Raw genomic sequence first — 72,089 nt, 5'->3', positions numbered from 1 at the left:
TCGGGTCCATAATCTCCAAGCACCTTCCTTTCTTGTATAGCTTGTATGCCTGGAGCAAAGTTAAAGTCACCATAAACAACGCTAAACGTAGAATGTAGAATCGTGTCTCGATCAGCTATGTTTGGCATACCTAGCTTAAAAGCTAACTTAAAGGGGTTAAAGTTGAAAGCTTAAAAGCTAGTAGCTACTAGCATATATTAAACGCTACTTATAGTAACGTTTCAAAATAAGCTATTATTTTAAATTTGTTTGGTAAATGGTAACATTTCAAAATATAAGTTATTATTTTAAGCTCCATATGTTTTACCAAACATATCTTATAGCTTATTTGTAGTTTAAAATGAACTATTAAGCTCTAAAATAAGATCTACAAAACAGAGCTGATATCTTAATAGAACCAAAGAGCAAACACGATAACTAGCATAAGATCGCTATTAGTTCTTCAAGACCAATGCTAAAAAACACCAGAAACTTGTAACACCATTCTATACATGGAAACAGAAAAACTGTGTAGAAGACAATTCAAAGTTGTATTCTCCTTTGTCATTTCTTATCTGGAGATTTTGTATTTTTCCCAGGAAATGACGAACTTTAAAGATTTGAATTTGGTGCCAAATAGAAAATTCAAACCATGTGTAAGCCATCAAACAAGACACGAAACAAGGAGAGTTTATTTGTACTAACCAGCCAGTTAATATACGTTACTTACCTAAAGCAAAATTAGGCTAAATAGTTCTCCTTTTTAAATTGTAATATGAACGTTTTTCAAGTTCTTCAGTGACATATATTTGGGTACTATATAAACTAAGCTGAAGCACAGGTGAAAAGATTAACTCAAAATAAAACGAGCAAAGCGGGCTACAGAATTCATAATAGATGGATAAAATTCTTACCCATTCTAGTAGGTTCTGAGAACCGGGATCTTGGTTGAAGGTCGAATTCTTCTGACCGCTGATCAGCTCCAGAACCACGACCCCGAAGCTAAACACATCTGCCTTCACGGATAGGTGGCCGTGCATGACATATTCTGGCGCCATATAGCCACTGTTTCAAGTCAGCCGATACAATAAGGGCCCCACAAATACGATCTAGTCTAGTATAACAACATTTTAGGTTTCGAGGAAACATACTTGGTACCCGCCACACGGGTGTTAACGTGCGTTTGATCTTCAGCGAAGAGTCGGGCCATTCCGAAATCCGCAATTTTCGGCATCCATTTATCATCGAGTAAGATATTGCTACCCTTAATGTCACGGTGGATTATGCAACTATGCGAGTCTTCATGAAGATATAGTAGGCCTTTGGCAACACCGCTAATTATATCGTGCCTTCTTTTCCAATGAAGCTGATCTCTTTTGCCAGACTCTAGCTCAAGAATATTCTAGTCAGTAAGATTATGTTTGTAGCAAACAAGAGAAAATTTCAAAACAAAAACTAAAAGGACCGTAAGAATTAAGATTCATGTCTTTTAATGACACAAAACTAAAGTCTTCGCTTCTTTAAACCTTTTTTTTCTTCGGTGGTTATAAAGGCAAGGCCTAGTGGGAATCAATTGGTTCAATTTCTTGCCTTAATCAATATGATTGACTTGAACAAATCAGCTTTGAATTTTCACCAGCATAGCAACCGAAAACGTAAACTGTATCAAAAGACTTCAGAAAACAAAAAAGTCGCTGGCAACATTTTGGTTCCTAGTAATTTTTTAGGCTACCATACTTAATAGTATCATATTAAGGTTTTCAGTTAGTTTCTAATTCGATAGATTTCAAGAAAACGATAGGGAGGCTAATTCATCATCTATCGCAATGCAAAAACTTAGGACCGATAAACTTGTAAGCAATTAGCAGAACTTACTGAAGAGAATCTTGTCGAGGCTCTCATTCGACACGAACTCGTAAACGAGCAATTTTTCTGTCCCGTGAACACAATATCCTAGCAAATTAACCACATTCCTATGCTGCACTCGAGCCAATAGCTTCGCCTCGGTCTGAAACTCTTTTTTCCCCTGCCTTGAGCTCTGTGACAGCTTCTTCACAGCTATTTCTCTCCCATCACTCAAAGTTCCCTACAAATCAAACCTTACTTAGAATTTCAGTTCTCCATCACAACAAATTATCAATAATTCATGAGCTATTGAAGATACCCAGATTTCAAAAGTCAGAAAAGAATGAAACTTTAAAAAAAAAAACTTGAATTTGGTAAAAATTATTTACCCTGAAAACTGGGCCAAAACCCCCCTCACCAAGCTTGTTACTGGGATGAAAATTTTTGGTTGCAGAAACAAGGGTTTCAAAGGGGAACTGCTTCTGTTCTTGGGCTGCAATTTTCTCCAGGTCATCTTCAGTTGAACCTTTTGATTTGATCAAACAATACATATAACAAAAAAGTTACAATTTTTTTTCCATTTTTGAGTAAATAAAAGCAAATCAAGAAAGCAAGAAAATCCAATTACTGAAACTCTGAAGCCTGCTTGAGCAGAAAATTTACCTTTGCTGGACCTTGAGAAAAAGGGCATCTTGAGATTGTTGAGGCAGGTTCTGGAAATTTTCATGGCAGTGGATGTGGAGGAATGACTTGAACATTTAAGGACTCTTGCGGAGATTAATGATGTTTTTGACTTTGGGTTTTAAGAACTCCGTACTTTTGATTTTTTCAATGAATTATAATATGAGACTTTTCAGTTTTCAGATTTCTTGTTCATCCCAAGTTCCTAACCTGCAGAGTTAAGAAGATCCCTTAAACCTATGATCTATGATGATGTTCTGAGAATTTGAGGTTGAGGAGACACGCGTTGACTGCAGCCCATAGGTTGACTATTACAAGAGTTATTTTTTTTTTTTTTTAAGCAAACATTCATTCTGGTAACAATTATATATTGATGTTAAATATTTTACTTTTGTAATTTAATATTGAAATTCTATATTTTGTGATAATTATATCTAATTATGCATAAAAATTATGTATAAACATTTAAAACTTAAATAATTCAATTTTAAACATTTATATTTTGTAATAATTATAATTTATAGTTCACTAAAGAATTTAACATCGATGGCCTTTCTCTTAAATTGGCGCACAGATAATTTTAAAAATTACAAAATAAAATTATTTTTTAAAAAGAGTAAATACCATCCAAGGTCCCTCGAGTTTGGTGGTTTAACCACCTATAGTCCCTAACTTTCGTAATTACCATTCGTAGTCCTCTGAGTTGCGAAATCATACCTTCTATTGTCCTTCCGTTTGCACCGTCTAAAACAAGGATATATTAGTAATTTCTCTTTGTTTATTATTTTTAAAGGGCAAATATTAGTGATCTGATTCATATTTGAATTCACACAAAAATATCTGTGATCTGAGCAAACAATGAGACCCAACTGGTTTAGTAAATTCTGTAAAGATTGCCCTAATAATTTTTCTGATTATAATATTAACCTCTAAGAATTGAAGAGCCCAGAAGAGAGGAAAAATGGATGCGCACGAACAACAGAGTAAATCAAGGGCTGTGAAGGTGGATTCAATGGAGTCTTAGGAATTCCACCTAAACCAGGCCCTCATCTTGAGGAAAAAAAAATGCATAAAATTTGAATTTTCACTTTCATTGGAAAATCTGGATGATAGTTTCATCACTTACGGGTGAAAAGATCGTATCTTGGTTGAAATTCTGCCTGCCCATTTTGATCTAGTTGTTGGCTATTTCCTGTAAAGAGAGAGTGAGAAAAGTCGGAGGATCAATTTCCAACGAAGAAGCCGTTTCGATTTGCAACACCGACGTCGGAAAAACCTCGCCGGTAAAGCTGAGGGAGGCCAACACCCTCTGTTTCCGGCGGCTGACACCCTCTTAGTCGACGGCAAAGATCGTATAATATGCCTAGTACTCACCAAAAGGCCATAACTTAAGCTCAATTATGAGGGTGTGATAATGGGTCACCGCCATTCGTTTGGGCACAATTGATCTCCAGCGATTTTCATCATTGTCTCCAAAACCACTGCCATTTTACCCTTCCTCGTCAAAGCCTATCGTGAAATGGGTCGACTAACCTCTGCGATTGAAATCCCAGAAGAATGGCGCCGGAGCCACAGAGATAGCGGCCGCGACTGTAGCCGGTACTCTCCAGAATCCGATTCGTATCGCCGTCATTATCGGAGTCGCAGCCGTAGCTCTAGCCGAAGCCAGAGTCGCAGTCTCAGCGACAGCAGGAGTCGTAGCCATAGTCCAGACAACTCAAGGTATGAGCCTTCCTCTCATAATAACCATCATGACCAGCGGTCCTATTCTCCTTACCGTTCGAGCAATCGACGAAGCCCAAATTACGAACCCTACAAATTCGAATGGGAGATTGAAGGAAAGGCTACGACAATGGAGATTATAGACTGAGTCGGAATCGGAAGAGGAGCTAAAAGAAATGGGGCGTTGATAGAAGATGAGGTGATGAGCTGGGAGAGGAATCAGTATGGAAAATGACAAATTTACCCCCACTTTTGACGGCTTAGATGGAAGGAATTAATGGAAGGATGGCAACTGGTCAAATTTCACAACTCGGAGGACCACAAATGGTAATTACAAAAGTTAGGGACTATAGGTTGTGAAACCACCAAACTCGAGGGACCTTAGGTGGTATTTACTCTTTTTTAAAAATATAACATATAAAATATCTACTTTCAACAACTAACAGGGCGTTTGGTTGGAGGGAGTTTAAATTCACTTCCCACCTAATTCCAAAGGCCATTAAATTCTGTAGTTTGGTTGGAGGGAATTGCAATTCCATGGAATTGCAATTCCCCCATTTTCATGGAATTAACAGGGCGTTTGGTTGGAGGGAGGGTATTATGTGGGAAAAGAATTGTAATTCCATGGGAGTTGAATTACTGGGAATAAAGTGTGAATTTAAATTCCAGCGTTTGGTTGACAGGAATAAAATTACTGGGAATTTCAATTCCAATATTTGGTATACATGGGAATTGAAAGGGAATAAGTAGTATAAAGTCAAAAATGTCCATTATTGTTGTTAGACATTAATTTTAGGTTAAAAAAGAAAGGGGTAATTTTGACTCATCACTATCTTTTTTTCCCAGGAATTAAAATACCAGGGGGGACATGGGATTTTAATTCCATGAAAATGGGGGAATTGCAATTCCCTCCAACCAAACTACGGAATTTAATGGTCTTTGGAATTAGGTGGGAATTAAGTGGGAAGGAAATTTAAAATCTCTCCAACCAAACACCCTGTAAAATCTCGTCCCCCCCCCCCCCCCCCCCCCCCCCCCCCCCCCCCCCCCCCGGGATTTTAATTCCTGGGAAAAAAAGATTGTGATGAGTCAAAATTACCCCTTCCTTTTTTTAACCTAAAATTAATGTCTAACAACAATAATGGACATTTTTGACTTTATACTACTTATTCCCTTTCAATTTCCATGTATACCAAGTATTAGAATTGAAATACTCATTAATTATATTCCCGTCAACCAAACACTGGAATTTAAATTCTCACTTTATTCCCAGTAATTCAACTCCCATGGAATTACAATTCATTTCCCACATAATTCCCCCCCTCCAACCAAACGCCCAAGTTTAGAATTAAATCCATCAAAATAAGCATTCTACATATATAAAGAAACATTTCAAACATTATAACCAGTATCTAAGTCAAGAATTAAATTGTTTTTAAGATTAGCTATCATAATTATATATAATTGTTATAAGATACAAATGCTTAACATTAGTTTAAAAAAAATGCTTAACATTAAATTGTATTTTGTGTTTTGCTAGAGGTTAGAGGGGCAAATTATGCTGTGCAACACGGTTGCAAAAACAACGTCGTTTTGACTAAAAATGCGCATCCCACTTTAAAAAAATAACTTCAGGTCCGATTCTCGACAATACCATTTTTTTTGTGCATAATTTGAATTATATATCCAAAAATTCATAACTATATATCCATAGTGAATGAATAACACAAAATTCAGAATTAATAAACTAAATATCTATAATGAATGAACTAAATATCTACAATGAATGAACTAAATATCCACAATGAATGAACTAAATATTCACAATGAATGAACTAAATATCTATAAATTCATAACTATATATCCAAAAATTCATAACTATATATCCACAAATTCATAACTATATATCTATAGTGAATGAATAACACAAAATTCAGAATGAATGAACTAAATATCTACAATGAATGAACTAAATATCCACAATGAATGAACTAAATATTCACAATGAATGAACTAAATATCCATAAATTCATAACTATATATCCACAAATTCATAACTATATATCCACAATAATGCTGTTGAGGGGAATCGAAACTGATTTTTCTTTTTTAAAATGAGATGCGCGTTTTTAGTCAAAACAACGTCGTTTTGTAACCGTGTGCACCATGCACATCATAACTATTGGGTTAGAGGTGTCAAACGGGTTGGTTAGCTGAAAAACCAGTTCCAACTCGACCTGTTGGATACAAGGTTCAAACTAGCTAATGATAACTTGCTTTGTAGTATGGGTTGAGTTAAGCCATCATTTTTTGTCCATGGACCGCCCAAGCCTATCTCATTGATCCGTGAATTTTGAAGTGAAACTGTATTAATGTAATATAAAATATAAAAATATTGATTATTGCTTTTTACATGTATTTGTATTCCTGTTATGTTTCAAAATAATAATTTTTAAGTTATAAATCAACATGAATAATATTTTATATATTGAAATATATAACTCTTAATTTGTAAAGTTTCTTAAAAAACTTGTAGCACTATAAATTAGGTTGGGCATTGTTTTATTTTTTTTAAATTGTTTGAACCGACTTGTCTTCAGTTCAAGATTTAATCACACTCACATTTAGACTGACATATTCCAAGTAGTAAACGGGTCGATTCAAATTTACTATACCTCTACTAAAGGTAATAAGAAAGGAGAGCATAATTTTATAAAGCACATATTACAGTAGTAATGATATTATAATTTTTTTTTTTTATATATATACAGACAATGAAATCTATATGAGTGTATGTAGTGTGAATCCAAATATGGAATTTGAAAATACCAATGTGAATTTGACCTATGTCCAAACATAACCTGAGAAAACAAATTAAACAGCCCCAATGCGTAAATGGAGTGTGATAGAAGTAGTAGAAACAAACCAAAGTCAACCCATCATCATGACTTATAATTTAGGTTGAGAATGACTTTGCTTTTAACTTTTAACCACATATTAGCAAAATAAAGTCTCTCAACTTATTTTGAATTGATTTTTTATAACATTAAATTTAATATTAGTATATAAAAATTTATATATTTAAAAACTACATGAAAAGTATTATAAAACACAAAAATTTATATTTAAAAATAACTAAAAATTAATAAAGAAAATTAGCAAGGAAGAAAGATTTTGTTTGGCCGATAATAAACAGCTAAAAAATTATTTGTCAAAAAAAATAGATAAAATAGGACAAATAGAGTAGTTTTCAATATGTCAAGACCTTGTGGTCTAATGTCACTCGGATTGGATTTCCATGGGAGGTTTTGAGTTCAAACTTCAGTGGAGGCGTTATTAGCTCTTTGTGCTTCAGTAGGTTATGAACAGATACTACATTGTAATAGAGTCAGTAGCATTCAAAAAAAGAGTAATTTCCAATATTCTTTTGTTAAAAATAATTTATATTTTGTGAACTCAAAAATAATTTATACTCTTAAAATAATTATGATTACTTAATAATTGAAAATTAAAATATATGTCTATGAAAAATTCCACACTCTTGTTTGGGAAACATCTTTTCCCAAATGTTCTATTTCAATTCCATTGAGAACTCACCGAACATGCATCTTCGGACGAAGCATACACGAAAACGCCATTCCTGCCATCTTTGATTCTTTGTCCCCCAATTGTCATGTCATGTAAACTTCTCTTCTCACAAATATCCACATGCCTTGTCCAATGACCTATTAATAACCTTTATTAATTAGTTTAATTATTAAAAAAAGAGTTAATCTCATTTTTGTCATAGATTTATAGTTGTCAATTCACTTTTAGTTATTTGTTTTTAAAGCATTCTCCTTTAGTCTTAATATTATTGTGACATGACCATTTTTGTTATATATTGACAAAATCGTTTAAATTGTGTTAAATATAAGTGTATTTTTATATATTCAGTTCTAAGTGTTAAGTCTTTTTTTTTTTTTTTTTTTTTGAGTTCTAGATTTATATGTCATTCTCCTTTTAGTTTTTCAAAACAATCCCATTGGTCTTAGCATTATTGTGGCATGACCGTTTTTAGTCCCCTGTCAATAAATAAGTTTAAATAACATTAAAAATGACGTTATTAGCAGTCAAAATCCTCATTTCTTCTTCTTGGTAATAAGACTATTATCAATACATAAATTTATTGCAAAATCCAAAAAAGTGTCATTGAAAAAATCACAAGTCTACTTCATGGAAAACCTTAAGTCTAATACATAAGCCTACTCCATAAAAATTCACAAGACTTGTGGTTATAAAAGCAAGAAGAAAAAGAAGAATTTTGAGTGGTTAATAATGTCATTTAAACATATATATTTGTTAACGGATGACAAAAAATGATCATATCACAATAATGTTAGGACCAACAGGATGTTATGAAAAAAAAAAAAAAAAGACTAAATGTTAATGACACATAAATCTAGAACCAAAAAAAAGAAGGAAAAATGACTTAACACTTAGAACTAAATAGACCAAAATGTCATTGTATTTAACGTCATTTAAATAGTTTTATTGACAAAAAATGATCATGTCACAATAATGCTAGCTCCCTATTGAAAAGAACCAATAACACCTTCACTCAAGCTCGAACTCACAACCTTTCAAATGAAAATCCAACCCGAGTACCATTAAACCACATATTCTTGATTTTATCTTTCTTTTCTTTTGTTTGTTTTTGGGTAATACTATATGTACTTTCATTTTCTATGCTTAGATGCCATGTTATGATTCATCCCGAACAAAGTATGAGACACAATTTTTGTTCATTTCTTCACCACCTTCTATCAATAAAATCATAGTAACACATAATAAGAGTTTTACTCTCTTAGAATTCGTGTATCATTTTCCTTTGTATTTATATGTTGATCATGCTAGGATTGGCAATCAATCAAATCATGATTTACAAAATGCATGAATCATTATTCAATAGTTGATTAATACGTAAAAGTAAGAAGTTTGAGGGAAAAAGTTCCCAATTTTGAAGTCAAGGATTCACACACACAAATTAATATTTTCTTTAATTTTCTCTCACAGAATGGTGAAGAGTCCACGAGTAAAATGTACGGAGCAATGCAATTGGAGTATTTAAAAGCATGCTTAGCTTTCACAAGAACAACGACTGCCCAAACCATAAACCCATTACCCAACATCGAACAATACTAGGAAAATTCAAACCATGTTTTGCTGCATTTGGTCAATGTTAAGTACCAAAAGGTAATGGTGCACTTTTGTATGTGATACAAAGCTGTTAAAAAGACCCTATACTATATTCTGGAATAGATTGTATGCATTAATGTAGTTCTCACATTTTCACACATAAGACAGTTCTCATTTGGACATCACTATATATATAAATGGGTTCCCGTGCGGTTGATCTTCTCAGGTGCGATTGTGCAGTTGCTTAGGTGCGTCAGTGTTCAAACTTAAGGTGTGTCAACTTAAAACTTAAGGTGTGTGGTTTTCCTTCATAAGGTGCGTGAGTTGTTAAAACTTAAGGTGCGTCATTTTAAAACTTTAGGTGCGTGGTTTGTGTTCTTAAGCTAAGGTCCATGGTTTGTGTACTTAACGTACGTGATTTGTGTACTTAAGGTGCATCGGCCTAAAGCTTTAGGTGCACGTGATTTGTGTTCTTAAGGTGCTTTGTTTGTGTGCTTAAGGTGCATGGTTTGTGTACTTAAGGTGTGTCATTTTACTGCGTAAGGTGCGTCAATCGCACAGGAAGCTATACCCGCACCTGAACCGAACCCTTCTCTTCGGGTGCATATTTATTTTATTAGCTTCTCAAAAGATATGTGCATTATTTTCCTTCTTCAAGTGAATATTTTTGTCTCTTCGAGCGCATATTCTTTATTAGCTTCCCAAAAAATATTTACGGTGCATAACTTTAAACTTTGAACCTTCAAGTACATAAATTTGGACCTTATGGTGCATAACTTCAAATCTTTGGATGTATAACATTAAACCTTATAGTGCATATCTTTAATTAATCTTTTAAATTCTCGTCCAACGACGAAGACGCCATGACTGGTGTCTTAAGTGGAAGAAGGAAAGTCAATTTAAAGTTCAAATAAGCTAAAAAAGAAAAATCTGTAAGTGTAATATACCAAAATCTTGTAATAGAAAGTCCAATAGGAAGTGCTACAACATCAACAACGTGTTTTACGTTAAATATGTAAAAAGCTTTTAGGAGTCTTTTACGTGAAATATGTAAAAAGCTTTTAAGAGTCTTAATATGAAAGTTTTACCTGAGAAATTTCTGATTAGTTTACAAGATTACTCGATTGGAAGAACTTATCAAAATTGATGAGCTAGCATATCTGGGACTCTAGGAGCATCAATGTTGAGATCCCTAAAATTTTGATCCTACAAGGTAAACTTTGGACTGATATGTGCGTCACAAGATTAATTATGGACTTACACAAAAATAAGCGTAGAACTTTACCTTTGAGATTCAAGATTGATTTTTACCTTTTTTCTTTAAAAGTTGAGCGTGAGACTCAGAGTTCTAAAATCGTTGTCATAGTGTTCCCAATCAAGCATGAGTTATTTGAGATTCGTGAGGTTCTAAATTGTTTGCAATTGGCAATTTGCAAGTTGAACCACTGTTGGAAATCTGCATTTTCCGACCATCAAAAAGTGGTCGGAGAAGGGTGATTTTAGGTCGGAAATGCAGTTTCCGACCAACTTACCGACCACTTTAGGATTCGGAAAAAAAGCCCTAGCTGTTACCGACAACTACTCAAGGTGGTCGGAAATACCGGCTTCTTGTTGAGGACGTCGGAACTACTAGTTGTTGGATAGAGGGAGCATATTTTCTACCACTAGTGGTCGGTAATTGGTCAGAATTACCATCCACCGGTGGTCGGTAAGATTTACAAAGAAAAATTAAAAAATTTGAATTACCGACCACCGATTTACTAACGAAAAAAATAAAATTTAAAATTCTACAAATATCAAATGAATTCTGAACCTATTACAATTATAAAATTCTACAAATATCAAATGAATTCTGAACCTATTACAATTATACAAATTTCAACACCACAATATTAAATTCTACAATACAATTAACAATTTAAGAAAATCAAACATTAGTCAATCATTTAAATCAAGATGTAACAATTGTTTCACCATCAAAAATACATTTGTCAAAATATTAGCTAAACATGCATGCTAATAAGGTTTTGTAGCAATTGTTTCAGCATCCAAATTAGTTATAAGAAGCTTGAAACAATTGCTACAAATGGTCTATTCTTAAGTGTTACTACAAATGAGTTATAAGCATCTATTTAAAGTTCTAAACCGTAAATGGCTACCACAAAACGGGAGAAATTTTTGGATTCAATGATGGGTGAAAGAGGATTTGACGGATAAAGGAACGAGCACACAACATCTTCTTGCAAGTCCTGAACTTTTATAGCAAAAGGCAGCCAGTGGTGGAAGAGCAGAAAGATTCAAAAAGAAAAACTTAGAAAGTAGCTAGCTAGATAGGTACCTTCTTAATCCCTCTGGCAAGCGCAGGTGGCTCATCCACTTCTCAACTTTTGCATATTTCCAATGAGCATAGCAAACAGTAAGAGACCTAGTCCAATAATGGCTATGGTGAAAAGAACTTCCCACTCGAAGTAACTTGGAACTAGATTCCCAGCAAGCGTACTTATTTGCTAACCACGCACCAACAAATAATAATTATATCAGATCAGATGGCCGTATAATTAAGAAATGCATGCATTTACCATATATTTACACCAAATCTAAAATTTTGCAATGCTTTACCACCACACCACACAAACAATATATATAATAAATAATTAAAAACAATGATAGATGAAGACAATTTATGAAGATTGAATACCTGGAAGCCCCAAAACAGTGAGTATATATATCTCGTAAATAAACTATGCTTTGTTGTGAGGTTGACTGCTTGCTCATATATTCCATAATCAAAACCATTAGTACTAAAACAAGCAATTGAATTTGTATCATTCTTTCATTGATTCCATGCTGGATCTGATGAGAATTTACGGTAATCATTGCCGTGCCCACAGTCAATGAATTCCCTGCACCTTCCTATTTCAGAAGTATGACAGGCATCACGAAGACATTGATTCACCCTCTGCAGGATCAGTAGGAAAAAGAAAAATAAGGAGGACAGAGCTGAGGAAGGCCGCCTATACATTGAAGATATGATTTTAAAATACATTTTCCAATTATACTGCAGGCATATAAGTTCCAAGAGAGAATTTCAATGATTATGAAGTAAGTGCTTCATAAACTTTTTTGCCCTGGGTTATCCAAGTAGCTTATGTAAACCTCAGCAAATTAAAGTCATGGAACCAAAATCTAAAAATTATCTAAATTAGTTTCATACCTGTAAGCCAAAAAGATACCAACATGACCCCACCACATGGCTAGACAGCATAAATGTTAGAAGATTTGTCACAAAGGAAGCAGTGACAACATTATATTATACTAATAATAATAATAATAATAGCAATACATGTTCGACAAGTGCCTTTGTCTGAACTGTGTGAGGAGTATAGTCACCTGAAGTAACATGTGTATTAAGTAAATGAAATTAGTCAAGCTCCTCAAAATCACAATTGTGGTTGTCAAGGGCCAGTTCAGTACAATGCATTTGTTATCCTATAACAAAAGTAGAAAGGCAAACAAAACATCATAAAACACATGTGTGCCCGCAGTTAAGAATAGGGGAAAAAAAACATAATGGATACTAAGTGCCAAATCTTGATTGGTCAAAGAGGGAAATTCAAAACATACAAATCAGTGAAACACACAAAAGAAAGGCAGGTATGCTAAACAAATTGAAAAACATGTGTGCACGTAAGAACATTACAAATTTTTAATTGGTCAAAAAAGTCAATTAATTAAGAACTCTCGAAATTGTTCAAAGAATGCTAAATACAATTGTACAAATAAGTTCTTGGCTTTCTGTTGGACCATAAATTCATCAGTGTTGATCTCGATTTTATCTACCTATGGTACACATATATTTACTCTAGCATCACCATGTTGTAGAAATTAAAAACACAGATAAAAATTGGTACGGTGCTTTTATTTCGGATTTTGATTAGTGTCTTATGGTAATTGACTTCTAAGTTATAACTAAACATAGTGCTTTAATGTTGGGAGTTCACTAGATTCATCTGTCATGTGAAATATATCGCAATCAGTACTTACACGAGCCAATATTTATGTAATGTTTTATATGTCACTATCTTCCTTTTAGGAAAGGTTGCATCACCAACATTTTGCATATCACAAAGTAATATATTATAAATAGTATTAGTTTATTACAGGGTGGGCAAAGAAAGAAAATTTTATCATTCTAAATCATATTTAGAAAACTCTGCTAACAATTAGATACATGCTAAATATCATTTTTTTCACCTCATAAAAGCAAATTTCTAGACAGATTCTAACTGCAATACGCATATATGTAATTCAGTTGAAGTGCAAGAGTTATCTAAGACAACCACAGTTAAGTGAATACCTGATTCACAGTCAGCAAAAAGAAGAACAAGGGATCAATAAAAACTGCAAATGAACATGAGAAGACAAAGAATTTGTTCCACCGCTGCACCACTTTAGCATGTGGATTCATGACACCTGGAAGGCATGACCACAAGAAAGAACATAAGTGAGTTTCATCTCCCATCTTCTCCTTCTGCAACTGCAGCTTCTTCTGCATAACAAAATGGTGCAGCTTAACAAAACCATCCCATGCATATATTGAGTTGTTCTGTAAAATCCCAAAGTTTCATCAGAAACTATCAAGAAAATCTTCTGAAGCAACAGACTTGAATGAAAGATTTAGACAACATATATAAATAAGGCATGAAGTTAGAATAAAGGAAAACTTCTACATTAAAAATGCAAATAGATATGCCAAAAGAGCATAGATATTCCAAATACATTAGAAGTTTTATGCTATTTTCTCAATGAATCCTATAACCAGTTTGGAACTCAAGTTGAGGAGGTTTTTGCAGTGGCTAAAGCAAGTTCAATCAGTTCATTAGAGCTCATTGAATACCTAAAACTTGTGTCCACAATATATATTAAATTTAATCCTAAAATCTGAAACTAAAAAGTTGATTGAGCTTGCTATTACCATCATATTATATTATCAAATATACCTTTTCCTTGCCTAAAGATGCGAGTGATGTTGTGGTTTTTAGTATCCCAAACTCGAAGCGTGCCATCCTCTGATCCAGACACCAACAGGGATCCATCCATACTGAAAGCTAAGCATGTAATGCCCTTACTGTTTCAATGACAAGGTCAAATCATTTAAAGTAAAATCACAAAAAGACAGCATAAGAAAGTCAAGTATCCATTCAGATAAGACTTTCCAAGAATTTAATGAAGAAAATGAAATACAGAGTTTACCATTCATAAATTTATAGAAAGCAAAGACTTGGATGTTTGAATACCTATGTTCAGTCAAAGAACCAATGACATACTTCAGTTTCAGACCTTGATCCATAGTTCAATTTAACAATGGATAGTGTCATGTGCCCCACATGCCATGTGCCCTTCATAGTCGACATATTTTGTATATAATGCAAAGACCTAAGAAAGATGAAGACAACATTCCTAATCATAAATTTACTCTAAAGATTATGGAAAACAACAGAAACTAGGAAAGGGTTAATTTACTCATCAATTCCTTAATCTTGAAATGGATTTTAATCCTAGAATAATGTAGTTACTGTTGTGTGGCCAGAAGTATGAACAAGGGCAAAATCATCTCCAAGGCTCCATGGTCCCGTCCCCTCTAGCTTAATTTCTACTCTCGCAGTTGAGGTATTTACCAGAAAATATCATAAACCAAACATATCAGTTAGAATAATAAAAATACATGCATCTTAGTCAGAGTTACAAAAGTACGCACAGCTGTAGAGGCACTTAAGATGGATCTCAGATTTCATGTTCTAAACCTAAATTCATTTCAAGCAGCTTAATGGAAATACATGCATCTTATTCAGAGTTACACAAATCTTTCAGTTCTTCCTTCTCTTCTTTTTTATTTTTCTTTTATTTAATTTTGGGTGGACTCTAGGGCGAAGGGTTTGCGTTTGGGAGTAGCTGCTTGTTTCCTTAAAATCTACTTGCACATATAGACATTATGAAGTATATTTTTTTATTCTAAAAAAAAATGAAGTATATTTTTTTATTCTAAAAAAAATGAAGTATTTTTTAAAGATGCAAACATCTAACAGTATAATTGCACAGTTGTAAGAACATATAGATGTACTTCATTTGAATGAAGAATTCGCTCACAGCCTAACTGACTTGACCACTTCTCATGATCTGCAACATCATCCCTGGTCATTAAAATGATAGCCTATAGTTAATAATACATCTAAGGATTAAGCAAAATGAGACAATTGATAGCATCATACCTGTGGGTAAGAAACATGTAACGAGCTCCACCAATCATCTTAATATTATGTGCCAAATTCTGTGTATACCTAGGACTGCAAATACAGGGAAAGAGACATGATAAAAATTTCTTTCTTTCGCAAACATTTTGCAACAAAATTTTGTCTTTTATATATTCTCTAGATACATAGTGTTTTCTATTATTTACAATAATTATATTTGTAATCAAATTAACAAAATTTAAGTGACAAAAGATAACCTAAAAGTACCTGTCAACAAGCCATTTCCCATTTCCCATTTCCTCTTGATACATTTCTAGGTACAAGCCATGCTTTCTCTCGCTTTCTTTTGTAGGCACATGCTTGTGTTTTTTGCTTTCTTCCTCCTTGGCATTGCCTCATTTTATTGTTATTACCTCCAAATTTGAAGCATGTCATGATTCGAATTTCAAAATATGGCCAAAAAATTCACTTCACATAACATATATAATACACACTTTCAACTCTATTTGCATCTTGGGCAAAAGTTAACAATAATGATTAACTTAAAACAAATGTAACTGCAACTGAGTAGGCAATACCGTAATTCTCTGCTCATTTAATTTATTGGAATAGGAAAGGTTTTTTGTACTTCTAAAATATCACGGGCAGGCTTTTCAGTGTGGATTGAGCTTGTTGGACATGAAAGTAAGGCCTGAAACATGATAATTCACAACTATGTAATCAGACTCATTACCAATTCTCTAGAATACACAAGTAAAGACAAAGAAAAAAAGAAAATTAGGAAGGCATACCTCTGGCTTCTTATCTTCAGGGTCATCTATGTATTCATTCTCATCTCAATCTGCAGGCTGTCAAAGGCAAGTAGCTTGTTAAGTAAATAAGTAACATAATTGAAAGACAACAGACTGATTAGTCAAAAGTAGCTAATACAGAAGCAAACTGAAACGTAAAATACAACCCAAATACTACCTACCCTCCAAATCACCAAGATCCTCATGGAAGACTAGTATAAGCAATAGAAATCTTATACAAGTTTCTTAGTGCCAAGTTCAAGATCAATTGCATAAACTAAGAGCATATAACAACACAAACCTATTATGTAAAACAACAAAGTGATCTGGATCGAAATAAATAACACTAATGAACAAGAAATGAAGTTTATTGTAAGTGTAACAAAGTATTGAACCTGAATCTCTCTTAAGACACCCGCAGTTTTCTCCACCATTGCTTATGAGATGAAGAAGCATATTTAAAATTGGATACAAAAATTGAAGCAAAGCTGTAGATAGAGTGGATACAGACTTGAATTCATCTAGTTAGAACAAAAACATGAAATTAGGGCATTATACGAATTCATCTAATTCATAGACAATATACAGAGAATACATTGAAGATTTAGGGAATTAGGGATTTATATTTGTGGAATTAGGGCTGAGATGAAGAGAGGATATGGAACTGCTGGCTATAGGGCGTGGCTACAACCTGTGTGGGTAGTGGGGTATAGCAGCACTGTCGCCAACAAGTCGCCATCGTCAACAACGAGAAACCTGTCGAGCCGCCGTCATAGACAATGAGAAGCTCGCCGCACTACCGCAATCGTCACCAGCACCAAGAAGCTAAAAGGGAAAGAACGTTTCGCACGAAGAAGAAGCTAGAAGAGAAATAGCGTAACAGTAGAAAATTTTTCTGTGCCCTAGAAGACTGATATTCATATGCGTTTATTTGTGGAAGTCGTGGAGCTGAGCCTTATATATATATATATGTTATTTCCGACCACCGAACGATGGTCGAAAAAAAAATATTTTTAAAATTTTAAAATAGTTGAAAAACATTTCTGACCACATTTAAATAGTGGTCGGAATTTTCCAACCAGTGAAAGCTTTGGACGAAAAAATGCAAAAAAATCATTTTTTGTGACCACTTTTTTGGGTGGTCGGAAATGAGGGTCGGAAAAATGATAATTTCAAGCAGTGAACTGTCAACAATTTCAACTTTAACGCTTTTTCATTAATCAGTTCTTTGGATGGTTCATTGATGACTCGTCAAATGGCCAACCAAGAATATTTCAGAACCTCGCGAATCTCTAAGATCGCCCACACTTGAATCATAAAATCCAAAGACTCACATTCAACAAAAAAGGCTGGAAACTCTTGAATATCTCATGAGATTAGCCAGAAGATTAGGGGAAAAATAAATCTGAATTTTCATAATCAATAATGTAACCAACAAAAAGACAGTTTTTTTACAAATTAAAAAAAAAAAAAAACAAAAAACAAAAAGACAATTTTGATCATATTTATAGAACAGTTCTACTACATGTACTCTATATTTCTACTCCCTCACATTTATTTCATGATGTGATAATTGATGATTAGTTATATTCATCTATGGGTCTCAATAAAATTATCAACGTTAATATTTATTGAGAGAGTAAAAGTTGGAAATAAAATTTGAGAGTAAAAATAGTAACATTATAGTGGTATATAATTATATATATGACATGTACCATGGGAAGAAAGAAGAATTAAAAATTAAATTTTAAATTACATAAATTATAAAATGGTAACATTATTCCCCTTGCTTTTATGTCTTCCATGTCAAATAAAGTAAAATTTGACTTGCAGAATCATTGCACCTAGCCACCTAGGTATGGTCTTGATAGTCAACTTTCTAAAATCACCAATTGATTTTGAACTTCTTGTTGGGTTTGTATCTTATTAAAAATTCCTACCTATTTTTTAAAAAATTATTTTAGAGCAAACTCAATGGTTAGATTTTTTAGGATATTTGTCGACACAATTAGAAGAGAGGAGAGAGACAATAAGGGGATTAAAAAACAAAGAGGAAAACAATGTCTGATAATATTTTTTTTTAAAGGTTGTTTTTACGCATAGAAAACAACTTTTTTTTTTCTCCTTTTCCCTCCCACGCAAGTTGCAGGTTCCACTAAAAATTATTATTTAAATGAAAAAAACTTTTAAAAATCATCTTCCCCATTTGTTAAAATTTTGATAACCAATTTTTTCTACTTGTAAAAATTATTTAAAAAACCCCTAATGGGTTGCTCTTAGAGCTACCTCATTAATAAAAGATTTTTCTTAATTATTGTTGGTACAACTAGGAAAGATAAAGAAGAGAGGAGAAGGAAAAAAAAAAAAAAAAAAAAGAAAGAATAAAATGTACAAATTTATGCACCCAGTTGGGATCAAGATTTGCTTCTAACCCGCAGAAACACACAAATTTGGCAAATTATGCTGTGCATCCGTATGCACCATGTATGGTGCATACAGATGCAAAAATGATGCCGTTTTATTAAAAACGCGCGTCTCACTTTAAAAAAAAAAAATCAATTTCAATTCCCAGCAACAACATATGAACTAAAATTTCAGAATCGATGAACTAAAATTCCAAAATTGATGAACTACAATTCCAGAATCAATGAACTAAAATTGCAGAACCAATGAACTAAAATTTCAGAATCAATGAACTAAAATTGCAGAATCTATGAACTAAAATTTCAGAATCGATGAACTAAAATTCCAGAATCGATGAACTACAATTCCAGAATCAATGAACTAAAATTCCAAAATCTTTGAACTAAAATTCTAGAATGAATGAACAACATAATGCTGTTGAGGGGAATCGAACCTGATTTTTTTTAAGTGGGATGCGCGTTTTTAATAAAACGACGTCGTTTTTGCATCCGTATGCACAATGCGTGGTGCATACGGATGCACAATATAACATCCTTTCTGCGTGTAAAAGAGAACTTAGCAGGTTAGAAGAATGGCAAATTTTGGCTATTCCTCGCGAACAAAATCGCATAGCAGATCACCTTGCCAGACATTCAAGAGGGTTTATTAGAAGATGATTTAGCTGGAATTCCTGTTTGGCGTAATATTTGTAATATCTGATCTTGTTTGTTTACTTTGGGTACACCCCTTCCAATACATATAAAAACTATCCCACAAATTTACTTTCCTTTCTCTCTCTTTAGAACCCATAAAAAAAACTATATATTATAAGAGAAAAAACTACTAAAATACCCCCTTCCATTTGTTCAATAACAAATCCCAAATTTTTTTCTCTATCAAAAAAATCTCATATTGAGGTTGCTTTTATCCTCAACACAACACTTCAAAAATTGACTTATTGCCTCCCAATTTATTATAGCCAATAAATATGATATGCAACCTTTGATTCCTAGCTTTATGCAACCAATATAATTAATGTCATCACCCCCAACCACCTCCACCGTCCTGCCTCATCTGTTTCTTGTGCTATTGAAGTGTTTGACTAGGTTAAATCCCATGTGGTACACTGTACATAGTACCTTTGCTTCACAGAATAGATGAAGAATGAAATAATATTTTTAAAAATAGACTTATTATCTCATTTGAGTTGTAATTCAATGAAGGCCCTCAACCTTGTTTGGTTGGAGAGAATTACAATTCAATGCTTGTGGGAAAAGGAAAAATAGAAGAAATGACAAAAGTATTCTGAGCGATTGTTATTGTTATTATTACGCGAGGACATTTTAGTCTTTATACCACTTTTTCCTTCTCATTCACAATCACTCTATTCCTCTCTACCAAACAATGTAATTTGAATACCTACATTATTCCTAGGGACCCGGACCTTCAAGATCTATGCAATACAAATTTTAATTTCATAGTGACCAAATCCTCCGCGCATTCAGTCAACCACTCATACTATTCCATTGGAATACTATCTTTTCAAATTAGTGAAATTATTGGCTAGTTGAGATTACAAGATGTAATATTATCTTAAAATAATTCATTTTATAATTATATGGATGGACCATAACTTTCATATTCAAAGGTTCTTACCAATACTATATGATCGAACTCGTCTTATATAATATTATTAGTACAATTTACCTTTCAGTATGATTTGAAAGCTATTATTACACAAGAATAGAATTTATTCAGTTCAAATTCTAATGTAATCAAAAAAAAAAAAAGTTAAAAATAATGTTACGTTACCTAAGAAAAGGTAAATATAATCACATTACTGTTAAACGTCTTCTTTAGTGTATCATTTCTTTCTTTCTTTTAAATATTTACTCACATACATATACAACAGGAAAAACATAATATTTTCAAATAAAAAATGACTATGAAGTTTGCAAACCATGAAGTTTTGATAACACAATACCGCACTGCAATCAAATCTTCTTCTTTATGAATTTTACATCTCAATGCATGCATGCATTTGTTCAATGAAAAAACCAATCTACATATCATCATCAAACCATGGCCTGCACTCATATTGTCACCCCAAAATCATCTATGCCGAAATCCCGCCTACATTTCTTCCTACAGCAGGCTCCCAAACGGGTTGGTATTTTGTTGGTGCGCCCCCGCAGCAGCACCATTATTTGCGGGGAATGCCCCGAACCCCGTGTCGCCAAAAGGATTGTGGGGCCCGACCATCAATGGATTCTGAGGTGGGTATGCAGCAGCAGCCGGATGGAATGGACCGAAGGGGTTTGGTTGAGGCATTGGAGCGAGTTGGACTGATGGAGGTGCAGCAATGGCGTTAGACATGGCAAATGGATCAGCTACTTCGAACGGGTTGGGGGCTGGCGCTCCGTATACTGGTTGCTGTGATGCTCTGTAGGCGCCCTCGTCGTATAAACTGTTAAGAGTGAGCGAATCCAATCCACCAGCCTGCCAACCAACCAACAACACAAGACACGTTAAAATTATCACCAGATTTCAATGGCAGCAGCCATTGAAGCATAACGGGGCTTACCAATTGCCGCTCCTGAGGTGTTGACAAGTTGGTGCCGGGAGTACTGACTAGGGCGAGTTCCCATCCTGTAGGATCGAAGTCTTTGGGCTGTACAGTTTCGGATGTTGCCCCTACACATATTTCATCTCATTAGCTGATTGTAGAAAAGTGTTTGGTAAATTAGTTGTTACCTGTTAGCTGATTACATACAATGACTTTCTCAAAAAGCTGATCGAAAAAGTTACTTTGAGCAGCATTTTGAATTTTAGCATAATAAGTTACAAAAAGCTAATTAATCAAACACTCATATTTTGTTTAACAAAGTCAAACAGCTAACAGTAGTCAAATAAGCCAAAATTGGCTGATAGACTAAGGCCCTGTTTGGTAAATGGATGTTAGCTGTTGGCTGATTGGGTTAATTAGAGGGTATAACTAGTTGATAACATTAGTTGATTGTAGAAAGGTGTTTGGTAAATTAGCTGTTAGCTGTTTGGTATAATTTCTTTTCTCAAAAAGCTAATTGAAAAAGTTGCTTTGAGCAGCTTTTTGAATTTTAGCATGTTGGAGTTACAAAAAGCTAATTAACTAAACACTTATATTAATTTTTTAACCAAGTCAAACAACTAATAGTGGTCAAATAAGCCAAAATTGGCCTTAGGGCCAAAGCCAAATATATTTTATCATGGAGCACTATTGAGAATGAAAATCGAGAAAATTTACCAGATGGAACTATAGCCAAAGCCAACGCGTTGCTTTCCTCAATCGCAGACACATCTGACGTGGGAGCATTTAACCCCTAAGCAGAGCAATGTAATGAGAAGTGAAAAACCGAGTAGTGGAAAGGAAATAGTTATGATCATATGGTAAGGAAAGGGACAGAGACTAACAAGTAGATCATCGGTTTCAAATTTGACAGGAGGCACGGGGGCAGGAATCTCGGTGGTTGAAACTGCAACATCCTCTGCTGGTTGTGGTGGTGGCGGGGGTTCATCAGCCAATTCTTTGTGTTCTTCAGATGGTGATAGTTCATCCTCTCCTTTATATGTCAACATAAGCCTCTCCGGGTATTCCTAATTTATCACAGAAAATGTTTAACATAATTCTCTGGTTTGCTATTTTTTCCAACAATATTTTACTATGAATGAACATGTGTGTTAGATAAGCATAATACCAAAGTTTCTGTAGGAACAGATACTATCCGCGGGGCTTCTCTTATATACTCTTCCATGGTCACTAGGAAGGATTGCGGAGGCTGCAAATAGGAAACCAGTATACTTCAAATTAAATCTTTAATGATTTAATTTTTTTTTTTTTAAATGACGCAAAAAAGCTGACTTTTCCCAATACCTCTCTGAGTACGGGAAATTGGAAATTCCTAGCAAGTTCCAATCCTTTGCAAACTTCATAAAAATCAGATAGGTTTGCAGCCTGCATCACCGAAAACACCAAGGGAAAAGTTCTGAAATTGTTAACGTCATGATATAAAACCATATACTAAGAAGGATTGAAGCAACACGGCAAACAATACAATAGTTTCACCTGCTGGCCAGCTCTCTTATAGATGTCAAGGGCCTTGATAGCTTCATGTCGTGGCATCTCGAAAAACTGAAATGGAAGAAAAATGTCAGTAAAAATGGCATCTCGAAAAACTGAAGGATTAATCTAATCTAGCGGCGGGTTCAATCAATCAATGCACCTTGTCAACAAGATTAATTATTCCGTCATTGATAGCACAGTAAATTTTAAAGCTCTCCTTGAGGACCTGAAAGGTGATATTAATTATAAGCAATCTTTAGACCAGTATTAATAAGCAGAACATACTTTCGTTTATAGTACACAACCTTTTGCTCATATTTGTATTTCTTTAGAACTCCGTTCACAGGACGAAACCATATCCACTAGACAATTAAAACTAGAAATCGACAAAATAAGTAACTACATACCAGGGCTAGTGCATACTGTATCACATAATTTCCAACAGCAGCTCCTTCAGGCTGTTTAAAAAAAAAAAAAAAAAAATCATAAATATTTCACCTCCCATATCACACAATATAATGAACTCTTAAGTCGCTTAAAATGAATTATTCAATAGTGGGAATTGACTGGTAGATGTAGCATTAATGCAAGCCTTATAAATTTACCCGGCATCCAATAAGGCGATAGAGCAACTGCTGCAAAGCTGGCAACTGGTCCAGAAGCTCTTCACTGTTCAATTCTCTAGTTTTGCTGTAGCCCTGCTACTCAGAAGATATAACAGAAGAAAAATGCTATGTTTAACCAAAGATGTAATAGTGTAAAGCCTAATTAACCCAACTCAATCCTAATCTGCAGTGGTATATACAGTAATATCGTTTAGCCAAAGCCCAATAATAATAATAATAATAACAACAACCAAGTATTTAGAAACCCAAGGTAACCGAAAGGTGTAGATCAAGTTAATTAAAAACTTTTGGTACTTAACTCAACTAATCCTTAACCTCAATCTAGTTTTTTTTTTTTTTGTTTGTTTTTTTTTTTTTGAGAAGAAACTTGATAATATATTAATTAAGATCAAAGTCTAAAGCATGAACAATGAAAGGAAAAGGGACTGAAAAGCAGTCCTCACAGTCAGACTTGGACAGGGCTTCCCGGGCTAGTTTGTCATGCATATTAAATCCTATTATGTTCAATCAAGTTAGTTTTTCATGCATATTCAATCCTATTATGTTCTAAATCAGTCATAAACCATTAGACTAGCATGTACCTCTCTTTTTATCAATGTTGCAAAATTCGCGCCGGCTGGCCGCCTAGTGTATCACCACAATCGGTTGTCTAGGCGGCCGATTAGCTATTGTTCCCTTTTTTTAATGGGTGATTTCACTCAAAACAACATCATTGTGCGCTAAATAACCCTAAAGTGTTCAATCTCTAGATGTTTTTTAGGTTAATATTTAATATTTTAGTATTAACTATTAAAGTATCAAATAGTTTATAATTATCAAGTCTTAAAAATTTTTAAAAAAAATTAAACAAATTTTTAAAAAATAAAAATAATAAAATAAAATAAAAATAAAAATAAAAATACGCGGGCGCCTAACGATTTTTTCAACCATGCTTTTTATTCCTTTTGTTTTTTGGTGGGGGAATGGGGTGATTCGATAAGTAGGAGTAGAATATATTTCTTTTAAAAAATAAAAAGAAACAGAGCACAAGTCTTAACCCCCTAAAATCCTAAATTGTGGAAATTAATTGTCTGTTCAAAATAATTTGCTTTCTCGTATGTTGTAGACTTGTAGCCTTCAGATATCAATAATATATGAACTAGAATATCATCAACAAATAATTTCTCAAACTCAATAATAATCAAAACATTGCTCCCCTCACAGTAAAAGTGCATGTCCTTCACTATGTTTTGGAAAATAAATTTAAAATGTAATAGGAGAAATCATTAAATCATATTGTGACTCTGGGCAGGAGGTTATAACTGAAAAAATAGCAATAGAAACACCTTTTCTTGCCCCTGGGCAGGAGGTTTAGGAAGCCGCTCAGCTTCAATGTCATACTTGAGAACCCTAAAACACTCAAGCCGTTCTTCCAAAAAGAGTGCATATGTGCGTACCCATGCAGAGCAATCCCAAGCTGGGTAAAAGGAATAATAGGTTTGTTCAAAACTTGAATAAATCACAAGAATATCAACTTCTAACAGTTCAAGCAAAACTTTAGGGCGTGGGAGGAAGAAAATTGAACCATCCTACAATATTCGTACTAACCAATAGGGCTTGAATCATCCTTGAAATTGGACATTTGAAGAACACGACCTCTTTGCTGGAAATTCAGAAGTTCCTCACGAAATGTGGGATCACCTTCCCTCAATGTTCTATGGATTACTATGAGTGTTTTCAGTGCCACCTATATGGTATCAAACAATAATTATAAGTAAAATGCTTATCATATCTGGAGCAAGGATGAATCAACACATGAAATATGTCTAAAAAATAGGTTATTTTACAAAATGCTTTTTTTTTTTCCTGTTTGTATTTGTCTAATTACTTAAGAAGAAAAAAAAAATACTGGATAATTCTCTCACGGCTTATTGGCCAAACCTTGTAAAATTGGTAATTTAGTACCAAATTTTGAAATAGTGTTGCAATTCTAGCCTATTTTTTCACTTGACCCCCAAAAATTCCAATTTGATTTGAATATGCCAACAATTTTATTAATTAAAAAATTGATTAAATAATAACATATTTTATTCGTTTTTTTTTTTTTCATTAGACATTATTTTCACAAAAGTATCAATTAGTTCAATACATATTGAGTATTTATGTTTCTACAAAAGTTGTTACTAATCATTCTCAATTACGTATGACAAACATATAAGCCAATTCAAATAGAATTGATTTTTTATTTTTGGGATCAAGTTAAAAATTTGGCTAGAATGACCCCGACATTTCAAATTTTGATACTAAATTATTAACTAAAAAGGTTTGACTAGAATTGTCACAACGTACAAAAGGGTTGAAATTTTTTAACCATAAAGCCTTCTCACAGTTATCATCCATTTTTCTTGCAAAGCCACCAAGGTTTAACTACTACACTAGAGTATGATGCAAAGAATGAAACCAGGTAAAATTCATTTTAATTTTGTAAGAATTGACTCCCCCATTCCTTCCTTGTCCTGAACTATAGACACCAGAGTATGTGTAAAGATACTGAAGAAAAAGACTATACAATATCAAGTATGCATTACAAATACTCCATCCCATAACACACACAGAAGAGAAAGCCACAAAAGGTTGATTGTCAGGTCCTTGGGTGATTAATTGAAAAGTAAACAGCCATTTAATGATATCTTCCTTCCCATTCCAACACTTTTCCTGCAATTCTTACTGGTTAACCATTCTTGCATAACTCACATCACTCTGAAGCCACTTCATCCCTGACCTTTTCTTTTGCATGTCACCTTATCACTCACTATGCTCTATTGCTCTAACCACAACAGTTCTACCTACAAATACCTCTATGACTTTCACAATCAGATCCAGAATAGAGTCCCAAAAAACTTTAAAACATTCACAGGTCCTCAAATTCGTAGCTATTTGGATTGAAAGTTTGCCGAGAACTACTCAAAATGGCAATAAGCTAGAAATAGATACCAGACTTCTGTTTTTTTATAGAGAAAATCTTCCCTAAAGAAGAATGCAATTACATAGATAAGAAAACAAGCAACTTATTGTTTAAAGTATCATGGTTCATCAGATATTCAAAGGACCAAAAATTTATTTAAAAAACGCAATTTGCACTGAAACAGTGAAATCAGGCCAACAAGACTTCAAGTTAGCAAAGAGAAAGAGCATAGCATATGAATTCAGCCCTATTTGCAAATTGCAGTTCGTACCGTCCAGTTGTGTGTCTTTGCTAATCTCCGAGCAAGTGCATGAATGCAGTATGCAACATCAGCCCTAGGCCGCACTGCAGATGTATAAACCATAATTTCTGCAACAAACAACCAAATACAATAACCCCAGTTTAACACTTCATCTTCAACCATTCTTAATGAAAGAAAAGATGAGCCAGACCCTAAACACAAACATTTCCTTAAAAAATCCAATACAGAAAGATGCTGTTTCACTTTCACACAATTTCTCTGGATTTCACCAAAACAGACAACCCAAAGTTGGAGAGAACCACAATCTCCTCAAAAACACGAAACCCGGGTTCCAGAAATAAAAAAGCACAAAATTTTACAATATATACTTCAAGAACAAAAGAAAAAAACGAATCCCAGACACAGTAAATAGATCTAAAGCAAGATTGAAGAGCACTCACTTCTGAGATGTCGCTCTTTGGGTGGGCACTCAACATGATTAGTAGCCTTAACGATCGCCACATCGACATCCTAACCAACGAAAAATCGGGCATCGAAGATCAGCAATTAACCGCAATTCAATCGACACAATAGACAATGCTCGAAGACATAGACAAGCCCAAAGGATATAGAGACGGATAGACAATGAAATGAAAGAAGGAGAGAAGACCTTGAAATCGCTATTGACATGGGCGAGGCCGACTTTGGTGTGATCTTTGAGCGCCCCGTAAGCTTTCCTCCATGTTTGTAGCGTACCCATCTCTCTCTCTACACCGTTGGCTCCCGATCCCTCTGTGATCTCTCTCTCTAGAAGATTTCTTGAGGCCTGGAATTTTTCTCCAGTGAGGACAAGAGAGAGAAGCAAACAACTTTTTGGGGCAAAATTCTTTCAATCAGTTGGACCGGGGTGGCTTTTGGCGGCCCCTCCAATTGGGTGTCTCATCATTTTGCTTATTCATTCAATTCAATGAAATGGAATACCTTAACAACTGTACTTTTTATTATTATAATTATAAATTATAATTTTTTTGGTTCCCATTTCATACCATTTTGACATTGGAATATAAATCTAGAGAAGTCATTAGGTTGATTAAAGAATATATATTTTTTGGGTAAAAGGAAGTTCTACATTATTTGTTCACATATTTAGAAACTAGCAATGGCATATAAATTGTGCAAAATTGACAGGATGCACCATTATAATTTATAAGACGAGAAATCAACAAAATGAAAAATTATAAATAAGAAAATAGGTAGAAAATGAGTAACCATAAATAAGGAAATATGTAGAGATAATTTAGCTTTTCCTGATTAACATTTAAGAAAAAAAAATATGATTGTCATGTTAACTCAAAGTTCCCAAAAACCCTCTCTTACTTCTGTCATCTCAGGTGACAGGTGGCTCATTACCGAAGCTTGAATTACTCTCAATTTCACTATAGTGTCCAAAGTCTCACAACCCAACCTTTACATTATGTTTCCAGCATTTTGAATAGAAAATGTCACAAAATGTACATGGTGACATTTATGAATCTAAAGTATAAATTTTAGCTCACCAAGAATCTAGAAATTATGGATTACAATATAAAAATTATGAATATAGATTCGTGCGCACCATGTGCATGTTGGGCACGTGCTCACAACATAATTTGCCGACACATATAAGCAATCGGATATCACAAATGCAATAATATTTCAAATTGTGTGACTTTTTTACTACTATTCAACTAATTAACGTGTGTGTGTTCATTTTTTGAAAAATGAACCAAAAATTAAAAAAAAAATAGTTTTTTACCCCAAAAATGAGCCGTTTTCGAAGGTTTCTAAACAAACCCTAAAAACATAACAATTCAATTCATTTGAAAGTTATTTCAAATGTTTGATTTGTTTACACTTTTTGATTAATTAAAAAAAAAAATCAGCATACCTGTTGGGTAGGACTAATGAGGGGTATCCTTGCCGTCGAACTTGAACTCTCAAACCAACCACGAACGAGAGAACTAAGACGATTAGCGGAACAAGCGATGCTTGAATCTTCGGTTCTGACCATGGCTTCGCCCTCAAACATTGAAACCCAAATCGACAACTCCAACATAGACATCGACATTAGATCTTGAAACCCTCATCTTTAACCTCGACTCTGTTAAGGATGGATTTATCCATGAAAGAAGGGCAATTACAAGATGACATAGAGTTGATGTAGAAAGAAAAAAATATTAATTTTTTTTAATGATTACATGGGTTGCAAGCTTGCAACCCTGACAAAAGACTGCAAGCTTGCAACCCTGACAAAAGGCTGCGGTAGCTTTTTGCACTTTATTGTTTTAGTTTTTGTTTTGATGTGATGTGAATGTGAGATCTTTTTTGAAATTGAAAGAGTATTGTAGGGATGTAGGCAAAATAGTAATAACCACGGAATTGCAATTCCCTCCTTTTGTTGAATTGCAATTGTAATTCACGGGGAAACGGATAAAATAGATGAAATGACATTACTACCCTTAGTTATTAGTACTATTATTATTACACAAGGATATTTTAGTCTTTACTTCTTTCATTCTCAATTCTAATAATTTTATTCATCCCTACTAAACAACGTAATTTGAATTCCTACTTTATTCTCACCTTATTATTTTCAACCGAATTTCCTTTCCCACATCATTATTTCCTTCCAACCAAACACACTTTAAACTTTTTTTTTTTAAGCCCATTTTTTAAAATTTTCACAAACACCTCAACAAAAATGAGTCATTTTTTGAAATCATTTTTCAGAAATATTTTCAACATTTCTAAACAATCTCTAAAAACATAATAATTAAATTCACTAGAAAGTTATTTCAAATGTTTGATTTATTTAAAATTTTCAATTAATCTTTAAAAAAAAATCCAACATATATACTTGTTGTGTAGGACTAAAGAGGGGTATCCTTCTTCTCGAACTTAAACCATCAAACGAATCATTGACGAGAGAACTAAGACGATTAGCGAAATGAGCGAAGCTTGAATTTTCGGCTATGACCATGGCCTTAACCTCAGACCCTGAAACCCAAATCGACGACTGAGACATAGACATCGGCATTAGATCCTAAAATCCTAATTTTTTTAGTTCGACTATGATTCATCTTGTTTTTACATTTAATTTGATAAAATACTTTAAGGAGTGTTAATATAATATAATATAATTATAATCTATTGGTTTCTATTTGATACCATAGTGATGTAGGAATATAATTTAGGGAAGTCTTTAGGTGATTAAAGACTAATTTTTGGGTAAAATAAAGTTCTAGATCTTATTTGTTCACGTATTTAGTAATTAGTAATGATACGGATGTTGCACGATTGCGTGAAAATGAGTTATTTAGGATGTAGCACAAAAATCAGGACTATGTGGTCTAATGGTACCCGGGTTGAACTTTCATTTGGAAGATTATGAGTTCGAGCCTTTGTGTTTCAGTAGGTTGAGAAAGTATATGAACAGATACTACAATGTAATAGAGCCAGTAACTTTCAAAAAAAAAGGATGTAGCACAAAACAAAAATGAATCTTATTAATCGAGAATGGTATAGGCAAGGAATATAATATGAATTTAATTTTATTGAGGAATATATTTAAAAATTGTATTATAGTGTTTGGTTGGATTAAGAAATAGATAGAAATGTAATAGATATTCAATGATAAAATTAACCTCCACATTGATATATGTATGTATACACATAATAATAACAACAACAACAACAACAACAACAATAATAATAATAATAATAATAATAATAATAATAATAATAATTATTATTATTATTATTATTATTATTATTATTATTGTGTGTATTTATTATTATTAATTAATAGCTTGTTTTTGTTATGTACTATAATAATAATAATAATAATAGTAATAATAATAACAATAATAATAATAATAATAATAATAATAATAATAATAATAATAATAATAATAATAATAACACATGACAAAAATAGATAAGAATAAATTAAGTATTACTCTATCAAATATAATATAAGTTACGTTATTTGTGAGAACTTATGAATAGTCTAATATTTGGGTTTTCCTTCAAATAACTATTCTCCTTGCAAAGAGAATAGATCATTTCGGGATTCCAATAGTAAAACCCTTTGAATAACTATTCTCCTTAAGTACTAAAAAGTGAACCAATGGACCAAATAAAATAAAAAATTCAGTCATAAAACTCTAAAATCGAAATCCTAATTAATTGCAATATACTTTCGTATTTTTGCAAGTGCAAACTTTTAATACTAAATATGCTAAATGTTAAATCGTGAGTCGCACAATCAAGCCACCAGTCAGACCTTAGTCTTCATGCGCGCACAAGGGATCCAATCCGATCCACATATTCTATCATCCTGGATCTTTTTCCCGTTCATATTTTTAGTGAGATTCGAACCCCAACATTGTCGCCTTTAGTCGTGATATCAAGTCAGTCAAGGAGTCTCCTGCCAAGGGAACTGCACGCTGGTCCTCAAGTGCATTAGGGAACGTATTACATAATATCAAAAAGAGAAGTTATGCGGCCATTTCAAGTATAAGAGGTTAAGGAAGCTTTATATATGAGATGAAGTCCAATAAATCTTTGAAGGTTGATGACTTTAATTCGGGATTCTAGCAATCCTTTTGGGGCATTGTTAGGAGTGATGAGCTCTAGTTTTGCAATTAGGTTATTCTATATGGGAAACTGGCTAATGGTATTACTAGTACAAGCTTGGTGTTAATATCAAAAAATCTAATCCAGCACGTATATATGAGATATCTCAGGCTAATTGTTATCTGTAATGTGTTGTATAAGGTAATGTCAAAAGTCTTTAGCTAACCAATTAAAGTACTTTCATGCTGAACATGTTGAAAGAACTCAATTACATTTTTTTTAGTGGAACAATATCACTATTAATAGAAAAAATGAAATTAAACAACTTTTACATGTGAATAACAGCCACATGTAGGTGCCACAAACCCTTACTTTGAAAGGGAGACAAATCCCTTCTTCACAATGAAAGTGTGACTAAAGTCTAAGGCCTAAGCACATCCAAGAAGTACAAAAGTATCAACAAGTATAGTCTGAAAGTAAAGAATAAAGCAAGGTGTAAAACTATAAGCCAAGACTAAATCAAATTGAAATCCAAGAATCAAGACGATGAGATCAATGTAAACAAATCCCAATTCAATTATTATTTTTTTATTCAAAAGTCAAGTATATATTTAAAGCTTAAAAAAAAAAAAAAAAAAAAAGAGTTCAAGATTTAAATATTTTCAAATAATTTAAAGAAACCGTTTTTTTTGGTAAAATCTTAAAAGATGACAATGCAGTCCAATCTCTGGTTAAGCTAGAAGAGACCAACGTCATCTCATCCATAACCTCATGTCTAAAAACTCTTTTCTTTAAAGAAAACACTGAAACTTTATGCTTTGGGCAAGATGAGGTAACATTAGTTTCCGTATTATTAACTACAACCAAAAATATTTTAATTGATACAACCAAAATATAAATACCCAATATTTTAGTTGATACAACCAAAATACAAATGGCTGATATTTAAGTTGAAACTAGAAGTATGACACCACCTAAATACCTAATACCACCTAAGATGCTCCAAGAATCCCCCTAAACAATGTAACTTATGTAGTGACAACCATTCTTATTCTTTGGTTGAACTACAATAAAATAAAGCTAGATTTTAGACAATGTTTTGAAAAGGGTTTATTAATCAAATAAAAAAAAAAATGACTTATTTCATCATCTTCACAACCAGCCTGTAAAGCACTATCTTTGGTGTAAAGAATCTGAAATGGTTTCTCTTCTGAACAACACTGTCCCTCAACAATCCTAAACAGACATATATCCTGTACTATATTTGCATTTCATTCATGTTTTTTGTTTTTTTGGTGCTTTTCAGGTGGGTAAATTCCTAAGCAAACGAAGGGCGCGGGTCCAATGAGACCTCTGCGAGAGCACGATCCTCCTCAAAACCGGGACTGCTCCTGCAGCTATGATAGCCGCGTGGTTTTCGCTGTCCATGCTTAGATTATACAGTATTGCTAGCCCCGCTTCCACAGCCCGCTCGGTCCCGTTCTCTATGAGCTTCACCAGCGGGAAGATTCCCCCCTGGGCAGAGACGGCCCGGGTGGAGTCCACCACTCCTTCGGATATAATCCTGTTCAGTTCCACGACTGCAGCCTCCTGTACCTCGGGTGAAAACGAGGTTCTCATCTGTTCTACCAGCCTCGGGATTGTCTCGTAGAGAGTCACCTCCATGTTGATCGGGTTCTCGAAGCCGGAATAGGGGCCGGATAGAGAGCTGAGTTTGACAAGGCAGGCAGCGACCCAATCTTTGTGATAAAGAGGGATGTCGGACTTGAGGACCCCTCGGAGCAGTTTAGTGAAGTGGTATGCGTCTATTTTACGCCGGAAATGCTCAAAGTCCAGTAATCTCGTTAGAAGCCGAGATGCTGCAGATATAGCGTTACCAGCTTCTTCAATTTCGAGGGCATGTAGTTCCGGTTTCTGGCCATCAAAATCAAAATCCGCCTCCTCTGTAAATCCAAGCAGAAGACGGGATTAAGATTGGGCTAAGGTCACTCAACTGAGCTATAATGCACACGGGCCAAACCATACTAAAAGATTGAATCCAACCAATTAGCTAGTCAAACTCATGGTCTTATAAACCCATATGTTCTCTCTTATTTTATCCATGTGGGACTCTTAACAATACGCATTAAGCTAGTTCCCTATAAAAAAACTTGTATTCTCAAGAAGTTTTTCAGGTACATCTTCGGGTCACGGAAAAGTGAGAAACAGAAACGATGAAAGCATTCTCTGATAATTGAAAGTCGTGCACAAGTATCTCATACCTTTCAAGGATTCCTGCTTAAAAACAGCATCTAAACCGGATTCTATGCCAACTGAGATTATCTTTTCAGCGCACGGTTCAACAACTGAAACAAACTCGAGGATCGAAGCAACTTTTCTCTGCACATCCGGGGACGATGTCTTCAAGATATCAATGAGGCGAGTAAGAACCGCAGAATCCAGAACATCAACCGCGTTGGTAGTTTTCAAGCTACAAGAACGGGAATCAAAGGGTTAACATATGCAGATAGCCAGAATATATATATATATATATATATATATATATATATATTACATGCCAATGAAACAATCGTGAAAATCAACGACTTGGCATATACATATAAATATTAAAAAACCTCGTAGTTGATACAGCTTTCTCATTCTCCTTTCCTCCAAGTCCCATGTTTCTTGTTTCTTCCCATCCCTTCTCTGAAAAGTTGGCTGGTCCCTCGAAAAACTAAACAACGATAAAAATAGGGTCATTAAGAAAGACTCCATGGAAAAGCTTGGACGCCACCAAACAGGCTCTGATACCATGTTATAATACACATGTGCCAACTCACACTAAAAGATTGAATCCAACCAATTAGCTAGTCTAACCCATGGCCTATAAACCGATATGTTCTCTCTTATTTTATCAATGTGGGACTCTTAACAAAGCCAAAAGGTGTTTGGATAATCAATAATTCACAATCGTTGTGGAACATGTAAAAAGTAGATTATTTAATCTACAACCCCAATATCCTAATTAAATAAGCTTTACCAAAAAACCCCTAAGTCTACTGAGAAATAGCTACAAACCTTTGATTTCATTTCTTTGCTAGGATCGAGAATTCGAGTAAGAATATCCAGAATCTGCAGGCAAGGCATATTGTTTCTTATTCCAGCAGTACGAAATAATTATGACTCGTGAATTTCAAAAAAGTTTCGGTAGAAAGAATATAAAATACTGTACCGTTTTTGTAATGTTGCTAGAGATCTCTAAGCGATTCAGTAAATTAATCAAAGAACGCAAAACATTTTCCTCTTCTAGTCTTTTGCAAACTGCATTGCTGCACCAAAAGATACGGAAGGGTTTATAACAAACTTCGGATGTTCAACAGTATAAATCATCTCGCACAACTTCCAATTAAAATATTAATACGAAACGTAAAATATTACGATAATTTAGAAAAACCTGACAGATAGCCTTTCCAGAGCCCGAACAACAGCACATCTTATTTTGTCGTTAGGATGATCGATCAGCTCAGTTAGTCGATTAACAGCACCGGCTTCCATAAAGGAAAAACGCATATGTTCGCTGAAGGATGCATCAGCGATCGCCTCTGCCGCTCGGGCAACAGCCGACTCATCTTCAAAAAGTCCGAGAATAAGAACCAATCGAGCCACGCCATCGGTCCATGGCAAAAGGGTAAACCGACTTGATTCGTTGTTTAACTTATTATCTTCGATTTCTATAGCCCCTTTACGGTCGAGAAATCGTTGTCTCGCTTGACCGTCCATTGCATTCGCCTTTGCTTCCTCGGTGTTAAACGGTGAAGGGACTTTCGATCTCTGCTCGACCAAAGGGACCAAAACTAGACCCTCCTCCATAACGAGAATCTTGTTGTACTCATCTTTAGCGAGTTCCAACAATGCGTTTTTCGCTTCTTTTCTAATCACCTTAGACCCCTCCATACCCGTTTTCAATAGTCTGGCCTGCATGTTGTGTATGATAATAAAAGTTTTTTTTTTTTTTTTGTTGAGTACTACTGACTCTGTTACAATGCAGTATCTGTTCATAACTACTTTCTCAACCTACTGAAGCACAAAGCCACAAAGAGTCAATACTGCCCCCACTGAGGCTCGATCTCACAACCTCCCATATGAGAGAGCAACTTGGTGTCACTAGACTACAAGGTCATTGGTCTTAGATTTGCTTAATGTCAGAATGAACAATTAGTTGAGAAATAGCACTAGAATTTTCTTTATAAACAAAGAAAAATGAAGTGAGACTCACCAGTTTCGGAATAACGCCAACTTCAATCATGATCTTGTGATTAAATTTGCTTAATGTCAGATTAGCCAAAACCCCTCCAGCTGCCTCGATCACCCTCACTTCGTCGTCTTCCAGTAACTTCATTAGTACATGCAAGAGATCGAAATTTGCCATTTTTATTCTGTGCTTCTCATCCACCGACAAATTCCACAACGTACAAAGGCTTTGCTCCTTCACCTATATATACATTAATTTAAAGTTACACCACATGAATAAAGATGTGTGCAAAAAAAGAGTGAAATGGTAGACTTGTGTACATTAGAAGATAGTGAAGAAGATCGCCTCAATAGGCCCGTTATCTCCTCTATTGCGCCACTTTCTGCCACGGAATCCCGGTATACATTCACCGATGACACCACTCTCAAAAGGCCAGCAGCTGCTTCACGTGCAGAATCAGAATCCGACTTCAGAAGATTCACAGTGAGATTGACTGAGCCAGGAAACTGCATTATGGTATCTACGCACTTCTTTCCCCCGAGTGAATACTTCCATAGGGTATCTATTGCCTCTCGTCTATCACGAGGATCGTTGTCTAAACCCAGCATTCGGACGAACAATGCCACATAACCATCACCGATAGTAGACATGCTGTCCCCTGTGGTATCAACATCCTGGAAATGGAGGAGTAATGCACTCTATCATTACTTATCATGTTTATAGAAAGAACACGGCAACCCAGTTTTGCAACAAAAACAGTAACCAGAAAAGATAAGAACAGAGAATAATATATTCACTTGAACAACGAGATATCAACGAAACAGTTGAATTCAATCCTTCAATATCCATGGGTACAGTAAATGTTTAAGGTTGCATATAAATATGTTGTTTGTAACCTGAATGTTTTATCACCATCCCAATTAATAAAAGAACAATTCTGTTCCATGGACTTAGACACATTGTCGAACCACGTAAATCTTGTCTTCTCTATTCTCTACCCTTGTCCTTTTGGGTAACAGGAAAATTGCAGCCACTACTCATGTACTGTGTAAACCCGCCTTGTGACCCTAGCCGACAAAGGACAATTTACAGGCTCAAGGCTCAAACTAAGAAAGCTAATAGACCGCTCAGGTAATTTTGCACATGTACATGTTTAAGGTTGCATATAAATATGTTGTTTGTAACCTGAATGTTTTATCACCATCCCAATTAATAAAAGAACAATTCTGTTCCATGGAGGTGCCTAAATCTTGTCTTCTCGATTTTCTAAGGACAACTGACAGACTCAAACTAAGAAGGTCAATAGACCGCTCTGGTTAGGAGTCTGGGTTTTTTTCTGCCATTGTTATTGATTTTTGTTCGGGTTAATCTCAACAAATTTCGATCTTTTTCCATGGATGAATCACCTCAACTGAAATGAACTATTTCTACAACACCCACAATCCAAACCATAGTTACACACACAAAAGATGCAATCTTGAATAAAACAAAAACCCCAATTCCAACTGCAAAAAACAAATCCAGGCAAAAGTGGAACTTACAGGAGAAGCAGGCTCCTGGGTGGTGGCAGAAACATCAGTCTCTCCATCACTGCAGTGAAGTTTGAAGGAAGAGAGGGTACGAGGGGTGAGTTTTGTTGTTCTAACTGTAAAAACGGCCAGATGGGTTGGCAAGATTGAACGTTTTGGGTGATTGGGAGGCCTGAATTTGAGATGGGTAGGGAGCGTTAGGGCCATATCCGTTTAAGTGAAGCGTTTATGCCATAAATAATACTCCGTATTGAACAGCCTCGGCCTGTATAGGGGTTTGGATTCTGGGTTTGTTGAGGTGATGCTGTGATAGCTTTGTTGGGTATGCAAGAAACGACATTGGTGGAATCTCCTAGAAAATCAATATCTAATTAATAAACCATAATCCAATTTTTCTGCAAATAATTTTGAATACATATATATAGGTCAAATGAACATTTTGCCCAGAATAAAGAACTGGAGTCTAGAGGAATTGATTGAGAAGGGATCAAACATCATGAATGAAATCATCAATCAATATAGTACGTGTCCATACATACTTTTTTTAATCTATGAAAACACAAAAAATCACTATCCTATTAAAGTTTGAACCTACAACCTCTAATTTAAAAAAGTCACATCAAATATGATAAAAATAATAGTTAAAAAAAAAAACTATTATTTATATAATTTTCAAATGACTAACAAGTAAGAAGTAACAATTCTCAACCATATATATTCCACTCAGAATCAAACAAATAACACATCCCTCTTCCCTTCACAGCTTGGCTGAGAGATGAGCTTCTCACTCACCACCACCACCTCCCATCTCCCCAAGCCTCTGCCTTCTCTCTCCCCTCCCTCCAAACACAAAAAGCTTAATCTATCTATCCCCATAAAGGTAATTACACCCTCATTCTCTCTTTACTAATTTAGTTGTTATCCTCATCATCAAATTTATGTATTCTTGATTGATTGATATTAGGCATTCAAAAACATCAATAATACTAAAGCCACCCGATGCTGGGCTAACCAAAAGTCTGTATTAGCTATCCAAATAGCAGCAATCTTGGCCACTGTAAGCTACTAAGACACTCATTATTTCTTATATATGTTCCCTCTTCTTATCGCTAATGTTCTGTTTCCAGTAAAAAAAAAAAAAGGGGGAATTGGAATTCCAATTGTGTATGTTATGAAACAAAGCTTAAAAGATGTAAGAGTTTATGGCAGGGAGGTGTAGAGCCGGCTCTGGCGGTGACGGGAGTGAATGGACAAGAAGATTTGATATGGATATTGATTCAATCAGGGATTTCGGCCTTCTTCTACTTCATTGTTTTCCCGGTAAGTGGTTAAGTTAGTTATTATTATAAGTTCTTGAAAAATAAAATGTTTTTAATTTTCAAAATGAAAAACTGTGTTAGTGAATATGTTTTATTATTATTATTATTATTATTATTATTATTATTATTATTATTAAATTAAATATTAAATTCTTTAATTTTTTAGAAAACTGGATAAATTTTGAAGTTAGTAAATGGATCTCAGTGTTTGTGGATGGATTTGCAGCCTATCCTCATGAATTGGCTGAGGATAAGGTGGTATAGGAGGAATCTGTTGGAGATGTATGTGCAGTTCATGTGTGTCTTCATCAATTTCCCTGGGTAAGTTGTCTATTATTGGTGACCACGGTTAAATTCCGGAAAATGGTGAACCGCCAATTCTGGTTTGAACCATTGATTCGAATCGATTTTTTTTTTCTATTTTTTATTTTTAAATAGTCCAAATTCAATAATTCTTTTGTAACTTTAATCAAATAATAGTTAAACTTTAATTATTTTTTTTCGATTTGGAACCAAAACCATATGGTTCCTGATATTATGGAATTGGAACTGTCACGATTCTGGTTCAGTTCTACCGTGCACGATTCAGTTTGAACCAGAGCATGCTCATCCCTATCCCTATCTCTACTAAATACTAATATAATGTTGTTGAATTCATTGTTTGGAATTTGAGAATAATATATGGTTTCATGTACAGCTTGGTGCTGTGGGCACCATTTCTCAACTTCAGGAAATTGCCACAAGACCCTTCCATGAAGTACCCCTGGTCGGTGCCGGAAGACAGTTCTAAGGGCAGAAACATCTACCGGAAATATCCATGGGCAACTCCGGAGGACTATGACTAATCCACAAGCTGCCTAAATTGCTTCTTTTGTCCTCTCTTCTTTCCTCTACTCATGTCTGAGCTATCAATATACAGAATTGTTTTGTGTATAAACATACTGTAAATTCTATACCCTTTCAATACGCTGCATACGAACAGACAGCACATGCAGACACAAAAACAATGTGTTTATGAAGAAGAAATATTCAGCAGCAATTTGGAAGTGACTTAGTAATGACTGTAATAAAGAAGACTGCAAAGAACATAATTACCAAAATCCTTTATTGAAACAAAGCACATCCCTCAGAAGTCTGTTTTCTATCCCTGTAGCTGTATTAGCATTATGAGAAAGCTTGGTAGGGTATAAAAACCTGTCATTTTAGCTTTCTCTCGAAAGTAGATTTCCATCCCTGTATTGATAATTTGGAGAGGGCTTGGTAGAGTATAAAAAGCTATCCCTTTAAAGTTAAAATGGCGGGGCTCATAGTTAGTCCCCTTTTGATTCAGAAACAGTAATCCTTTGAAGTATATTGGAAATACCGAACTACTATTACATAAAGTTACTCACTCTCTGCCCATTTATTCCAGACGGATTTTGATTACTTTGGCCTCATGATTCGTTGAAGGGGTATAACGTTAATCTGTTTTATTCGCTTGCTGCCTATAAGGATTGCTGGACATTGAACAACACTGAAAACTTGTTCCAATCCCATGACTCTATGTTTAGCGAAATGGCAGCTGCTCCAACACCAAGTAAAGCAATGATGAAGGCTGAACTCTTCAGGCACCCATGTCCACGTGATATTCTTCCCAACAGCACCTTACAATATTTGTCAGCATCTTTGAAGAGTGATTGGCGAGCAACGTCAATCCCACTTGTTAAGGATTTCTCATTCTACACACAAGTAGACAGGGAATAAAGTCAGATAAAACAGCATGGTGATTTGCTCATTCACACAACTACACAATGGGGAATGAAAAAATGCTCTACCTTATGCCTGAAACTTTTGAGCATTACACCCAGAGCTTCAAGAGAAGATTGTCTTGCAGACAACACTCTCCACTCATCTGTCAACTTTTTCAAGGCAGCAACACTTGCTTCGATGTTATCCACATATATATTGTCCTGTTCAGATTCCATTGACCAGATGGAATTAAGGAGATTGGAAAGAACAAGAAACAATGCAATAAAAAATGTTCGGAGCAATACATACCCACTGCTTGTAACAATCAGCACTTTGGGACAAAGACCAGACAAAAATGTCAATAGCCTCCCGAGATAGCTCCGGAATGCCTGTAAGAAGTACATGGAGAACTCATCAGTCAGCTACTCAGCTAGAGTTGAATCAGGAAACAATGACAAGCAATTTAATCTAAGTCCAAGATACCTTCAGCAGCTGCTTTTACAGCAAGTAAAAGAATCTGCTGGGAAACTTGCTTCATAGCTTTGCTCCCAGGAGAGCCAGCAAGGGCAACCTCTTTGAGGGTGGGATATATCTTCTCAAACCTTTCAGTTGCCTGGAAAAAAGATTAAAAGCAAGATCACTCAATTGAATCCACTATGTAATGAGCAAATAAAGGTTTGTGACACTGAAAGTGATAAAGTGATTCCAACCTTAACTCGGGCAGAAGAAGCAGGGAATGTCACTCGTAACAACAAGTCCAGTGCTGATGGTGGCACCAGACGTTCTCCCTTCCTAACAGCACCATTTATCAAAACAGTACGAGCTTTAGGTGCAGCAAGAATCCTGTTACCACACAAATAAACAAATTAGAAACTTGTACAAAATGCAAGTATGCAAGTGCAAAGAAAGCACACAAGCCAGAACAGTAAATTGACCTTTCCGCTAACTGCAAGATCAGATCCCTTGTTTGTGGATTAGAACCTGATTTTCCTCCAACTAAAGGCAAGATATAATGTGCCCACAAGTACAACCCAACACACAGATCACCTTGACCAGCCTGCACAAAAATATTACAGCATTAATATTGCATGCCAATTCATACTAAACAACTAACAAAAGAACCATGCTACAAGGTACCACCTGAACTACCATCCATACTGTAACAGGAAGCTTATCTTGTCCTTGATACTTCGAATTTTCCCTCAATGTTGGCAACAGGTTGATTAAAACATCAGGTTTCCTTCGCAGTACCATTGATAAAACCAGAAACATAGCTATCTGCAAGCAATACAAAGTATAATGCATGATATGGCCATTTGTTAAAGGCTATCAACAAGTATTTACCAAAAACTGGGAGAAGAATTCTAGCATTGTATTCTGTCACAGTTAAAAATAAACTCATAAACTCATAGTTTAATGGGAAGTGCTAACAATGCCTCTACATGAACTTGAAATTCAATTGTAAAGTGGGTCAAAATTTGTCAATTTCAAAATTCAAATATAATTCACAGTATACACTATCCAGACGTTTCTCCAACATCACAAAATAGTCTTGGAATACTGACACAGACAACCACATACAGAGAGAGAGAGAGAACAGACATGATAAATCTATGCCCACTCAATATTAGAAAGAAAGCATTTTGGAACAGATAAAATCCATGGATGTAAGATTGAGTATGATGAGGTCATCCAGAATGACAAATGGTGTTTTCCTAATTGGAAAGTCAACATGGATTACAGACCTGTCTTCAATTGGAAACATGTACAAGCTTGATCAAAAGCAATTGAAGAGACAAACACTATCCCCAAAAGTCATACTTTAGGGTCAAGGCACAACATATTTCTTGTCCCCACATATCTAATGGAAATAAAATGCTTTAGGGAGACATAGAAGTCCTTGAGAAAATAATAATAGTATTTACTAGGAAAAGTTTTATTCATTGGGCAGTCGACTATTTTTTATTATTTAGTAAAAATTCCATTGAGACTACACAGGCTAGGAAAATAGACAGCTGAATACTAATTAATAACACGAAAAGAAAGAAAAAGAAAAAAAGACAACACTAATATGTAATGCCTGTTGGACTGATTGAAACCATAATTATCCTGGGTGCAACATATTATGATCTCACCGTATAGTGTATATAGAAGAAAAAGAAGCTCCACTGAACCTCTCTCAACCCACACAAATACACAAACAAAAGAAATGGAACACTTCCTCAAAAGAAAGCAAAGAAAACATGGGATAGGACTAGCCTAGGAAAGGACTAGTCATCCCAAACTTTGGCATATCAGCAACTTATTCTACTAATATAGCAAGACTAGATCTCTGTTTCAAAGCAGCAAATTTCATATGCAAAATAAATAAGTCAATCATTCATCCAGGGGAAAAAAAAAAGGAAAAAAATATTGTTAACAGAGAGCTTCCAAGTTCCAATAAGAGCTTCTGAGTAGAAGCTTTTGCCTGAAAAATCCTTAGGTAGAAGATACCTGAGATTTTGATGATGTTTGTTGGACACCTTTCTTTGAGCCCTTGGAACCAGCTTGTTGGATTGCCAAGTCTGCCAGGATACTCTCTAGGGACCATAGCACAAAGGAGCCAAGAGCCTCAAAAGACTTGTGATTGATCCAGTCAATTGAAGTCTTGTATACAGACTCAGAGAGATGGGAAACAGGAACCTGTTGATAGTCAATCAGATAATTTAATTATCAAAGAAGGAAATGCCATATCCAGGATAATGCATTCATTTAACATTTTGAGAAAAGATACAAGGTCTTAATGGAGAAACAGAACCATGTAGACATCCCTAATTGTATAAGAGATTAAAACATAGTTGAATAAGGTAAGCAGTTGGAGTATAGAGAGAAGCAATTAACCTATGAAAATACCAGATAATGTGGAAATGAGATCACTCATAGGCAAAATATCAAAATACTTTTAAGGGAAATGAGATCATTCATAGGAGCAAAATATCAAAATGCTTATAAGAGCACACATAATTAAATAAGAAACCATTTTAGCCACCACAACATTTTGTAATAAAACATGAAAAATAGTCAATAGTTTACATTAAATGCCCAAAAGCTACTTAAAAAAAATTTTTCTCAGTAGAAGCAATAATGCCAATAATCTGTTAGTACAACAAATTCTACCCAAAAGGTTAAATGGCATAAGTGAAAAGCTTCCATCTTGCGATACCAGAGAATGTGCAGCTCAGAGAATTTCAAAGGAGAAAAACTGCAAAATTAAAAGATCTACAAGAGCACGAACAGTATGCATTACATATCCAAATGCCACTATCAGAATTAGATGCATTAGTGCAATCTCTAATCTGCTAGTTAAGACCCATAAAAATGTTAAGTAACAAGGATATGACAGACTATACTCACATCTGCAATCTTTGCAACAGTAGACTCTCTGAACAATTTCAACCATGGAAACTGTGAAGCAGTCACAGCTGAAAATGCTCGTCCAAAGTAATCCGCAAATCTCATCAACTGTATATCTTGTTGTGATTCAAAAGTCGCCTAGAAATGATATAATAGCGTCAACATAAAATCAAAATTAAGCCTTGAAATCAGGCATGCATCAAATAAATCTGAACCAAAAGTGAAAAACACACAATTCCAAAGGTTCAGAGTAAATATAAAAATCAATCAGCAAAAAATGATCTCACAGAAACGTCAGCAAGGAAAACCGATAGATCATCGGCATCTATCTTGGCGGCGGCTTCAGCCACAGTGACCTTCGGCTTCTTCTGCTTCTCCTTCTTCTTCTCATCCGCAGCTCCATTCTGCATGGCTCCGCCTTCCAAATCGCTATCCTCGTCATCGGAACGATTCCTCGTGGCTGATCTCACAGGAGCATCGTCGTTAGCATTCATCGCGGCATAATGAGCTTCAATTTTGCGGCGCCGCTCCTCGGCATGCTTCTCCAGCGACCCGAACACATTGTCCGCGCCGGATGCGCCGGATCCATTGGTGACCGTGATCCTCGAGGAATCCGTCGACGGTTTCTGCTGATTCTTCTTCTGCTTCTTTGCATACGACACCTTTTTCCATCCATGGTCGCTGTTACTGACTTCGATGCCGAAGACTTCGAGAGGCATGGATTTCTCTTCCATTTTCAGAGGGGATCGAAGACAAACTTTGGGGAAAGAGATCGCAGAAAACGGGAAGTGAAGGACAGGAAAGTGGAGAAAGGAGTTACGTTATTGGAATGGATACTATAAATGACGTTGACCAATTAAGCAATAAGACGTACTAAAAATTAGTTGAGATTACAAATATCACTCATCATTTTTTTTTTTTTTCTATAATGGTGATGGTGATAGTGGTAAAAATAATAATTCGAAAGAGATGAGAGATAAAGATAAATACGGGAAGATGAATATCAACGGGGGTGCTAATCGGTGAAGGTGGTAGAGGTTCTTAGTATCTGGGAAGAGGTCTAAGCTGGCTAAAGGAGATGAATATCGACAAAGTGGACGCGGAAACAAATGCGCAATTAGTTATTACTGCTTTGCATGCTACTTATTTTAATTATGAGTTTGGTATTATTATTTCTAATATTAAAGAAGTCGGAAAGCAATTTAGCGATGTTAGCTTCAATTTTACTATAAGGTATGCGAATCGAGCTGCCCATGCGTTTGTTATACATTGAACTTTAAAAATGAGCAATTAAACACTTAAACTTATCAAAATGAGTCAATAAAGCCCATGAACCGATAAATGACCTGTTATAACATGTCATTTTCATTCCGGCGACGACCAAGCCGTCGCCGGTCGCCATCTACGGCGGAAGGCAATCAACTGGCCGCCGGACTGGTTGCCTCTCTAGTAGAGAAGGCGACTAGATTTGGTCCCCTTCTCCACAAGGTGACCGGACTGGTTGTTTTTCCATCGGAGAAGACGACCAGTCGTCTTCTCCGGTAGAAAAGCTACCGGAAGTTGGAACGTGATATTATGGTAAATCAATCTTATTTGACTCATTTTGACAAGTTTAAGTGTTTAATTGATTTGTTTTAAAGTTCAGGGGCCTAATTGATATTTTTGTTCAAATTTAGGAATTTATTTGACCATTTTCACACTTTTATATGATAAAAATTGATGAATTGATAATATGAATGAATGTGAGCAATCACTTACTCACTGTGAATATGGCTCTGTTTGGCAAAGCTTATTTAGGAGCTTATAGCTTATTTTAAGCTACTAACAAGCTATAAGCTCTGTTTGGTAATGTTCCCAAAATAAGTTCATAGCTTAAAATAAGAGCTTATTTTGGAACCCTACCTTATTTAAGCTCTGTTTGGCAGAGCTTATTTAGGTAGCGTTTCAAAATAAGCTCATAGCTTCCTAACTTTTTTTTTTTTTCATCTTTATCCTTATTATTTTAAAGAAATGACATAATTTACCCTTCCCAATTAAGATCTTTTTCTCTTCTCCTTTATCCACAACTTTCACCACAAATATTATTATTATTATTATTATTATTATTATTGTTGTTGTTGTTGTTGTTATTATTATTATTATTATTATTATTATTATTATTATTATTATTATTAGATTTGGAACAATATTGCTACTTCATTATGAGATGCTATATCATGACCATGCTAATAGTTTTATTTTAAAATGTTAATTTTTTAAAATACAAAATGTTAAATTTTAATATGTAAACAAACTAATTTAAATTTTACGGAGATATCATTTTTAGTCCTTTTACATTTATCAGCTGATCAAAAAGCTAATTTTACCAAACACTTTCAATCATAACAGCTAGCTTAACAGATCTTTAGTTTTCAGCTCCGAGCTTATAGCTTTTCAGCTCATTTTCAGCTTTCAGCTAGGTTTGCCAAACAGAGCCTATGTGATAATTCACCGTGAGTCTCTGATGAATATGTGTATGTCTAAATTGTAATTTGTAATATTGTTTTTAATGTATCATGTATGTGCTTCACAAGATGATCAAGAATGGAAGGAGTATTCCATTTTACATCCAAATTTAGAATTGATAGCCGAAAAGATCATCCAGCAGGTTCACGAGAATTTGTGTCTTCTTTTAGAGCAGTTCTGGAAAGAAAACTAGTTACCAAGAGGCTGCAATTGAGTTAGGCAAAGAACTGATATCATTTTGTCTTTAATCTTTCGTATTGAAGTTAACACAGAAATCTATATCTATATATCTATATATCTATATATCTATATAAAAGTAAAATCCTCCTAACAAATTTTCCCCCCAAAACTTTTGTAATAAAGCTTATTTGGTAAGTAAATTTCAAATGAAAATCAAATAAAATCTATTAATTGTTATATTACATAATTGGTAATATTATGTATGGTATTATATTCTATAATATTATTGAAAATATTATTGTTCAAGTATAATAAAAATATTATGAAATAATGTAATCATAATAAAATAAAATAAAAATAATAACAATAACAATAGAATAACAATAATAATAATAATAATAACAACAACAACAATAATAATAATAGTAATAATATAATAATAATATAATAAAAACCATATAAATTCCCCCCCCCCCCCAAACTTAGGGGCATTTATATAATATCCTAATTTTCTAATTTAATTAATTATCAAAATATAGAAATTATATATTATATATTATTCTGTAGACATACTTAATACTGTATATAAAGTAAATTAGGTAAATATATTCTTCAAATATAAATTAAGTATCTATATATAATTTTTTGGTAAGCAAATGTAAAATGGTAACCCTAATTTTAATTTGTAATTGGTAATTGGTAATATAATAAAAACCATAACTGTTACACCCTTAATCATATCTAAACACCTATATATACATCACATTCTCTTCAATACAAACAGTACCAAGTTACAAAGAACGAAAAAGAATATTCTCTGCAACTGCATAGCAATGGTGTAGAGAATAGGGACCTTCAAGAAGAGGAGGAACAAGACCCATATTCTTTGCGTGAGGTGTGGCCGCCGAAGCTTCCATATCCAGAAGAGTTGTTGCACTACACCTGCACATTTGGTAAATCTACGTATCCTTTTTCAACTTTTTTTTTATAAAGAATATAAAATCATACCATTGGTGAAATTTAAAATCTATCTACATATATTATATAAACTATGATTATATATATATATATATATATATATATATATATATATATATATATATATATATATCGTTAAACATTTCACTTCATCTTCTTCATCATCAATCTGGACGAGTTTGCTCAACCCATTAAAAGGTATTTCTTTAATACCTTATCTCAATCTGTTGAAAGTTATTTATTATTGGACTCTGGGCAGGATTAAATAATGCACTATTCATAATGATAGAAAAAAAAAAAAAAACCGACCATCTGATTATTAGTGGATTCTGAGCAACTAGATTTGCAGATCATTTGCATGAGAGGGGACATCATTGAATGAGTTTGGACTATTAATATTTTTTTTCCTAATGTGACGGTCCTTCCAACACCAATATGAGTAAAACAAAGATTTGGAGCCATGGCAATGTGTTAAGGATCATGAGTAGTGCTCCTTGACAAAAACCTAAAGCAACATCATATATGAATATGATAGAGATTTAATTATTTTTTATTTGATAAAGATTATTCTCTAACTAAAACAATTAGTAATATTTACGATTTATTGAACCAACCTTCATATTTTTGGTCAAATGAGTACACATGATGGAATATATGTTCATTGCACGGAATCTTAATATTAATTGAGTTTCCAAATTGTATATTGCAAAAGAATTATTTTACCATAATATGAATTGTAACCAATTTAGTAAATCTAAATATTAACAAATATGTGTGGTAATTTTATGTATGTTAATATTATTTCACATGGACGTAATACCATAATATGATTTATAACCAATTTAAGAAATCTATATTGATAACCAATTCAAGTATGTATGGTAATCGTATGCATGGTATTAAAAATAATAATTACGTATGGTATCATCTATAGTAATATTAGGTATGATATTATGTAATACGTAGTATTAATTAGGTTGTACATTTATTCTTTTCATATTCCCATATGGACGTAAATCCATAATATGGTATATAACCAATAACCAATATATATACAATAATAATTCAATAACCAATAACCAAAATATATATATATATATATATATATATATATATATATATATATATATATATATATATATATATATATATATATATATATAAATTTTCACTCCTTATTATAAAATAATAATTCAATAAAAGTATTATATAAGTAAATAATTTGTAATATTTATCTTAAGTATAATTTGTCAAATTAATCAATTTTAATTTGATAATGATCATTTTCTAACCAAACAATTGGTAATATTTACAATTTATTGAACCAATCCATTTTTTTCCATCCAGACTAATTTTAATGCTCAAATTAATAATAAATTTTATTAGTTATTAATTAGCATAATATTAATTTATTATGCATAATTATTGTATAAAAATAAATTACCGTTCAAATGAGTACACAAGATGATATACATGTTTATTGCACGAAATCTTAATATTAATTGAGTTGTCAAATCGTATATTGCATAAGAATTATTCTTACCTTACTATTTACAATTACAAATTTATTCCGAAATTCTGAAAATTAAATAAGTTAGAAATCTAATTTTAAGTATGTATTTCTGGTTTTTTCATTTTTAATTTATACAACTAATTTATTAATTTATATACACAATTTTTTGCTGCTTATAATAAAATAATTCACTAACGTTTTTTCGGTAAGCAATTCCTCTAAGCAAATAATCTGTAATATTCACTGATATACTTTACACAGTTTAATCATTTTTTATTTTTATAATTTCAAATTTATTAAATTATATATATATATATATATATATATATATATATATATATATAAAATTTAATATATATATATAATTAGATAAAGCTTATTTTGTGACCAAACAATTAGTAATATTTACGATTTATTGAACCAATTCGTAAATGAGTCAATCTATACAATAATTAATAACAAAACCTATTTACTTGATTTCCCACCCAAACAATAGTAAATAGTAAAAGTAAATTTTTTATTAAAAAAATGAAAAAAAAAAGAACATAAATATTTCACAATAATATTCTACATCATCAGTTAAAAATGGAATGGAAATTAGGTAAACTGAAAAAATAACTGAATATTAATAATTGACTGAAAATTAAAAATGAAAAAAGGAACATAAATTAGGTTAATTTAAAAAGGAAATGAATATTTATAATTGACTAAAAAAAATGATCCATAATTAACTAAAATGGAAAAGGAAAATGGTCAGATGATTACATTTTAATTTTTCACAATAATATTACACAATGTAGTACATCAAATCATAATTATGTCATAAATCTTTCACAATTTTAAAAATAGAACGGAAATAATTTAATAATAATATTTACATCATCAAGTAAACGTAAATTAAAAATGAAAAGTAAATATTTAATTAATAGTATTCTACATCATCAATAATAAAGGAATATTCTATACAATAATAAAGTTAAATTAAAAATGCAACGAAAATTAAAAATGAAACGGAAATATTTCAATAATAATATTCTACATCATCAATTAAAAATGGAACGAAAATTGGGTAAAATATCACTACATCTGATATTCTAATCGTCTAATTGACTGAAAGTAAACAAGAATAATTGGTTGAAAATGAATATGATATTACTAATTAACTGAAAATATAAAATTAAATGAATATTAATAGTTGACTACAAATAAAAAATGATCTATAATTAACTAATATGAAAAAAATGGTTAGATCATTGCATTTTAATTAAAAATTGATGGAAACTAAAATTGGACGGAAATTTTCAATAATAATATTCTATATCATAGATAATAAAGACATATCATTACAACGGAAATATTTCAATAATAATATTATTAAAAATGCAATAAAGTTAAATTAAAAATGCAACGGAAATATTTCAATAATAATATTATACATAATCAATTAAAACTTGAACGAAAATTAGGTAAAAATATCATTGCATATGATATTCTAATTGACTAATTGATTAAAAAAAATTGGCTGAAAATGAATATGATATTACTAACTGACTTAAAAAAAAATAAAAAAAATCTCTAATTGACTAATATTCTACCATTATATATTTTCACTCGAGTCACCCATCATGGTGGACTGAAGGTGTTAGCTATAGACGATGATGGACAAGATTGTGTTGCTATTACCAATGTCGAAAGAGGTTTCAATAATGTATACATACAATCGTTGATTTTTTTTTAAATGACAAATTTGCTATATATCTAGACAAAAATATATATATCTTCCATACAAAAGAATTAAGATAGTAATTCATTCCTATAACTGAGTTGCTTGAGAATGAGCACATTTGCCGAATTTATATATAAAAAAAAAATACTAAACAATGATAAATAAAATCTCCAAAATTACAGCACCGCATGCGTACATCTACACATTAGCTATTAATTTGAGCAATCATTTGCTCAAATTTAAGCATTGATAACATCAAAACACATAAATAATCCAAACCATATGTTCAATTGCACTATATAATATTTGATGTTCTAATTTAAATAATTATATATTGATCCAAATATTCTTAATATATTACAACAAATTCATTCCGTGCATCGAACAGGTGAAAATTATATTATTCTAATAATTTTTCTTTCATTCTTTTGTGCAATTACTATGCTAATGTATTTAAATATTGAAAGAGAATTCTATAAAAAGGATCCTTAATTCACTAAAATTCTATATTATTCTTAAAAACAAAACCCCAATTTCTTACTTTCCCGCACAAACTATAAAAAAAAAAAAATTACCAATTAATAATACTAATAATAATTAGTAAAAAAAATTAGTAGTAGAATAGAAAAAAAGATCCTTAATTCACAAAAACTAGAAAAGAAAACGGAATTCACTAATTAATTAAAACTAACAATAATCAGTAAAAAAAGATCATTAATTCACTAAAAATGAAAATATAAATGGAATTTACTGATTATGACTAATAATAATTGGTAAAATAGGAAAATAAAAAATGAGTCTTAATTCAATGAAAATGGAAAAAAGAAACGGAAGGGTGTGAAAAAAAATAGGGTCATAATAATGAAAACAGTAAAAAAAGAAAATTCTACCAAAAATTAGAATAATAAAAAAAGTTTCTTAATTCACGAGAAATAGAAAAGGAAACGGAATTCACTGATTAATTAATAATAATAATAATAATAATAATAATCAGTAAGAAAATTAACAGTAAAATATGAAGAAAAAAAATCCTTACTTCACTAAAAATGAAAAAAAAAATGAAATTTACTGATTAATACTAATAATAATCAGTAAAATTGAAAATAAAAAAGGATTCTTAATTCAATGAAAATGAAAGTATTTTTTTTTTTAAAAGGGTCATAATAAAAATAACAGTAAAAAAAAATCCTACAAAAAAAATTTGAAAAAAAAAAAAACAGATTCATAATTTACGAAAAATAGAAAAGGAAATGGAATTCACTGAATAATTAATACTAATAATAATCAATAAAATTAAAAATTAGCATTAAAAATAAAAATATATAAAATTATCCTTAATTCACTAAAAATAGAAAAAGAATCGAAATTCACTGATTAATACTAATAATAATCAGTTAAATAGGAAAATATAAAAAGATTCCCAATCTATACCATTATTAAAAACAAAATCCTTCTTCCTTACTTTCACACCCAAACAATAGAAAAAGAAAAAAAAAATCTATAATATAATTAAAAACAAAATTCTATTTACAAAAAATATTCTATATTATTATCAATTAAAAATGGAATGAAAATTAGGTAAATTGAAAAAATAAATAAGTATCTATTCAAACATATTTTCTCAACCAATGCCTTCAATGAGGCTCAATCTCATAACTTCCCACATGAGAGAGGTCACTACATGCCATATGAGCACAAGGTGATTGACAACAAACATTAGGTTAATTGAAAGAAATGAATACTAATAATTGTTTGAAAATAAGAGAAGATTCATAATTGACTAAAATAGAAAAAAAAATGGTCAGATCATTGCAATTTAATTTTTCACAATAATATTACACAGTATAATACAAAGTATGTCATAAATTTTTCACAATTTTAAACAATAGAATTGAAATATTTCAATAATAATATTCTACACTATCAAGTAAAGGTAAATTAAAAATGAAAAGGAAATACTTCAATAATAATATTCTATATCATCAATACTAAAGACATATTTTAAACAATAGTAAAGGTAAATTAAAAATGTAACAAAAATTAAAAATGAAATGGAAATATTTCAATAATAATATTCTAAATTAGCAATTAAAAATGAAACGAAAATTGGGTAAAAATATCATTGCATTTGATATTTTAGTTCGCTAATTGATTAATTGACTAAAAATAAAAAAAGAAATAATTGGATGAAAATGAATATAATATTACTAATGGATTGAAAATATAAAAGGAAATGAATATTAATAATTGACTGCAAATAAAAAATTATCCATAATTGACTAATATGAAAAAAAAAATGGTTAGATCATTGCATTTTAAGTAAAAATGGAAGGGAAACTAAAATTGAACGCCAATATTTCAATAATAATATTCTACATCATAAATAGTAAATGCATATTTTAAAAAATAGTAAAGGTAAATTACAAATGGAACAGAAATATTTCAATAATAATATTATACATCATCAATTAAAAATGGAACACAAATTAGGTAAAAATATCACTCCATATGATATTCTAATTGACTAAAAAAAAAAAGAATAATTGGTTGAAAATGAACATGATATTACTGATTTATTCAAAATATAAAATGATCGCTAATTGACTAATATTATACCATTATATATTTTCACGGAGTCACCCATCCTGATCAATTGAAGGGGTTAGCTCTAGACGATGATGGACAAGATTGTGTTGCTACTACTAAAGTCGTCTACAAAGAGATTTCAACAATGTGTAAATAAAATCGTTGATATTATGTTTTTTAAATGACAAAATTGCTATATGTATAGACAAAAAAAAATATCCTCCATACAAATGAATTAAGATAACAATTTATTCATATAACTGAGTTGCTAGAGAACGAACATATTTGTCTAATTTATAAAAAAAAAATACTAAACAATGATAAATGAAATCTCCAAAGTTATAACACTACATGCATACATCTACACATTAGCTATTAATTTGAGCAATTATTTGCTTAAGATCCAACCCGTATATCCAATTGAACTATATAATATTTGATGTTCTAATTTAAATAATTATATATCAATCCAAATAGTCTTAATATATTACAACAAATCTATTCCGTGCATCGCACGGGCGCAAATACTAGTATTAAAAGAAAAAGTATTATCCCATAGTTCATCATAAACCTTTGTAGCGTAATTTATAATGTATTTTGTATTTTAACAATCTTATTTGTATTTGATATTTTATATTTGAATATTTTTGAATTTATTTTACCTTTGCTTCTTCACCCTCTTCAAAGAAAATCCTTACTCCGCCCTGTATAGGAGAGTCACTACATACATCTGAACACAAATATATTTATTATTTTGTTTCATTTCATAACAAAAGTAAATATAATTTTTCAAAAACCTAGCAGAGTTGCAGCCCAGATCCAACATAGTTCTATTTTCCCAAAATTTTTTTCCCTAATCTGACTATCCTAATTCCTAATCCCTAATTCCTCCGTCCGGTGTCCGCCAGAGTCGCCGTCATCCAGCCGTCAACATCGCTTCACCGTTCAACACTCCGGCAGCAAGGTACTAAATTCCATGCTATAAATATCTCAAAAATTTGGAGGGCCAATATTCATATATTATGCACCTAAGCAACCCTAAAATCTTTTACTGGGTTCTGATAATAGATATCATTATATCTTGAGCAGTTTCAAAGGTGTGTAATACCTTGTTACATGAAATACTTCAAGTCTGCATTTTGGTTGAAGAGATGTTGCAAAATGGTGCTTCGATGAATGGTGTATTTGAGTTTGAACCCACAATTGCTTAGCTTGAATACCTTATTGATTAACTTGAGTTTGAGCTCAAATCACTTTTTATGGTTCATACACATAATAGTTTATATGTATTATATGTTTGTAAGGTTGATGAAGCAATCACGCTCATAGGACTATGAGTCTATGACTACATTTTAACGTTTAGGAGGAATGTGAATATTGCTGCATGTGCTTGCATGATTTGCATCTATTTTTCAGTGTAATAAAGTAAAGGGAAGGAAATAAAATAAAATAGGATAACAACAACAACAGTAGCAGTAGTACTCAGTAGTTCTAGGGGGATGTGGACAAAAAAAGAGGAATGGGGATGGGAGATTTTTTTCATTCATCGTCGGGGGAGGGGCGGTGTTAGTAAGGTGAGGTTTGATTAAAGTTTCCTGTTAGTCTGTTTAGTACTATGATGATAAGGTTATGACTTGTTTTACTAAGGTGAGGTTTGATTAAAGTTTTCTGTTAGAAGTGCTGTCTGGGTTTATGTATTTATTTGTTGATTCTTGTGTTTTATGATGGGTTTCAATTGAGGGAAAAATCTGTTCTTGGTTTTTTGTTGATTACTCTGCCTATTCCAATGTTTAATTAATTCTTTTTTATTTTTATTCAGTGTTTGATCAGACATGGGTTTTTCTTGATTCTGATTTTGTGTTGTTGGGATTGGAATCCCTGTCCCCAAAATTTCTCTGTGGGGATGGGGATGTCATCCCGCTCCATTGCCACCCCTACATAACAATGAGCTTGAGCTCAGCTCAAAAGAGTTTGAGCTAATCTTGAGGAGCTGACTTGGTATATACACCTTAAATTGGGTATTATGCCCACATTGTCAATATTATTGTTACTTATAATTGACATTTATGTTTTAATAAATATGAAAGAAAATAATTAAATTTTAAATAACTTTGTTTTTCTATAAATTGAATCAAATTGCAAGGTTTGGAAAACTAGAGATGAAAAATGGAGAAAATCCTCCAGCAAATATGGTAATGTAGATCAGATATGGATATACATGTGTGTATGCATGTGCACATGTGTTGATTGTTGAAATAACTTTAACCTCTAGTAGTCAGGTTTTAATTTTAATTTTTTTTTTTTTTTTTCCAAAACTCTTTAAATCTTGCAAGATCCCTGAGAAGTACGAATGTGCCCTATGCCCCTCGGTAACATTGTATGCATTCCCTTTAATCCATCATGTTTTATACTGTTTCTTTGTCAAGGGTCCCCTTCATATCTTTGTTTTTGTAGCATCCATGTTGTACATTAGTGACCTTTTCTCTTGAGTTTTGATGTCTACTTTGCCTTGCAATTAGCTGTAACTATTCTAAGTACATTCTCAACTCCCTTTGTAAGTTTACATGGAATGGCATATTCTTAATCTGGTGCTTTTGTTCAGGTATACTAGATCAATAATCAATATAATGCCTCATAAACTCACAAGGCATCGTCGATTGTTAAGATATAAACCTTTCGGTTTCTCTCCATTTGCTCGATCTATAGCCCAACATGCCTCAGATAACAAGGTCAAGCGCAAGATTTACAATGGACTACGGGGAAAAAATTTTCCCAGCTCATCAGGTGCAGTATTTTAGTAAATTGTTAAAACAGTGAACTTTCCTGTTTTCTGGTATGACTCTCAAACTTGCACTGCTTGAATTTGTGCTTCCAGGTAATGGGGTTCTAAATCACACCCAAGGAGGCAAGAATAAGCATTCTGATTCTTCTGATGAAGAGTTTGAAGTAAGAATAGACAGGATTTTTGCTATTTTAAATTTGTTATTATTTATCTATGGGTTAACACATTCTTTTAATTGAAGGGCACTGTCCAAGCTGACTTTGAGTTCTTTGATCCCAAGCCTGATGACTTCCATGGAGTGAAGGTTCTCCTGCAGACCTACCTTAATAATAAACAGTGGGATTTGAGTGGTTTTGTGGACTTAATCTTGGGACAACCCACAGTAGGGACTGTTGTTAAGATAGCGAATGATGAAGATGAAGGAATTTACTCTGTTATCAGTGCTCTTAACTTGGGAAGATATAAGGCAAGCAACATACTTTTGTTACCCTATTTCTTTATTCATTGTATATAATAAACATAAACAAATTATTCCGGAAGTCAATGTACCTAAAAGAAAAAATCAGTCGATAACTCAATAAGCCACTTAGCTTGCATACTAGTATGTGATTATACTTTCTAAGTGCCTAGTAACTGGCAATGAGAGAAATTAAGTATTAATTAATCTCTAGTCCAGGGACTACTTGCTCATGTCAATTAAGGGTTTTTGTACTGCAGAACAGTAAGTGTATAATGGAGCTCAAGAAATTCCTGCTTACTGCATGCCAAGATAAGAATGTACAAGCTAACTTGAGCTCGCTGCTTGAAGAGCAATCCAATGACGTTGGACTGTTAGTCTCCCAACGCGTAGTAAATCTTCCTCCACAGCTTTTGCCTCCCCTTTATGACGGCCTCTTTGATGAAATCTCATGGGCTACAGAAGACGAGGTTAGATTGTAAAATTATTAGGATTTGAGTTGTTTATGATTGTTTCTTTTTCTTTAATTAGTTAATTAGACTCTGAGTTCCATTTCTTGTAGCCCACAGAAGAGCTTCGAAAATCTTTTTGCTTCAAGTTTTATCTAGTGGTCAGTAAAATTTACAAGGTATGCGCAATTGTTTTCTGATCTGTCCAACTTGTTTTCATTTGATTGATAGATAGCCTTGCACTCTTGCATTGATAATAGTATTTTCTTTATTTTTATGCAGCATATAAATGCAGACAAAAAAACTTTACCAAGGAAAAGTGGTGATGAAGCTATAATATATGTTAAGCCTGAGGAAGAAATACTTCATGAGGTACAATACTGGTGTTCTTGGAATCTTGTTTTGTATTTTTCACATTTGAATCAGGAGCTCACTGACTTTTTAAAGTAAATTCCAGCTAAGCTCTTGGTCCTTCACTTTCCCTATGCACTCTCAGCCAGTCAGAACTGATGAGGTAAGTGTTTCAAATCTTTAAATTCTGTGCAAAAGATTAGTAGACTAGACATGAATGTTTTCATTTTCTAATGTATGTGCCACTGGTAATTGTTTAAAAACTTGTTAAATCTGATCATGCATAATATAATTCCCCTTAATTTGATCCATCTTCTCTTATTGCAGCTCAAAGATTACCGGATGACTGGTTTGGTCATGGCAGTGGAAGCAAGCAAAATATCAAAATTCCGAAAACAGTTAAACTCTTTAATAGATAATTCATGATTCCATCTGCAGTTCCACCAGCTATCATCATATAGTGCTCGTTATTTCAATTAAAGCGGGAACAATTGCCATCTAACCTTCTTTCAGTCAGACACTTGAACCCAGTAAGCTCACTGCTCGATTGCCATCATCATATGTTTTGCTTGCTTATAGATGCTGAAGGGTTGAACCAATTTTGATCTGTTAGTAACTCCATGGAACAATGACTATCTTGTACTTGGTGGTACATCACTGCATTTGATTCGGTAAAATTGCAATTTGCAACATGGTTAATTTTTGAACCAATGTTATCTGTTTATAGGTGCATGTAGTTTTTCATGAACTAAATATGAAAATTTGCTGCTTTTATTTAGTGCTAATTAGTGACTTGCAATATGATTGGAGTATCGTAGCAATGGTTACCTTTGCAAATATCTTAGACTGTGTTTGCTTTAATTCTCTCATTTTAGTAAATGCACACTTATCTTTATTCATTTACCCAATACAAATATTCGTTTTAAATCATATGATAATGACAGTAGTGATGCTGTTTATTTCACTAAGAAATGATGGAAATTGGGAAAAAAAAAAGACTTGTGGTGAAGTTGTCAGGATTTTGCGTAATGTGTTCCGTGATGATATGTATATTGTTTTGTGCCATTAATGGAGAACTTTAGCCAGCTGATATACAGTAGCCCATTTAGCATATATAAATTCAAGATTAAATATTGCCTCATGGAACTAAAAGTGTAATTTTCACAATTTATGAAAGGTTATGGTTCACCTCTACTTTATTCTCGAGTATAGAAAGTATTTGGTTTCCTGATTATTTAAGGATTTTAATAATTATGATTGAATTATAATTATTATCATGTATGCCAGGATGGAAGTGTGAAACTAAATGTGAAAAAAAGAAATTAATGAGTGATTAAGAAATGATATGATGTGAGATGATAGCACCCAGTCCTTATCTTCTAATCTTTATTAGTTTTAAGCATTTGATGGTAATGATTATCAGTTAGCCTTTGACACCAATTTTGTTGATTTGTTGGTAAGGGATATCATTGCCAAAATGAATGCTATGTCTGCGCATGTCTTCTTGTTGTAGAGAGGTTAGATAGGTAATTTGCTAAAACCTAGTTTGTGGACCTGGTAATTTGTGTCACGACACGAAATCAGACATGAAAATAAACAGGTCAGTGTTTACCTTTAATGTGTCTTGGGTCGTTAACAAGTTGACTTTTAAGATTTGTGTTTTAACGGGTCAACTTGCATAACTTGTTAAGACTTTGTTTAGCTTATTAATATTAGCATTAATTATGATTTTTGAATGTTATTTTAAAAACATTTTATGAATATTATGGTATGTTATGAATTAAATATCTTTACTATTTTGTAGATTTAATAACAAAGATTTTTCTAAAAGAAAATTATATTAACATGTTTAATGGGTTCTACGTGGGTTATTGTGTTATATCGTATTGTGTAGACTCGAAACCTGTGTTAACTAAATGTGGCTATCATGTTAACTTGTTTAAAAATTGCGTTTGTATTCATGTTCAAAATTCTAACGTGTTAACCTTAACATGTAGTGTTCTTATTTAGTTTTATTGTGTTCGTATTGTTATCTTGTCAACTCATTATCAAATCCGTTTATACGAATTGCCAACTCTACTTGTTGGTTATTATATCCATAGAAAATACGGAGTAATTTTTCTTCCACAGTTTATTGAGGGTCACACTTGAATCCATGAGAAGGGTCAATATGAAAATGTAATACTTATACTAAAAAAATGTAATACTAATAAGAAATACAATGTTTGTTACTTATAAAGAGAGTGCTTTTAAATCAAACAAATGTAAAAGAATTACTACGTATATTTTTTCACAAAAGTATTACACTTACCCTTATAAGTAATGTTTATAAGTGTTTGTTACTTATAAGAGAAAATGTAATACTTTTAAATCATAATGTAAAAGTATTACATTTTTTAAGTAATGGACATTTTATTCATGATTAATATTACATTTTTCTCAAAAGTATTACATGTTCATTTGACCCGACTTACCACGAATAATGATATGTGAGATAGTCTAATACAAGTTTTATTGAAGTTGTGACCGTAGGGGAATTTTGTCCTCAACTCTTAAATTATGAGGAATTTACTTATTTATTATTATTTTCTGGATATCTTTACATATTTTAAAAATTGTTTTTATGAAATACTTGTATTCTCTCAAGTTTAACTTCTCGTGAGAATTGTTTATTAATTTTCTTGGTCTGAGTTAACTATGAGATCATTTGATAGCTAGGATCACAAAATTAGTTTCATCTTGGGATATGATTCTACCCTTGCCACCCACACACTCTTCAATGGTTGGGCTAAAAGCAAAAGTAGTAAAAAAAAATTTCCTAAACGATTAATGGTTAATTGTCGCGTCAGAGAAGGACGATCCGTAGTAAATCTCTTCAAACAAAACATCACCTAATGCTTTGTTTTACCACACAGTATAACCAGGATGGGTACTGTTTTCCATTACCCCCCAAAAAAAACAGCAATGAAACCTTTGGTTGAATTGCAAACATAGTGTACGCATGAGCAGTTCAGTTGGTCATATGAGTGAAATTTGAAAGAATGACTAGGGATCAAGTCTCACTAGCTGCAGTATGAGAGCAACCTCTGAGGGGGAGGAGGTCTAGCCTCTGTGATTCAGTTGAGTTATCACTATTTACATCCTTCCAGATGCTCTGTAGCTCAGTTGGTCGAAGAATGATCAGGGGTCAAGTCTCACCAGCGACAGTATGAGAGTAACCTCTCAAAGTGAGGGAGAGATCTAGCCTCTGTGAGTTATCATGATTTACATCTTCCTATATGTTCTATTGGGGTGTGGGGGATTCAATAACCTTTTGGGTAGAAGAATTGCAAACATGGTATTTAGGCAAAAAGGTAGCACAATGTTTTTGTTGAGAAGCAGTTGAAATTGTACCAATTTCTGGAACAGTGTATGTTTAGGAAACCCACCCACCAAAAAGGAACTCAGAAACCATGTGGCCTCCCTCAACCTCAAAGTTTTTGACCCCATCATATATCACTTTACTCCACTCCAAACCACATATTATATGGTCACCATCTCATTTCATTCCTCTCTTTATTCTTATGTCTACTTCATAACCCCACTCTCTCTCTCTCTCTCTCTCTCTCTCTCTCCTATCTGTCTTTTTCTCTAAGTAGTACTCATAAAGCTAAGGTTTTAATTTGTCGACTTAAAAAGTTCTCTACTTCTATAAAGGCATTTTAGTGTTAGTCTTCTTTGCATCACTTTCAGGAGGGCCGGGGTATCCAAATTAAGGACACTGCTTTTACAAATTAATATGGTTAAGAGTATAGAAAGTTCTTTGTTTGAGTTAAGGTCCTACAATTATTATATGTGTGTGATTATTGTCGCAAATTATGCCGTGGACTCGTGTCCAAAACGACGTCGTTTTCAGGAAAAAACGCGGCATCTCAGTTAAAAAAAATTGATTTTGTCTCGCGGTTAACGGCGTTATTCGTTTGTGGCATTATGAATGTACAGTTATGGAATTATGAACGTAAGTTATGAAATTATGAACACAGAGCTCTGACATTATGAACTTATAATTATGAACATTTAGTGATAAAATTATGAACATAGAGCTCTAAAATTGTGAACATAGAACTTCGAAAATTATGAATGTACAGTTATGAAATTATGAATGTACAGTTAGGGAATTATGAATGTACAATTATAGAATTATGAATGTACAGTTATGGAATTATGAATGTACAATTATAGAATTATGAATGTACAGTTATGGAATTATGAATGTACAATTATAGAATTATGAATATACAGTTATGGAATTATGAATGTACAGTTATGGAATTATGAACACAGAGCTCTGACATTATGAACATACAATATGAACATACAGTGATAAAATTATAAACATAGAGCTCTAAAATTGTGAACATAGAGCTTCAAAAATTATGAATTTACAGTTATTGAATTATGAATATACAGTTACGGAATTATGAATGTACAGTTATGGAAGTATGAATGTACAGTTATGGAATTATGAACACAGAGCTCTGAGATTATGAACTTACAATTATGAACATATAGTGATAAAATTATGAACATATACTCCTATAACCAAGCGGTCTAAAATTAAAAAAAAAAAGAAAAAGAAAAAAAAAGTGGAAGATAACGGTGCCGTGACACCGTTATCGTGTCCACATTGCATGCTGGACATGGGTCCATAGCATAACGATTGGATTATTGTTGTGTAGATTTATTTAGGAGGCGTCTGGTTCAAATCTACTATATATACTAATAAGAGCCCAAAAGAGTTAGGCCTATAATGGGTAGAAAAAATGACGGTCACAGATTTTAATCAAATGAATGGCTCAGATTGATTAAAAGATTGATCAGATTTAAATTTTACACTAAAATTTCCTAAAATACCCACACACCGTTACTAATTCCGTTAAAATTTTAAGAATAGCCGTTAGTTCACCGTTAACTTACTCATTGATTTCAATAAAAAAAAAAGTCTTAGGTTCGAACCTCATCCCAATCAAAGTTGGCATAATTAGTACTCTATTTTACTCTTATTAAATTATATAAATAATAATTTAGTAGTTACAACAAAAAATAATACATATGCATTTCTTTAATTTAAATTTATCTGTCCTCAATGCCTTTATTCAAAAAAAATTTTATTCATTATCAATAAATTAAATAAGAGAAATAATTTACTTTCAAAAAAAAATAAGAGAAATAATTTTATTAGTTATATTGTCTTTATTTTTCTTCAATATAAAAATTCTTTATATTCAAATTTATTAATTGATTATATTCGCTACATTGTCCTTACAATGTCTTTATTCAGTGAAAAAAAAATTATTAATTATTAATAAATTAATTAAAAGAAATATTTTCATTAGTTATATTGTCTTTATTTTTCTCAAATGTACAAATTTTTACATTCAAATTCATCAATTGATTATATTCACTACATTATCTATTATCTTTTTTGTGCACTATTTTTCTAATTAAATATCAAAGTTATAATACAAAATAATGCTATATATTTATTTACCAAGTATTTTATTAATACCATGAAAAAATTAAAAAAATATAATTAATAAAGCCAACCATATTAACTACTTGAGAGATTTTGTGACAAAGAGAGTATTCAAATCACACAACAAATTGAAGTGAGAACTACCTCGCAATGTCCTTGTTTGACAATCAGCAGTTAGCGGTTAGCGTTAGCGGATTATACTAGCGGATTTGACCAGCGAATTTATTTAATTATTAACATTGGGTAGAAAAAATGACCGCCAAATTATTAAATCAAATGAATGGTTCATATTGTTCAGGTTTTAATTTTTTTTCTTTTAAGATTTTCTAATTTATCCTTAATTATATGATTATCCATTTAACTTTTCCGTTAATTCACCGTTAGTCTAATTCTAATATTAAAGTCTAATATAGAATTATAACTACACCATTAATCTAATTCTAATATTAAAGTCTTAATAGAACTTAACCACAAATCCTAATGTCGGAATCTCCTCAAACAATATTAGTATATATTTAATATTGTATGCCCTAATTTTTATTTGTTCTCCCTTATGTCCCGTATTTGGTTTCAACTATACCTATACAATTATTTTATTGACAATTATAATCAATCTTGACTATATTATCTTGCATTTGTAAACTTAGAATTACCTATTTAACTCGCACGGGCTTAGCTCAATGGTTTAGTGGGTAGTATTTGGGAGAAGAGACCAAGGTTTGAACCTTGGCGGCGGCAGTGCGGGAATTATTTCCAAAATGGGCAGATTCCTTGTGCGTATCAGCATTTGGCCCTGTCTGCTGAACCATTGAGTCACCGTGATTTACAACTTCCCACAATGCTCTGTCGGGTCGGAGTGTGGGGGGCCCTTGGGGTAGGGGACTCAACCTTTGGGAGAAGAATTACCTATTTAAATACGCAAATTCAACCTCCAATTATCTATGCATGAACAATTTCAATATAATCCTGCCTTAATATACTTTAAAGTACTTATTTAACAAAAAAGCATTGGGCATTATCCCAATCGCGCAATGCGCGTAAAAAACTAGTATTAGAATAAGAATCGTAATTCGAATTAAATACTTGATAATTATAATGCGTTTAAGGAGAAGAAATTTCTTTGTTTGGTAGTAAATAAGAATAGGAAGCAAAATAATTACCGAGTAATTAATTAAAATAAAAATAAATAAATATATAAAAACATATAGTACATACATATATAAAGCTAGCCTATATATATAGGTGTTCAAACATACTTTCTCAACCTATTGAAACACAGAGAGTCAAGAACGCTTCCACTGAGACTCAATCTTATGACCTCTCATGAAGTCACTATATGCCATCTGAGCACAAAGTGCTTGACTTACACTATACTTTTTTTTTGGTTGGTTTTAAACTATGAGTATTCGGTACTCCTTATATAAGGGGATCAAAAAACCCAATGTCTTATTGTTTCATGAGGTATCGCTAACCTAATATCATATTACAAGAATCTCAAACCTTATCAACTCAATAAAATTAACCATTCAATTATTCTGTAATGTGATGACATCTTGATTTTCATTCTAAATGAGTGATTATATGTTTAAATTCCGATGATTGGGGCTTAGATTCTTTAGACTTGGAAGATAGATATTGGTTGGCATTTGGAATACTAAAACAGGAATGTCTTTTTACAGTTCTTTATCATCCCTCTGTCAGTCATTGAATTGGTGCCCTCTGTGACACCAATTATATGGTTAGATTAGATGGACATGGCCGGATCACGTGCTAAGGGATTGCTTCTCACTATCTTGTGGTCCCAAAATGGTCCTATTTTTGTGACATTGTTTTGTTGTAAAGTCTCATGATTTTTTTATTTTTTTATTTTTTTATTTTTTCATGGGACATTGAAATCTAGTCATAATATATCAAAAATGATGTGCAGAGTAAAATCGGCCCGGATAATGAACGATGAATGAGTGGAAAATAAGGTAAGAGAAAGGAAGATTTACACAAATACTTGGTAATTTTGGTGTGAGAATTGTATAGATGTAAAAACTATAATAAAATTTGGCTGATTCGTCACACAAATGATCAAAATTGTAACAATCTTGTAACGTTAGGAGTGATATTTATAACTTTTGATAGTGAGGATCAAAATAGTCAAATACATAATTGATGAAGCAAAATTATGGTCTTGTTTGGTAAAATAGTTAGCTTATCAGTCAATGTTGGCTTATTTGATCACAATTAATTGTTTAACTTGGTTAAAAATCAATATAAGTGTTTAGTTAATTAATTTTTTTATAATTTCAAAATGCTAAAATTCAAAAAGCTGCTCAAAGAAACTTTTTAATTAACTTTTTGAGAAATGAAATTATATCAAACAACTAACAGCTAATAGCTAATTTACCAAACACTTTTCTACTATCAGCTAATATTTTCAACTAGTCATACCATCTAATTAACCCAATCAACTAACAATTAACCGCTATAAGCTAACAACCATTTACCAAACAGGGCCTATATATATATATATATATATATATATATATATATATATATATATATATATCCTTTTCATCTAATTAATTCTTGGCTATATTGGTTAACTTATTTTTTTCTGAATATTATTGACCCTATTACATGTCGTATTTGTTCATATACTTTTCTCAACCTACTGATGATTAACTTATAGATGGTCAAATTTCAAAAAAACTTATAGATGGTCAATTAATTTTGAAGATTTTGATACATGATTAAGTAAAATGGTATAAAACTTGGGTATTCTCTATGAGTAGTTGAAGTAATTTTTACCATATCGTTTTTTATTCTCTATTTTTCAATGAAATAAAAATTATTGTAAGTATTATATTGACTATAATTTTATTGCATACCATTGATTTCTACATTTCACAAAATGAGACTAATAATTTAATAGAGTTTTGGTCATGTCATATTCAAGAACAACTATTCTAAGGGCGTTATTACATACACATGAATTTAAATGTAAAATTCTTTCACTTGAGCAAACAAATTTTTTTTTTAAAAAATTTATAATTTTTTTTTTGTTAGATTGTTACGATAAAAACTCTCTGAAATTTCAAACTACTAAATGAAAATATAAATAGGATCATGAGTTAATGTTACTTGTGAGGGAAGGAAATCTAATCCTACATCCACACACACACACACACAAAAGAAAAAAGATTTGTGTTAAAAAGGAGCTAGGCTTGCATGAAAGCACTTGCAATAGCTTTGTATGATAAGCATGATTTTTGTTTTTGTTTTTGTTTTTTGCTATATTTCAATTCATTGATGAGGACCACCATTTTGATTGCATTTGCAAAAAAGAAAAAACAGGCTATTTTAAGAAAAATAAAAACCAATAATAGAGTCGTAAGAGTTGGCTTTTGATAGTGTTGTCCAATCAAACTTTCTGGGAATGCTATATTATGATTTTTGTGGTTGAATTTGTGAAATTCAAAATAGGTGTCTGAATAAGAAAAATGGACTGTTGGTGGATGCATGATACATTGCATGCTCATAAATCATAATGCTTGCCTGTAATCCCACTTTTCCCATAATGGCAATGGCATATATCCTCCCTTTAATTTGCCCCACGTACTTAATATCCCATTTTGACTACCTATATAATAATAATAATAATAATAATAATAATAATAATAATAATAATAATAGTAGTAGTAGTAGTAGTAGGTTTCATAATATAGGAATGTTTTTATGAAAATTAATATTCATTGTAATGTATATATTTTTTGGGTCTCAAGAAAATTTGCAGCTATTATTTGAGGATATGTACTGGGTAACCCTAATAGGATTTTATATTCTAGGCACACTATAATTCATTCTCACTCTCCTTATATAATTAGAAATATTACCATTTGTCTAACCAATGACCTTGTGATCTAGGGGCATGAAGTGGACAAATTATGCTGTAAGCACGTGCTTACCATGCACATGGTACACATGAATCTATATCCATAATTTCTATACCGTATATCCATAATTTCTATATTGTAGATTCATAAATTTCTAGACTCTCGGTGAGCTAAAATTATGAATCTAAAGTATAAATTTTAGCTCACCGAGAGTCTAGAAATTATGGATATACAGTATAGAAATTAGGAATCTACAATATAAAACTTATGGATATAGGTTTGTGCACACCATGCAAGGTGAGCACGTGCTCACAGCATAACGATTGCATGAAGTGACTCTCTCAAAAGGGAGATTATGAATTTGAGCCCTAGTGAGAATTATATTAACTCTTTGTGGGCCTAATGAGCTAAGAAATGACGATCGCACAAATTATTTTAAAGAGCAAATTTTGGGAGTACGAAGCAGGCTAATGAACAAAGTTCAGGGGTTGGAGACTTACAGCATGTTTGGTTCATGGAATTAGAATGCGAATGGCAGAGGAATGTGGCAAAAAGTGAAGTGGCGAAGAATTTGGGGGGTCTAGACAAGATAGGAAAATAACCCATGGAGCAAGGATACAATATTGAGAGGATGGAGTATTAAATGTAAAAGAGTCCAAAACTCATGGGGAAAGTGTGTAAATATTTTTTAGATCAAAGCATAATAGTTTAACATATTACTAGAAGCTTTAATTTCCCTTAGCATTTTGATATCAAGTTATTCTCAATCTTTCATAGCACTACATGTCAACATGCATCAAAGTATGACATGAAATCCTGTAATCGCTCTGGTAATAGCCTAATTTGGTACTGATTTTGTTACAATGTAATATCTACTGATAACTACTTTCTCAACCTACTGAAATACAAAGAGGCAATACCGCATATTGCCTCTGCAGTATCTGTTCATTTCAAGTAATAGAGTACTTTCTGCAATCATACAATTTATATACTGCATTTCAAATACTCAGTCATACAATTTATATACCAGTATTTTTTTTTTTTACCTGTATTCATTACCCAATTTATTATCTGTTTATGGTAGACCTGGTCTCATAAAATCATCATAGACAAAAATATTTGAATTAATTATTCATTTAATATATATTTAATTTAAACTAATAATCTAATAGGTCTACCCAAAATGAAAATTTAATTAATTTAGACTTCGAGTTTTAATTTGAATAATATGAATAACATCTAATTCTAAATGCTTATACATATATTATATTGAGATAAGTAGAGTAGATTAACAATAGAGTAGATAAATGATGGTAAATAAAGTAGGAAATGATAGTTAATGTAGTCATAGTAAAGAGTATATAGATAGGAGTAATAGTGATGATGTAACATTAAGTAGATATAGGTGATAGTGGGGTATGGGAATATAAATAGGTGGGACTTGGGAGGGTGGGTAAGGGAGTAGAGATAATAATGTTTCTACATTTCTTTGTTTTTTATTTTATTTTTATTTTTTGAAAACAAAAGGTGCTTAATCTCTACATTTCTTTGTTAAATTGAAAAAAAAAATATATGAAAAAATAGTTCTAAAACCCATGTTTTCTATTTTTTATTTTTTTTATAATATTAAAATTTTCATTATTAATAAATGTACCCTTATAATTTATTTACCCATAGAAGGTGAAACTCCCTTCAAGGGCCTCCACATTTCAGCTCAACAAGATAGTTGAGAGATAAATCAAGGTAACTCAACGAACCCTCTCAAGTTTTGATCATGTGTCCTTATTCACAATCTATCATTCATGAACCCGCAAATTATGCTGTGGACTCGTGTCCACAATGCATTGTCATTGTGGACACGAGTACAAAACGACGTCGTTTTCCGGGTAAACGCGGCCTTTCAGTTAAAAAAAATGATTTTGTCTCGCCGTTAACGGCGTTATTCGTTTGTGACATTATGAATGTACAGTTATGAAATTATGAATGTACAATTATGCAATTATGAATGTACAGTTATGGAATTATAAATGTAAGTTATGGAATTATGAACAGAGAGCCCTGACATTATGAACTTACAATTATGAACATATAGTGATAAAATTATGAACATAGAGCTTCGAAAATTATGAATTTACAGTTATTGAATTATGAATGTACAGTTACGGAATTATGAATGTACAGTTATGCAATTATGAATGTACAGTTATGGAATTATGAACACAGAGCTCTGCCATTATGAATTTACAATTATGAACATATAGTAATAAAATTATGAAAATATGTTCCTATAACAAAGTGGTCTGAATTTTTTAAAAAAAAATGATGGAAGATAACGGTGCCACTAACGGCACCGTTACCGTGTCCACAATGCATGCTGGACACGGGTCCATAGCATAACGATTGTCATGAACCAACTTAGTTGCCTTTGCAAACACCATTATAATTTCTTAACAACTTATGGTTTTTTATTAACTTTAATTTTTCAAATCAACCAAATACTTTCTAAAATGCAATTTTATGAAGGAAGGTGGAGATCTATAAAGTAAGGACATTTCAAACATTTTAACTTGAATTGAATTTGGTTAATTTTTAAAATTTTAAAAATTAAAAGCTATCGAATTAATAATTAAAAGTGAAAATGACATGACACTCAATGAATTAAAATTAAAATTAAATAATATCATCTCTATGTAAGTAATAAAATTGTATTTAATTCAATACCTTTAGTAAAATAAGTTTGCAATTCTTAGAGCAACAATAGTGGGTTCTAGTCTAGCTTTTTCCTAGGTGAAAGAGCGATTGGGAGGGATGTTCTGCAAGGGATTGTTTTTTAACACAATTTTTTAGGTTTGAAAGAAGAAGAATAAGAAAAATTGGTCATGTTTGCAAAGTGTGCACGCCCAACAAGTTCATGTCCTTTACATACGTTAAATTTTTTTAGGTGGAAGACATATGATGAGGACATTCTGCAAGGGATTGTTTTTAGCACAATTTTTTAGATTTAAGAAAATAAAAATTGACCACGTTCGTAAAATGTGCGCGCCCAACAAGTTCATGTCTTTTACACACGTTAGGTCTACCGACAATATATATATATATATATATATATATATGTGTGTGTGTGTGTGTGTGTGTGTGTGTGTGTGTGTGTGTGTGTGTGTGTGTGTGTGTGTGTGTGTGTGTGTAAAATCTTCCTTTTTCTGTTTTGTGTTGACAAAAACAAATCCAAATCAATAGCTTTGCTCAATTGCTCTATCGTAACACTACTAAATATATAGCACAGTACTATATGAAATGCATCGTATCGTATGAGTTTCACATAAAGTCAATAAAAATTATGCATGTATGAGCTTCATATAATAAAAAAATAGTGTACTAATCTACTATAGGTACTAGGTAGTAAGGTACAATGATGTTGTCAATTTTTCTAACTTTGACCATGATATACATAAATGTCACCGTTTAAGGTATTTATCAATATAATGTTGATCTTTTGATGTGATCAGTTGCTACTTGAAAGTGTGCTAGAGTAAAGCTCGCCTTATGATTTTAGCGGATAAAAGATAACAATGAGCTAAACCAGTATAATTAAGTTGTTCATAACTGATCAATTCAAATCGAGAAGGCCAATAGGCCGTTCACTGAAAATAGAAGTTGAAATCTTATGATTACTGAGCCAACAACGTAACTAAACCAACTCAATTGAGGTTGCTCATTTGTAATATAAACTTAACTATTATAGATTAACTAATTTTCTTTTTACCAAATGCAATTGATTTCTAATATACTATAATATAATAGATCTAGATCGAGAATTTTATATTACATCGTAAAGATCAAAGTTTGAAGATTTGAATAAGTTGGTCATTGTGGTCACTAACAAAAGGACTCTTGGTTCATAAATTCTATGGAGAATTGAAGACCATCCAATAGTATAGTAGTTAATTGCAAGAGGTTGGCAAACGTAACATCCCACCGTGCGTCTTGTGAATAATGTTGTTGCTAAATGTTGACCCAATAAATTAAACCTTGTAGCTGTTCTATTCCTACGTACTATATGACTTATACACATTACACACGAATGCACGTATATGGAATAAGATTGATGTACCATACACAAGTGACAAGTTTTCGTACATGTTTACATAATTTTATTTAATTAATTTGAAGTGAGTGGTTTGACTTATGAGATTGTAAAATTATAGGGTATTTTATATTTGTGTAAGTTAGTGTGTGCGAATTGTATAGAAATAACGTACAATTTGAATAAAATGTTTATAACAAATATCAAATTTTGTACTATATATATCTAATTAATGTGATTGGGTTGGTAACTTGTATCATTGGCTAGTTGATCCAAATATAAATTAAATATAGAGAAAAGTGATAAATTTAGTTCTTTAAGTTATATAGATATAGATGATGATGATGATGGGGAAATATGATGTGTATAGATGGCTTGATTGGAGAATTTACTTGTGGCATATATGCTTGAAAGGTTGATTGGACTCAAATAAGCTAAGTGTGAAACAACTACTACTTCCTATCGTTGACGATTATTGCCCTGTAAGAAGTGGGAGACTAGTTATGGGTAATATATATGATACACATTTGGTGGCTTAACTAGCGAATCTACCTATGGCTTACCCAAAAAACTTATAAAACTCAAGTTCATATTTCTAAGGATTTTCACAATGTGGTAATGTGGTACATACTGGTGGCTTCTTGATTGTGCAATCTATTTGTGGTCTACTTAAAAAGCTAATATGGCCTAAATAACTACTATTTCCTATTACTGACGGTTGTCGCATCATTAGAAGTTGGGGACTAGTGATGCGACAATATGATATGTATACTGATGACTTAGTTAAAAGAATGACCATGCTTTAGATCTATCAAGCTCAAGTTCTTTGGTTGGGAAGCTAGGTCACCATCCAAGATCGGTGAGGGGTGACAAAACAATCACTTTAGTAGTTGTTACCATGGATGTAACGTACCCCTACACCAACAAGTATCGTAACTAACATGAGTCACTTGTGGTGCATTGTCACGTCAAACTCATTAGAGGAAGATTTGGTGTCCCTAGTCCTAAGAGTAGTATAAATAGAGACCACCTCCAACTAACCTAAAGATCAAAGGAGTATGAATTCTTAGACTAAGCTCACTTCCTCAATATTATAGAGTATCTCGAGCTCCCTTGTACTTACATTGTCTTAAGAACTTCTCTACTATTAATACGATATTCTCTTCTTGACTACTTTGTACTTATTAATTGTATTATTATCATTGTAATTGTAGGTTGTAGCGTATAAGTTCCACACCAATTAACGCTATCATATGACTTTGTCCATACATTAGTGTCATAGCCACTTTTAGTATCAAAATTATTCTTGAAGTGACGATTTTGCATTGACGTTACTCTTTGCTAGGCTTAATTAAAGAAAAAAAAAAAATGGCATGGAAATATACTCTTGGCCATATAGGGTTTTGTTGGGCGTCGGTCAGGTCGATCGAATTCAGCCCTTGCTCGATTCGAGATGTGGCGTTGTGACTAACCATGGAGGAATGTGATTAAATAGTTA

The 72,089-nt window shown here is 32.6% G+C and overlaps 6 protein-coding genes and 1 pseudogene across 8 annotated transcripts in view; 2 read left to right on the top strand and 5 right to left on the bottom strand.

Annotated features, from left to right (window-relative positions):
• Nucleotides 1-2,765, bottom strand: part of LOC109156888 (putative receptor-like protein kinase At4g00960) — a 3,359-nt gene extending 594 nt beyond the window's left edge. Inside the window, exons 1-6 of the mRNA XM_019304768.1 lie at nt 2,488-2,765; nt 2,214-2,350; nt 1,855-2,065; nt 1,131-1,365; nt 894-1,044; nt 1-49 (exon numbers count right to left, since the gene is read on the bottom strand). The exon at nt 1-49 is cut by the window's left edge and continues 594 nt beyond it. Of these exons, the coding sequence (XP_019160313.1) occupies nt 1-49; nt 894-1,044; nt 1,131-1,365; nt 1,855-2,065; nt 2,214-2,350; nt 2,488-2,551 (847 nt within the window). The 5' untranslated portion in view covers nt 2,552-2,765. The remainder of the gene's footprint in view (nt 50-893; nt 1,045-1,130; nt 1,366-1,854; nt 2,066-2,213; nt 2,351-2,487) is intronic.
• Nucleotides 2,766-11,474: 8,709 nt separating this feature from the next.
• On the bottom strand, nt 11,475-16,369 carry LOC109156750 (annotated as a pseudogene).
• A 4,386-nt stretch (nt 16,370-20,755) lies between these two features.
• Nucleotides 20,756-27,740, bottom strand: LOC109156873 (putative clathrin assembly protein At2g01600). Of its 2 annotated transcripts, none has more exons than XM_019304745.1 (15): nt 27,432-27,740; nt 27,223-27,292; nt 26,792-26,889; nt 25,164-25,302; nt 24,902-25,032; nt 23,556-23,651; nt 23,358-23,408; nt 23,111-23,176; nt 22,954-23,019; nt 22,762-22,842; nt 22,586-22,666; nt 22,302-22,484; nt 22,135-22,210; nt 21,436-21,545; nt 20,756-21,350 (listed from the first exon to the last, which is right to left on the bottom strand). In XM_019304745.1, the coding sequence occupies exons 1-15, from the start codon at nt 27,519-27,521 to the stop codon at nt 20,997-20,999; spliced, it is 1,692 nt and encodes a 563-aa protein (XP_019160290.1). In that variant the 5' UTR covers nt 27,522-27,740; the 3' UTR covers nt 20,756-20,996. The 2 variants fall into 2 exon arrangements, with proteins under 2 accessions (XP_019160290.1, XP_019160291.1); XM_019304746.1 differs by having other exon boundaries at nt 23,556-23,648.
• A 4,816-nt stretch (nt 27,741-32,556) lies between these two features.
• On the bottom strand, nt 32,557-37,619 carry LOC109156869. Of its 2 annotated transcripts, none has more exons than XM_019304732.1 (9): nt 37,154-37,619; nt 35,933-36,286; nt 35,637-35,852; nt 34,815-35,335; nt 34,593-34,689; nt 34,439-34,492; nt 33,994-34,094; nt 33,640-33,848; nt 32,557-33,321 (listed from the first exon to the last, which is right to left on the bottom strand). In XM_019304732.1, the coding sequence occupies exons 1-9, from the start codon at nt 37,346-37,348 to the stop codon at nt 32,681-32,683; spliced, it is 2,388 nt and encodes a 795-aa protein (XP_019160277.1). In that variant the 5' UTR covers nt 37,349-37,619; the 3' UTR covers nt 32,557-32,680. The 2 variants fall into 2 exon arrangements, with proteins under 2 accessions (XP_019160277.1, XP_019160278.1); XM_019304733.1 differs by lacking the exon at nt 37,154-37,619 and adding an exon at nt 36,338-36,493 and having other exon boundaries at nt 35,933-36,297.
• Nucleotides 37,620-37,878: 259 nt separating this feature from the next.
• LOC109156868 (NAD(P)H-quinone oxidoreductase subunit L, chloroplastic) lies at nt 37,879-39,499 on the top strand. Its single transcript, XM_019304731.1, has 5 exons — nt 37,879-38,021; nt 38,106-38,198; nt 38,351-38,461; nt 38,687-38,781; nt 39,158-39,499. The coding sequence occupies exons 1-5, from the start codon at nt 37,917-37,919 to the stop codon at nt 39,303-39,305; spliced, it is 552 nt and encodes a 183-aa protein (XP_019160276.1). The 5' UTR covers nt 37,879-37,916; the 3' UTR covers nt 39,306-39,499.
• A 222-nt stretch (nt 39,500-39,721) lies between these two features.
• LOC109156867 lies at nt 39,722-44,419 on the bottom strand. The gene is made up of 10 exons (XM_019304730.1): nt 43,869-44,419; nt 43,582-43,719; nt 42,682-42,870; nt 41,329-41,466; nt 41,124-41,245; nt 40,899-41,031; nt 40,672-40,801; nt 40,498-40,577; nt 40,275-40,409; nt 39,722-40,178 (listed from the first exon to the last, which is right to left on the bottom strand). Exons 1-10 carry the CDS (start codon nt 44,313-44,315, stop codon nt 39,945-39,947), a joined length of 1,746 nt encoding a protein of 581 aa, XP_019160275.1. The 5' UTR covers nt 44,316-44,419; the 3' UTR covers nt 39,722-39,944.
• A 9,502-nt stretch (nt 44,420-53,921) lies between these two features.
• LOC109156704 (protein BCCIP homolog) lies at nt 53,922-58,302 on the top strand. The gene is made up of 9 exons (XM_019304535.1): nt 53,922-54,033; nt 55,672-55,853; nt 55,945-56,015; nt 56,093-56,317; nt 56,569-56,778; nt 56,871-56,936; nt 57,040-57,129; nt 57,215-57,271; nt 57,436-58,302. The coding sequence occupies exons 2-9, from the start codon at nt 55,697-55,699 to the stop codon at nt 57,532-57,534; spliced, it is 975 nt and encodes a 324-aa protein (XP_019160080.1). The 5' UTR covers nt 53,922-54,033; nt 55,672-55,696; the 3' UTR covers nt 57,535-58,302.
• Nucleotides 58,303-72,089: the final 13,787 nt, after the last annotated feature.

This window comes from Ipomoea nil, unplaced genomic scaffold (assembly GCF_001879475.1).
Source record: "Ipomoea nil cultivar Tokyo-kokei standard unplaced genomic scaffold, Asagao_1.1 scaffold2759, whole genome shotgun sequence".
NCBI lineage: Eukaryota > Viridiplantae > Streptophyta > Magnoliopsida > Solanales > Convolvulaceae > Ipomoea > Ipomoea nil.
The sequence above is the reverse complement of the archived record's forward strand: the minus strand, read 5'-3'. Positions and strand labels throughout refer to the sequence as shown.

Excerpts from the sequence above, each read along its gene's own strand:
- LOC109156873 (XM_019304745.1), bottom strand. The coding sequence starts at position 27,521 with ATGGGTACGCTACAAACATGGAGGAAAGCTTACGGGGCGCTCAAAGAT. Across the intron at positions 25,033-25,163 it reads GGATGATTCAAGCCCTATTG|CTTGGGATTGCTCTGCATGG; the intron begins GTTAGTACGAAT and ends CCTTTTACCCAG. Across the intron at positions 23,177-23,357 it reads TACAGTATGCACTAGCCCTG|GTCCTCAAGGAGAGCTTTAA; the intron begins GTATGTAGTTAC and ends ATCACCTTTCAG.
- LOC109156869 (XM_019304732.1), bottom strand. The coding sequence starts at position 37,348 with ATGGCCCTAACGCTCCCTACCCATCTCAAATTCAGGCCTCCCAATCAC. Across the intron at positions 35,853-35,932 it reads CTTCTTCACTATCTTCTAAT|GTGAAGGAGCAAAGCCTTTG; the intron begins GTACACAAGTCT and ends ATGTATATATAG. Across the intron at positions 34,493-34,592 it reads CTAGCAACATTACAAAAACG|ATTCTGGATATTCTTACTCG; the intron begins GTACAGTATTTT and ends CCTTGCCTGCAG.
- LOC109156868 (XM_019304731.1), top strand. The coding sequence starts at position 37,917 with ATGAGCTTCTCACTCACCACCACCACCTCCCATCTCCCCAAGCCTCTG. Across the intron at positions 38,199-38,350 it reads TAGCAGCAATCTTGGCCACT|GGAGGTGTAGAGCCGGCTCT; the intron begins GTAAGCTACTAA and ends AGTTTATGGCAG. Across the intron at positions 38,462-38,686 it reads TCTACTTCATTGTTTTCCCG|CCTATCCTCATGAATTGGCT; the intron begins GTAAGTGGTTAA and ends ATGGATTTGCAG.
- LOC109156867 (XM_019304730.1), bottom strand. The coding sequence starts at position 44,315 with ATGGAAGAGAAATCCATGCCTCTCGAAGTCTTCGGCATCGAAGTCAGT. Across the intron at positions 40,802-40,898 it reads CTTCTTCTGCCCGAGTTAAG|GCAACTGAAAGGTTTGAGAA; the intron begins GTTGGAATCACT and ends TCTTTTTTCCAG. Across the intron at positions 40,179-40,274 it reads TCAAAAGTTTCAGGCATAAG|AATGAGAAATCCTTAACAAG; the intron begins GTAGAGCATTTT and ends ACTTGTGTGTAG.
- LOC109156704 (XM_019304535.1), top strand. The coding sequence starts at position 55,697 with ATGCCTCATAAACTCACAAGGCATCGTCGATTGTTAAGATATAAACCT. Across the intron at positions 55,854-55,944 it reads AAATTTTCCCAGCTCATCAG|GTAATGGGGTTCTAAATCAC; the intron begins GTGCAGTATTTT and ends TTGTGCTTCCAG. Across the intron at positions 57,272-57,435 it reads AGCCAGTCAGAACTGATGAG|CTCAAAGATTACCGGATGAC; the intron begins GTAAGTGTTTCA and ends CTCTTATTGCAG.